General features: G+C 46.2%; 3 protein-coding genes across 3 annotated transcripts; 2 read left to right on the top strand and 1 right to left on the bottom strand.

Moving 5' to 3' along the window:
• Positions 1–8,985: 8,985 nt before the first annotated feature.
• On the top strand, positions 8,986–12,829 carry LOC309417374 (prostate stem cell antigen-like; the record flags this gene model as incomplete). The annotated part of the gene is made up of 3 exons (XM_082014869.1): positions 8,986–9,037; positions 10,906–11,010; positions 12,618–12,829. The coding sequence occupies 3 exons, from the start codon at positions 8,986–8,988 to the stop codon at positions 12,827–12,829; spliced, it is 369 nt and encodes a 122-aa protein (XP_081870995.1).
• A 21,561-nt stretch (positions 12,830–34,390) lies between these two features.
• Positions 34,391–39,165, top strand: LOC309402742 (secreted Ly-6/uPAR-related protein 1-like; the record flags this gene model as incomplete). Its single annotated transcript, XM_081996666.1, has 3 exons — positions 34,391–34,442; positions 37,571–37,690; positions 38,954–39,165. The coding sequence occupies 3 exons, from the start codon at positions 34,391–34,393 to the stop codon at positions 39,163–39,165; spliced, it is 384 nt and encodes a 127-aa protein (XP_081852792.1).
• Positions 39,166–63,879: 24,714 nt separating this feature from the next.
• LOC309417124 (ly6/PLAUR domain-containing protein 2-like) lies at positions 63,880–70,968 on the bottom strand (the record flags this gene model as incomplete). Its single annotated transcript, XM_082014564.1, has 3 exons — positions 63,880–64,091; positions 64,978–65,097; positions 70,917–70,968. 3 exons carry the CDS (start codon positions 70,966–70,968, stop codon positions 63,880–63,882), a joined length of 384 nt encoding a protein of 127 aa, XP_081870690.1.
• Positions 70,969–72,089: the final 1,121 nt, after the last annotated feature.

Genomic DNA, 72,089 nt, shown 5'->3' with positions numbered 1-72,089 from the left:
GGAGTGTTGACCTGCTGGAGGGTAGGAGGGCTCTGCAGAGGGATCTGGACAGGCTGGATCGATGGGCAGAGGCCAACGGTATGAGGTTTAATAAGGCCAAGTGCAGGGTCCTGCACTTTGGCCACAACAACCCCATGCAACGCTACAGGCTTGGGGAGGAGTGGCTGGAGAGCTGCCCAGCGGAAAGGGACCTGGGGGTGCTAGTTGACAGCTGGCTGAACATGAGCCGGCAGTGTGCCCAGGTGGCCAAGAAGGCCAACAGCGTCCTGGCCTGTATCAGCAATAGTGTGGCCAGCAGGAGTAGGGAAGTGATTGTGCCCCTGTACTCGGCACTGGTGAGGCCGCACCTTGAATACTGTGTTCAGTTTTGGGCCCGTCACTACAATAAGGATGTTGAGGTGCTGGAGCGTGTCCAGAGAAGGGCAACGAAGCTGGTGAGCACAAGTCTGATGAGGAGCGGCTGAGGGAACTGGGATTGTTCAGTCTGGAGAAGAGGAGGCTGAGAGGAGACCTTATCGCTCTCTACAACTACCTGAAAGGGGGTTGTGGCGACGAGGGTGTTGGTCTCTTCTCCCAAGTAACTAGTGATAGGACAAGAGGAAATGGCCTCAAGTTGCGCCAGGGGAGGTTTAGATTGGATATTAGGAAAAATTTCTTCACTGAGAGAGTGGTCAGGCATTGGAACAGGCTGCCCAGGGAGGTGGTGGAGTCGCCATCTCTGGAAGTGTTCAAAAAACGTGTGGATGTGGCGCTTCAGGACATGGTTTAGGGGACATGGTGGTGCTGGATTAATGGTTGGACTTGATGATCTTGAAGGTCCTTTCCAACCTAGTGATTCTGTGATTCTGTGAGATTCTGTAATGTCAAAAGTAACACGTGAGCCAGCTGGACGCTTTAGTCCAACTGGGGACGGCTGTTCTCCCCTCCATAAGCAGCAGAAGCCCCACAACTTCCCTGCATAGTTCTCTCCAATGTCTACTCAGTCCTACTGTTAAAAATAACCAGTGTTTATTCATGCTAAAATCATTCCAGTAATTAATAGAAAATTAATTCAAACACGCTGCTATGCCCTTGAGAGAGTACAACATTGCTTTGTGCAGTGAAGAAGAATTAGCCAAGGTCCATCCAATGTGAACCATCAAAATGGGAGAAACAGACTGTCCCTGAACTCCTGACTCTTTTTTTCTTCAATGTAGGGTTTGTGGGCCACAAGGGAGGAACGACACTCGTTCCCCTTCTTATTACCTCTTTATTCTCTGGCCAGCAATTATTTTGTATCATCATCCTTGATATTTTCTTGAAAACCTTGACATTTTCTTTGGTGGTTTTATCTTTGTTCTTTTTCTTTTCCTTTTTTTTTTTTTTTGTGTTCTTCTCTAGGTGCTGGTTTTATACTTCCATAAGTCTTAACCTCATCTATGTTAATATGGCTTATGCAATTGCATTGTTTGTCCATCCCTCTATCCATGCACCTGTCTGCCCATGCATTTGGCTGGCTATCACTCTGCCCAGGTTCAAACAAACTCAATGAGACGAAAGGTCTCAAAGTTTCTAGAGACTTGTTTTGTGAAAATTGGTTAAACAAAGGAGAATTACCAAAATGAGTGCTCTCACCAAAGGAATCTCAGCTCCTCAACCACTCTTAGAAGCAGAAGCCAGCTGCCCAGTCAAAAAATCCATACGCTGAACATAATGCCTTTTTCCCAGCCAAAGAGAAAGGAGTCATGGGATGGAGCCAACAGGCAAGTAATGATAAATAAATGCAGAACTAGGAGCTTAGAGGTAAAAGGGTACATGTACATGGGAAACTAAGCTTCCCTAGCTTTGCTGGTCATCACAAAACTTTTGTGTCTAGACTGCAGAGTCTGTATATCCATTTCTTCCATTGAGGTCCTGTCGGATCTCTGTTTTTATCCCTGGCATGGTCCTCTCTCTATCCTTTGGTATCACAGTTTTTGCTGAAGAGCCTGAGAAGGCGGTTGTTAAGTTGTGTAGTCAGTGCAGGGCTGTGGTATTGATTACAAAAAATCTATGCTTGGGGTCTGTGGCACCTCTGAAAAGGTTACGGAGAAGCAGGATGTGCAATTTGTAAAGGTCACGTAGGGGAAAGGATCTCTGACTCCTGCCTGGGGATGTGTGAAGGATGATTTCATTCCAGTGACAAAACCAAAAATGTAACTGCTGGGAACAGCTTTGAGTCACACCGTGTGAACACCTCTTTTTTTTCTTTTCATGTGTGCATTTATTGTTGAGAATCTGGCAAAACATGACCATCTGCAAGGTAGTGGCCTATTTAGGACTGAGTATCAAAGCTCCCACTGTGGTCACTAGAGATTTAGCCAACAAATAGACCTGGACGGGGACAGCTTTAGGATAAGTTGGACAACACCCCAAGCTCTCCTGACCAGGTCTCCCCTGAGCACAGAGAGTGCCCTCAGTGGTACGGCCAGATAGAACACCCCAATTGCATCAGATCAGCTCATCTTCAGTGGCTGATGTGGGAAGAAACCGAGAACCACTGAATCAGAGTGTGATACAGGCAGTTTAAAACTGGCAATCTGAGGGTACACCAAAGAAAACCGTGACGATACAGGACACTATGAAGTAATGGTAATTTTTTTCTACTCTGTATTGATTACTTTGGCTACTTAGATAATGTCAGGATAGGAAGGAAATGCTTGGAGTTTGAAACAATTTAATTCCTCTGGTGCTGCTTGCCAAAAAACCTCCTAGCTAGTACCTAAAATAGGGTATAGAGGCAGAATAAAGTCCTCTCTTCAGAGCCATTCATATACACCTTATTTAGCAAAAAACCCTCTCTTTTTGTAATGACTCCAAGAAACTGTGGGTTGATTTTTCAAATCGATTTTCCAGCTAAACAGTTAAAACAGGAGGAAATGACAGATATTAATCAGAATTCCTATTATCTCTCCTGGTCTATACCACTCATCTTCTGCTGTCCTAAGCATTGGAGCATTTGATAAAGCAGCCAGGAAAAAAAACTTTTTTAATGAAACAGTTTTTGTGAGAATTTGCCAATTCATCAAAATCAAATTGCTTCATGACACTGCATCTCTCTGGCCCAATTAGTTTATAATTAGTTAACAGAAAGTGGAACAGTTTTAAGAAGAGGGACAAAGACAAGTACAATCTGAATTCTGGTATCTGTGGATAGAGCATCTGCTCAAGCAAAAGGAAACATGACTTAAAAGAACTGCTCCTGTATCTCCTGCATCTTAATTGCATGTCCTAACCAGCAGAGATCAGTTATCATAGATTGATCTTGCACTTTCTACCTGGGTTTGATTGCAAAATCTATCCCGGACTTAAAATAGCTTTATTATTTCTGCAGAACATTTCTTTGCCAACAAAATGTTATTTGCCAACCCAGAAAACATTTTGTCAACAAATTCGCAACCAAGTCAAAACAGCCCTGACAAATATGTTCCCTCAAGAAAATACTTTCCCCATATGTAAGACCACGAACTGAGCTCCTGTGCCAAAGTTTCTTCCCTAAGCTGTGTTAAACTAGGGTAAGAAGTACCACCCAACAGTGCTGACCTCAAAATAAAGGCAAGAAGGAGAAAGGAAGGACCATAAGTGGCCATGCATTGAATGCACGCACTTCCACATGGGGAAGAATTGTCCATGCTGGTCCTACAAGGGGCTTGGTGTGTCCAGCCATCAGGTCTACCCTTTTCTACGTGCAGCAGCTGGACTGGAAGTTTCTTAGAATGATAGACTCTTTGGGTTAGAAGGGACCTTTAAAGGTCACCTAGTCCAAACCCCTGCAATGAGCAGGGACATCCTCAACCAGAGCAGGGTGCTCAGAGCCCCATCCAACCTGACCTGGGATGTTTCCAAGGATGGGGCATTGACCACCTCTCTGGGCAACCTGGGACAGGGTTTCACCACCCTCATCGTGAAAAATGTCTTCCTTATATCTAGTCTAAATCTCCCCTCTTTTAGTTTAAAACCATTTCACCTTGTCCTGCTGCTACAGGCCCTGCTAAAAAATTTGTCCCCATCTTTCTCCTCAGCCCCTCTCAGCCCTGGCAGCTGCAGGAAGGTCTCCCCGGAGCCTTCTCTGCTCCAGGCTAAGCCCCCCCAGCTCTCCCAGCCTGTCCTCCCAGCAGAGCTGTTCCAGCCCTTGGAGCATTGCTGTGGCCTCCTCTGGACCTTCTCATTTTGGGTTCTTTCCCATCAATATTCTGTGATTTCATACAGGGGCCAGAGTAATTAAATAATTTTCCTGATGGAGGGAAAAGGACACAGACGAGGAAGCAGCTAGGGTGTTTGAGGCTCCTGGTCCAAGGTCTGATGTTGCCCTGTTATGTGATCCCAGCAAAGTCATGTTTTCTGCTTGTGCTTCAAAAAACATTTTGTTACATCTGTCCATAGGAAACTGCAATGCCTGGAATGCAAGGGGGTAAGAAAGTGTTTTGTGATGGCAAAGCAAGCATAGAACTGCTTTGTGATCACAGCAAAGGCTACTGTCCCCACACTTCACTCCAACCCCAAACCATAAGCATAAGAAAATGCACTCCTTTTTCCCTGCAAACAACGCAGAGATGCACGAGGCATCGCCAGCAGTAGCTGGCAGGAATCCCACACTCCAAGTCTTTTACAACCAAAAGAGCTTAGCAATTAGCAAAATAACAAAAAAAATGTCAAATGCATTTTTGATGCTCCGAAGTTGCTGAGATTTTAAACAAACAGTCTGGGCTGCTCCCACACACCGAGAGGTCTATGCACCAGCGACGTAGCAACAGCACCACCGTATGGGGATCTCCAACGCCTACAGCCCTCAGAATCTTGTCCATCTACAGTTCGCTCGACAGGCAAGATTAGCACCATCGTGGGATGAATCTGCAGCAATGCATTGATTTCATGGCTGTCAGCAAGAACATTTGTGATGTGAAGGTGAAATTTTATCTCCAAGGCTTGCCAGGCGAGCCTCTGAAATCTGAAATCCCGAATGGGAATAGCTGGATATTTGTGTCTGTGGCTGGACCCTTGTAGAAATGCTCAAGGTCAAAGAGGTTCCTTGCATATTAAACCTTTATAATGCTCACTGGTTGTACTTGTTTGCACCCACAGATCTCAAAACACTTCTATTGTGATGCAGGAGTCACGAACCCTGTTTTCCATTAGAGGAACAAGAGGCACAAAGAAGGGAAGGCACATGCCAAATGTTCCTCAGCAGCCCAGTGACAGAAACCCCGAGACCTTTCTGTCTTTGCCCAATGTTCTGCTCTTAATGATGGCTCCAGTCACCATTGCTGGACTCTGAAAGATGTCTCAGGCAGCCTAGCCTTGCCTCCACGTGCTCTGAAGCTTACTTGAACAGCAAACCTAGAAGTAAATCCTTGTAGTGCGAGCTAGACCGTGACATGAAACAGCGTTAAGCATCTACAGATGTAGCAGCTGGAGCCTATCTCTGCTGGCAGTCAAGGGCAGCCCTGGAGCAGCAGGAATCATGTTTCCTGCTGATGGGCTAGCGTCATGCCTGTCCGTCCCAAGACATGTGCACTGAAGAGTGGAAAACAGCTGAGATGTTGAAAATAAATACTTTAGGCTGAGACAGGGGACATACTGTGGCCTTTTTTTCACAGGCAGAGCAAAGCATGCCTGTAATCAAGCAGATGGTTAGAAGAGGGTACACAGGACTAGCTACTCCAGCTCCTCCTGACTGCTAGCTGTCCATCCAGCTCTGTGGACATCCGTATTTCTACTTTTTTTTAAATCTTTCTCTCCCCTTATCTACCCGTTTGTCTTCTTGGCTATCCCACCACATGCCTCAGGATCCATGCTTCCCTCCTTACACACGTCTGTGATGCGATTTGCCTTGCTGACACCTAGTGACTGCATCACATTTATTCCCCACCCGTCCTAACTTGGGACAGTTCAGTGCTCCTGAGGCAGTTCGTGTTCCCAGGAACACAGCCGTGCAGCTGTTTGAAATTCCCACTTTGATGCCTAAAATTGGCCACTAAAATTCCTTGTCATACATCCCACATCCCCACACCCTGAGCAGATTTGTGGACATCACTGCAGACAGCACCAACTCATCCACTGCACATGTACTAAATACCTCCCAGGAGTGGGAAAGTCAATAAGATTCTCTCTGCAGCCCATTGCAACCTCCATACACATACTTCAGCAACGCACTGACCTCTCTTCAGGGCTGGGCAGCCTTGGACAGCAGCTCCTCTTGTTCTTGCACTTAATTCTGACTTCAATTAAGGCATCTGAGAAGGCGTTACACCTCTGAGCTCGGAAGCTGGAGGCTGTGCAGGATGCCCTGATGATCTGGCTCTTCCAAGGACTCCAATTCATTCAGAAGATTGGATGAGTGTGTGGAACTTCACCTTAGTTTCTTCTTTGCTGGGTTCTGAGTTGTTTTTTTTTCTTCTGCTCCTAAAAGACATCCTCGCGAAGAAAAGGCAGTCTGCGACTGAAGTCTTAATACATTATCTCTGTCATCTTGCAGGCTTCCCTACAGCCTCTTCAGACCACCTAGGCAAATGGTTGCCAAAGCCCAGGAAACTGTAGCAACTTTCTTTTGCCTTCGGAGATGCTCAGTATCTCTGCCCATATTTCCCAAGCCCCATTACATCCATTGCCTTTCTCATTCTCAGATTTCCAGCTCATGCCTACAAATGTTATGCAACCCCTCATTACGATCGGCGACACAATGCTCTGTACCATGATCCACCACCACTTCCCCAGCCTGACACCAGGATATAGCAAATAACCAAGCCCTCTTTCCCTTCCTCCTCAACGAAAGCTCCAGACCTGTACCTATCAGGAATCTGCAGTGACAGCATAAAATAGTATTAAAAAAAAACCCAAACCCCAGTGATTTGTAGACATGTTCAGATTCCCAGGGGAAATAGAGGGTCTTTTTCAATGAAGTTAGATGAACTGGGGATTTTATAACATCAGGAAAATAAAAAATACCGTGCACACAGAAGCCTATGGACAACTGCATGTTAATGTAGGTATAATAACTATAACGGGACACGTTTGCCATCTTCAGGAGTCGAGCAGGTACTGCACACAAATGTTCAAAAAAACAGGGAGAAGCAACAACTGATGTAAGGACATAGGAATTACTGGGTTCTCACACAGCCTTGGGCTGCAGCCAAGCTGGACAGGGGCACGGACAGTCTCTTAGTTGCGTGCATCTCTTTTACAGCACCGTGAGTCCTGGTCTTTGCTGGCAACCCTGTTGCTGTTAGAAAAAGAATAAAAAGAAGTAATGGTAGTAAGAGAGTTTGAATGGCAGCAAGTTAGACTGCTCAGGATTAAAAGAGCCCTCCCCCTTGCTTATCAATGAGTTGCTTGAAGGAAAAAAATGCTTAATTCAAGGCCCGTGTGGATTTGATGGGGGCACCAAGTTGTGCTTTTGCCTTTGCCCTATTCTTCCCTGACATAAGGATCCAAACCCTACAGGGACAATCATAAAGGATTAAAAAAGAAAAATAGCTTTAAGTATCTTGGCATAAAGAACACCAGAGTTTGAGAACATATTGCCACTTTTTTTAATCCAGCTATTCCATAAAAGTTGGCTATATATGAGATGGTTTGAAAAAATGATGATGAAGCAAAAGTCAATAGACAGAGAAAGAGGGTCTTGGCTTGAGGTTTTTTAGTTTTGTTTTTGTCTTTTTTTTTTAACAGAAGTTCAGGAGTCCAAGGGGAAGCACTTAAGATCCCTACAGAGGAAAGAGGATTTTCAAAATCATCCCCTGCACCAGATTCTCCACTGGTGTAAATCAGGGCAGTGCCATTAACTTCAGCAGGCTGACGCCAGCTGACCTTCCATCAGCCACTGATCAAGAGTAATGATCCTCCAACACGCCAGCACACCTTCCTTGCAATTTGAAAAAGTGCCTGGTGTCCTAAGAGCTAAACTGCACAAGAGCAAGTCCCTGCACGCTATTACTGCAAAGCGCTGAGCTCCTGAGAATTAAGAAAAACGGTAAATAAAGCGAGAAACCATGGCAAATTGAATTAAGCAGAAAGGCCTGTTTTGTTTTACGTCGGTGTGTACTAAGAAGTGGTCAAAGGATGTGAGGGATGGGAGAGGTCTCCAATCAACCCACCAAAGCAAACATTCACACTTCAGTTTGGAATGTGGCTGAATTCGCCCTCATCTGTGATGAGAAGTGGCATTTCTATGAGAAGCCTGAATTGTTTACAGTACACGCTGATGTGAGTTCAAGTTCCAAAACTGTACCCCACCCATACCAAACAGAGAGACTGACAAAGAGAAGCATGCCACAGTGCAGACGTGGCAGATAAAAACAACACCAAACAAAGCCATCACAAAGTCCCTTTGGTTTCACAACACATAAAAAATTTGAATTGGCCATTGCCTTTTACTAGACTACAGACAATGCACAGAAATAAGGGCAAATGAGCACCTGAACACATAGAAGAGGCCAGTGAACTGTAATTTGCCCACATACCTTGCTACCACATGCCAGGAGTATCACAGAGACACTCACACATGCAGATAAATAGCTGGAGGTGTTTATTAAAAGAACATTTTGTCCTTGATTTAAACACAAGAAGTCCACTCAGCATAGCAATGGGGGTGGAGAGCCTTGTTCACAGGGTACAACTACAGCCGCAGCCTCACTGGCTCTGGGGAAATGCATAAGGCCAGCCTTGTTCTAAAGAATTTGGGGTTTTTTTCCACTCGTGTGAACACTTTGCCCAAGGGTAGGAGGAAAAGCCGGGGCTTAGGGGTGGAGAGGAGCTGCTGGTAGCTCCGAGAGTCAAAGCCAGATGGAAGACGCACCTAACGCAAATATCACCACCACAGACCAACCCCTCCCTTGGTCCAGCGAGCAGCCTTGCTCAGGTGCCTTCACAAGGTAACATTCTGGGCATGCCCAATTGCTGCTTCCCATGATATATAAACTGTCCCACGAGGAAACAACCCATATTCAGTACGAGAGAGGCTATCCCAAAATGAAGGCTTTCCTTGTTCTCCTGCTGGGAGCAGTCCTGTGCTTGGACTCAGGTAAGACAGCACGGAGAGTTTGCCCCGCATCCCCTCCAGCAGATCTTCAGCTAGGAGAAAAGACTTGTGATGGGGTTTGGCAGTGAGGGAAGAAATGCTGATGCATTTGTGGTATGAAGACATTTGCTTTTTGATGGGATGTCCTGGGCGTTGCATTGAAAAAAATGCATAGTCCCAACCTGCTGATGGTGTGATCCTAGTGCTGGATAGAGCAGTTTCCAGGAAAGATAAATCCTACACAAAACTGAACTTCATTGATATCAAAGTTATTTAAGCCAGACCATACAGTTATGTGTGTGTGGTATTTTTTTAAGTGTGGTGGAAAGATTATTTCTCTTCTTCCCAGGCTATCAAAACTGCAACATTCCTGCAAAGGTAAGTTTTGTTCCAACTTGTTTTCTGACTCTTCATTTCAAAAGTGGCCTCTGATGCTGCACAGATTGTCAGAATTTCAATAACAATTTCAAACTAGCTTTTCCCTATTACCAGAGAGCAGAAGAAGAAGATCTGAGCAGAAATGTTTCTCAATCAGCAGAGGATGCTTGAGGAATAGGCTGGGAAGGGTCTTGTACAGTCCTGTCCAGATCCTCTCTTCTTCCAGCTTCCATCGGGGTGCTCTGAAATTTTACTTTCATTGTATAAAAAGTCAGATAAATGTGAGAGCAGAGTGCAGCACTACAAACAAACTGGAGTTTGACTCCTTGCCTCCATGACTGCATCTATCATTTATACCAGAACAGCTTGTACAGAGGGAGACCAAGTGCTTTAAATCTCTTTTTGCTTCTGTGCTGAATAACACTAGTTTCTAAATATGGCCTTTCTGTGAAGTAAAAGAGTATTTTAGCCATTAGGGTATTGACTTGGGAGAGTCATGATACAAGCCTGGTGGTCATGGGGTTAAAGTACATATATATATACATTAACTCACACACTTGCAAGCCTGTGAGGCTCCAGTGATGCCCTGGGGCACAGCTAGGTAATACGAACAGGTAATTGCACCATGCTCTCACTCCTCTGGGACTATTTTTCATCAGGGCTAGACACTTGTAAGCTGCAATGCTTATTCTGCCTTTGCTCAATGTACAGCAGATGTAACTGTAGATGTTAACAGCGCAGTAGATGTTAACAACACTGACTTGCATCCCCCATAGACTGGCATGTCCATGAGGGGGTGGAAACACGTGATGACCTCGTTCTCGAGAGGGAGGCGAAAGACGTGTTTGCACTTTGCTTTCTAAGAGAGGGTGGTGGAGAATACATGTCACAAGTTGGTCAAACTGAGACAACAGGCTAGAAGAGACCTTGCAAATTGTCTGCTCCATCCTTCCCTCACCCTTTCTTCCCTCTGGGCTTTCCCTCTTTCATCCAACCATGGCAATGCCATGCTCACAAGCCCACCTGGTAAAACACTAATGTCTATAGAGGCAGACAAATAATATCGACCTTTCCTTCTGGGAACTTCATCCCTTCATCCCAGCTCAGGAGGTGGGAATATCACAAAAAGCCTGTTCCAGACAGGAACTGAGTTAGGCATCCCAAATGTAGAGGAAATAGCATTTGTGAAACACTTCTCATTGACTGCTAAGACCAGTCAATGGGACCAGCTATCCAGCTGGTCTCTTTTTGCTCCCTCACTGCTCTGACTAGATCTGAAACAGCTTCAGCACCTGCAAAACCTGGCTCTCACCCCAAGTGACTGTACTATGCTCCACCAAAAATGGAAAAAACATTGTTTTCCCAGTAACAGACGTGCTATCGTTCTTTGAGGACCCACAGGAATGGCCCTGTTTCCCAGTGCAAGCACTAAGTTTGCTTCCCTAGAGAGCTTCAGATGGATTTGTCTTATAACCCCTCTTGGTCTCTTGCAGGTTCTTCTTTGCAGTGTTACAGCTGCACGTCACAGCTCAGCAACTCCAACTGTAAGATGAAAGTGGACTGCAAGGATAAGGAAACATGCAAGACGGATGTGATCAGTAAGGCAAAGTGGGGGTGGGCAATGTCTTACTTGTGGTGTTGGAGCCAAGCATGGTCCCAGCCTCAGGTGTTCAAGCCAGACCCACCTACTCTAGATACACCAGCGGTGGGGGCCAGCAAAGCTCAGTGTGCAGCAGGAAGTGAAAAACCATCTGGGGAGAAAAGATGATAAGAAAGCTTTCAGATTACTTTCAAGTTAAGTAGAAATGACAGAAGAAAAATGTTTATCCCTTGGTGATAACTGGTCCCTTGGTAGTGGTGCTGACCATCACCAAGTCCTCTCCCCACACTGGCCACAACAGTGTGATTACAAAGTCATATGAGTATGTGCATGCTGTACCCCATAAATTCCTCAGTGTTTGCCAATAGATCGTGCTAAAAACTGAGCAGTGTGACCAGTACAGTGCCTGGAACAAACCTCAGAGGGTGCAGCTGCATTTGACATTGCAAACACCGACCAATGTCTCTCACCTGTACAAAATTGGGTTTATTTCTCTTTTGTAACACCAAAAATCATTTGCTTACAAGGGCTATAGTTAAGTTTACGGCTTTGAAAATTTTGGAACATGGATTAAAATGTGAGGGTCTGAGTCTGGTGAAACCTAGTCATGAAGTTAGGAGCAGCATTCAATGAGAGAGCTGGCTTTAGGTGAAATAAATGAAAAGGATAGAATTTCACCTAGGCTCATCTACAGCCAGCTCTGAATGCAGCAATCTGTAAACTCCCTTAACAGATTATGATTTAATTCTGCCATTCTAGATCTGGCAAAAAAAAATGTTTACCCTGCCTATATCTGTGGTAACAGCTCAGTTGCTCTTAGACCTATGGCACAAAACCCATCAGTGGCATGTTCAAACTCATCCCTGTCAGACAGCAAAGGTAATACCTCCAGTAGGCATTGTCCTTGTTGGAATTGTGCAAACCCATGGCCAAGCACTCATATGCAGGAGAGACAACACCTTGTAAAACCCATTGGCTCTGTACACTAAATTTGCATATGTCAAAGACTTGGTGTCCAAAATAAATTGTTCAAGATTAGGAGTTCTCATGCAGGCTGTAATCTGCTGGTAACCAGCAGTTACTGAGTATCAGCTGACCACAGAAAAATAGGTTGTGCCTCTCAGAAACAAATCAAATAATAACTCTGTCATCTGTGAAATGGGGATCGCTGCATTTCCATTACTCCCCTGGGTGTTGAAAGGCTCGTGCAACAAAGATATGTGGGACATGAGCAAAGATTACCCCACATACTTGCTCCTCAGCCGTTAGTAATTTAGACTCCCCAACAGAGGTGTTAATGGCTACTTTCATTATTAATTAATTTTTTACAATTTCTGTAGTCGGTGCTGTTTTAGAAACCCCTGAGAATTGTGCTGTGGAATACACTGCCTTAAGCAAACACTTGGGGATTGAAATCCTTCCCCCCTGCTGACAAACTGATGCACTCAAAATACAACCTGCCAGAGTGAAACATGCAGCTGTTTGGAAACACTTTTTTTTCCAAGAAGTGAGCTCAGATAATAACAGCGTCTCATTCTTCAGTTCCATGAGGCTTGGCTTGGCTTCCATTTAGTCCTTGTAGTAATTGTCCTGCTTTCCTTCCAGGGGTCATAGGGTTCTTCAACATCATCAGCAAGGGCTGTGACTCGTCATGCCAACCAGACTATCAAAACTTCAGCGTGGGCAACAGGAATATCTCCTGCTGCAGCAGTGACCTCTGCAATGTCAACACAGCGAGCAGTGTGAGGTACAGCTATGGGATGGCAGCAGGGATAGCAGCCAGCGTGCTCTGGCCCTTCCTGCACAACAGATTGTGAGGAGCAAAGAGGACTACCATGAACACAGAAAGTTTTGGAGCACCCCTCATAACAGGAATTGTAACCAGGAGCAAGGTGGTGTGTTGGGCACACAGCACCCTTGGAGCTGATGGCAGATCTTTGCCGTATGATAGCTTCTTCATTACTGTTATTGTATGGCTGTAGTGCTACCAGATAAGAAAATATGTGTGAATGCTATCTGTATAACACCTAAAATACACTTCTTTCTGAATCAAGTGTGAGTTTGTTACCTGTATATCACTTAGTCATGCATTTCTGCACCCAGCAGTAATTTGCAGGTGGGTGTACGGCATGTCTGGCCAACATTCAGTCTTGATCATCAATGTGTAATGATGATATGTGCCGAGAGGTGCCATGGCAGAACAGAATAGAGGTGTCATCTATACCTCCAAAGCTTGAAGGGCACTGGTTTATGACAAACTCTGGAAGGCACATATCCCAAGAAAACCCATGAAGTACAATCATATCTGAAGAGGAACTTGCCCGTGACCTAGAGACCCTAGAGACTTTGTTAGCTATACAAGACAAGAGCAATGCTCAGCTTCCCTGCTACATGTACATAGACCTGCTCCGACCCTTGGGATGGTGGGCAGGACTGCACATTCAGGAGCATCATGGTGGGCAATAACCATTGGAGTGAAGTGGAAAGGGTGTCCCCATGGTGTCCTGTTCAACCAATGCAGTTCTGGGACTGCCAGTCTCCATCCTGGCCATAGCAGCATCCCCTGAAGGTTCCCATCTTCCACAGGCAGGTTCTCAAACTTTCTTCTCCAGGTTCCTCTTTGGTCCATTCCCCATGCCATAGCCTGGGACACAGGTCCTGTCACAAGATCATGAAAGTGTTTAAAGGTCCTGTGGGGTTGCCTAGCAGAGCAGGGAGAGTGGAGAAAGTAAACATCAGAACTCACATTTTCCCCTCTGGCTACCTTGATCATGGAGGTGAGCACACACATGTGGGCACACACCCACTTCCACCCCCACATGAGATACGGTCAGTGAGAGATGGGAAGGTGGCAAGTGTAAGGGAAAGATGAAGGAAAACAAGAGCAGAGGAGCTAGGGAAAGGCACAGGGCTGACTCCTCTCCTCATGAGGTGCTCTCAAGAAAGGACTAGGAGGGCAGATGAGTAGGGTGAGACTGGTGCTGCCTGAAGATTTGTTGTGATCATGAAGACACCCACAGAGTCCTTTATTCCCTTCCTTGTAAGAGGAATTTCCCTTCTTCACCCACTGATCTTTCTCCCTTCCTGGGACTCCCTGTTGACACCAGAGTGTCTTTCTCCACTTGTCACATGTAGAATCACAGAATCATGAAGGTTGGAAAAGACCTTCAAGATCATCAAGTCCAACCGTTAACCTAGCACTGCCAAGCCACCCCTAAACCATGTCCCTAAGCACCACATCTACACGTCTTTTAAATATCTCCAAGGATGGTGACTCCACCATCTCCCTGGGCAGCCTGTGCCAATGTTTGACCACTCTCTCAGTGAAGAAATTTTTCCTAATATCTCATCTAAACCTCTCCTGGTGTAACTTGAGGCCATTTCCTCTCATCCTGTCACTAGTTACTTGGGAGAAGAGACCAACACCCACCTCGCCACAACCCCCTTTCAGGTAGTTGTAGAGAGCGATGAGGTCTCCTCTCAGCCTCCTCTTCTCCAGACTGAACACCCCCAGTTCCCTCAGCCGCTCCTCATAAGACTTGTGCTCTAGAGCCTTCACCAGCTTTGTTGCCCTTCTCTGGACAGGCTCGAGCAACTCAATGTCCTTCTTGTTGTGAGTTCACATCTGATGAAGGAGCAGCTTAGTGCAACCGCTGGCACTGATACAATCATCATGTTTTGCCCATCTTTACTGGTGTAATGAATGTGGCAAACGTAATTTCAGGTATGTGGAAAACTGTTTCAAGTCCTCTCTGTTGCTGATACCAATGAGGTGTCTGCATGTAAGGCAGACTCTATAGTTTTAACACCCTGCACTGGGAGATCTTGTGCAGCATTTGGCAAAGGCAGCAGAGAAAGCACCATAGAAAGCTGCCTGAAAGGAACTCTCAAATAAGACCTTCAAAGCAACACATATGTGAAGAGATCTGAAAAACACGGTAGAAAACATTCTGGAGAAGGCCGCTGTGTCACATGTGCCTCCTCCTGATATACAACAGAAGAAGACAAGGCTAGTATCAGAATAGTGTATAGATGGACCTGGGAGAACCCTGGGTGGGAGCAACAAGACATGTTTGGACCCATGAAGTCAAGGAGTTGTGAAGACAGAACAGCAGTGGTTGGAGGACTAAAAGGGGAAGGAAATCGGCCAAGAGCCCCATTTTCCTCTCTCATAGCCTAAGAAATATTTGAGCTGCAAAGAGCTGTGCAGAGCCACAGGCTGAAATAACAAAGAAGCATTTACCCATCGGAAATGTGTCATCTGGGGGACCCATAGCTATGGGACAAGGGCCAGTATCAAATTTTGGATGAAGTCAATGGGATGCCAGAAGATAATGACACTGTCTGCTATTGTGAAAGAGAAAAGTACATAATTCCTCGGGGTGCAAGGCATTAACAAGCTGCTAATTGTAGGAAGCAGGGAAGGGTTTCCCCCAAAGGCAAATCCAGAGTGAACAACCTTCCTTATATGAGTCAAGTCTGGTTATTGGCAGGGGGAGGATATGGGACATGTGGGGTGATTTATTCTGGCTTTTGCAAACCTCACCTGAGTCTTAATCACTGAAAAAGGGGCTCATCCAGATGTAGATCTCCCAGCCAGGCTGTTTTCTGCACGGGTGACCAGCTGCATGACCTCTCCAGCCCAGGGCCTCATCTTCTTGCACTGTAAGAAGGTTCCTGACACTCCTGCCCTGTGCCCACTTTCTGAAACAATTGCCAGGCAGTCAGTCATGTTGACATCCAGTGGCCTTTCTCAACAAGTCATTTGGCTACCATGGACCTGTCTCAAGACTGGGAGTTTAGCTTTAGAGAAATAGCCAAAACATGTCAGCTGGCTCCAGAGCCAGAGGAGTCCCCAGGGACGTTGGGTGAGACATAGCTTCTTCCAGCTGCTGAAGAGGTCAAACACATTTAGCCCTGAAAATGAGAGGTGTCAAAAGCCTTTACCATGAATGAGGGCTCCAGTTTACCTGTGTCACAGCATATTTGTCCCCTGTGGCAATATTGCCTACTTGCCAGAGCACAGCATTTAGGAGTTTCTTGCTGGAGCCAAGATGGGACTTTCCCTTGCTTTGATGTTTGAGACCTGATGTCTGGACCTTACAGGCTGAGAGGACAATTTCTTCTCTCAGTTTCCTCTCTCTACATGTTCTGGAAGAAGTCCACAAATGATCACTGAGTGATTTTCCCCTGGATATATCTGTGGATATATCTGGAGTTTTTGCAAAACAGTGCTGCGGGGGTGATTAGATAGTTAGGAGAAGGTGCAACTGGGAGAGGTCATGACTGGGATAGACACAGTAAAGAGCACGGTAGGAAGCCTCTGTGGACACAACCCAGGCAGGTGGAACTCGCTGCTGCTTGAGGGGTCCCTGGCACGGCACTTGCAATAGCACGAGACTGCACTCCCCATTCAGGTCAAAAACAGAGCGCCTCAAAAACAACCCTCTAAATTCTGGAGAGGGTGAGGAGGTGGCAAACTGGGGCGGATAAATGACTCAGCCATGGGTCAGAACCTGGGCTGGGTCAAGGGCAGGACCAGGAAGAGGTCTGTTTTCCCAGGTGCTGTGACTGCACGCTGACAAAAAGGCTGGCCTCCCCTCCTGCCTTGTAAACCCCTAACAAATGCAAAGAGGACTCAGTCCCTCCTGCTCTGATCTGCACCCTCTGTCAGCAGCATGCTCAGTCAGTACAGACGATCTGGTGTCACGCAACTATGGAAGCCCCGGCTGAAGGTCAATTTATTCTCCAGGTGCTGAAAAAAAAGGGCCAAAAGCTGTTTTCTGGGTGACACACAAGCACATTTATTTGAAAAACAAGGTCTATTTTTTTGCCCAAGCAAGTTGTTTCTTGACATTGCTGGCTGAGCAGTTTTATCAGTTCTTCTCCTATCTTGTCCACGCTTATCAAGAGGCCTAAAATTGAGGACGGTCTCTTTAAACAACTCGATCCATCATGTATGCAAGAGATTTCTATTCCTCCAGGATCAAACTGCAGTTCATTTATTTAAATAATAGTCAGACAATAACATGGATCGTTTCTTTTTTTTCAAGGGTAGCAGCTGCCGTTTTCCAAAGGCTGCAGTTGCGTTATGGACTGAATGTAAACATACAATTCTCCAGTGAGGTTAACTCTTACAGATGGGAAAAGTAAAACAACTCCGATCCAGAGTAACTGATTTTTACGGTAGGCAATGTTACAGAGATACATTCAGAGTAAAAGAAAAGTGCTGCTCGTATTACAGCTATGATGCTGTATTTGCTACTGGTAGTATTAGTTAGTATTCATTATCTCTGTGGATAGGGATTAGGGCACACAATATTTCCTATGGCCCAGTAGCAGTTACACCCAGTGTCTGTACCTGGTCTGAAAATGTCACCAAGGTCCGCTGAATTCAACCCAATTTGTAGCAGCTGGCTAAAAATATTTGATCACACTGGAGAAAGTCTCTGGTACAGAGAGGCTGGATGAGCTGGCGTTTTAAGGACCAGCAGTTCCTTGCTGTGCTCCACATTTCCTTCATGGCCTGGGGCAAGTTACACAGCCTCTCCATACCTCTGCCTTGTACAGATGTGATCAGGTCCAATATATCAAGAGACATTCAGATAATGACTTTAATGTGGCCAGAAGAGGCTTAGGCTAAAAATAAGCTGGAAGAAAGTCAGCTAGCATAACAGAGCTGGGGAAGGATTACCCACTACCAACCCACCCTGCACAGCCACATTCCTGCTCCCAATTATGCACATACTTGTTGTGCAATGAGTTTTTTTGTGGGCCAAATAGACTGACAGAGAGCCTGCAATTAGCTCTGCTCTGACAACTACTAAGCCACTGGACAGTCACTAAAAATGAACAGAAGACCTGCCTTGTGATTGCAGAACACCCCTAAAATAACTGTACTTGCTGAACTAAACTAAACTGAACTGAACTAAAACAAGGCTGGTTGGACAAGGCTGGTGATGTCAAGTTCATCCCATGCCACCTTGACTAGTCCCACATCCATCCTGCCACTTGACAACTCTGTATGGCAGAGAGATCTCTCACTAGCTCATTTCTGACCTTACCTTGAGTTCTGTTATTGTCTTTCTAAGCTAAATCACAGGACTCTTTGTAAACAAGATGCTGTACCAGTGACTACTCTGCTGATTATCTCAAGCAGCCCTGACCTCCTCCCTGTATGGCTTCTCTGATTTCTCATCCCCAAGCCCATATTACAGGGGCATCACCTTATAAAGTCACCAGCTCATTAAAACAGCTCTTTGCCTGCTTAGACACACTGTGCCCCAGCCCTGAGCCCTTTCACAGCTCTGCTCGTGGCCCTCCATGCCTGGGGTAGTTTGACAGTCTCCATACACATGTCCTGCAACAGAGATGCCAGGTATGGGGTTGAGTCAGGAAAGGAAAATGTTTTGCTCCTTCCTTTCTTGTTATTTTCATTAGAGAGTCAATCTGGCCTCAAAGGAATTTGTGGAATGAGGACTTTACCCAGGGCAGGTGAGTGAAAGTGGAGTGATGGGCAGGGAGGGGACCTGTTTTCATCAGGGGTCACTATATGTTGAGTTATTTGAAGGGACTCACCTGTCTTCCCGGGTGGCTGTGTGGTGCCACACGCATGGGTGCATTCTGTCCAAGCTAGTTGTGCCTTCTGCTCTGGATTTGCATTCAGCTGCATCCTTTAAACTTGCTTTCTGCAATGTAGCAAGGGTAACATATTTGTCTGCTCTCACAGACGAATTCAAGAGAGAATTATGTCATCTCTGCCTGCAACATCCAATGTTTCTGTAGCGAAGAGAAAGGTGTTCTGCTTGAAATACTGATGTCTGGGGAGAGATTAATTTTTTGACACCAATTCAACTATAGTAATTAAACAGAGAGGAAGGCATGGCTAAATTTTCAAATAGATGGTGGAGATGTGATAATTTGAATACATCTGATCTATTCTATTCCTCTACATGTGAAATGAGCTTTAGAAAATAACAGAAGGTTAGATCTTACATTAGAATCTGACCATTCAGAATTTAAATGGGAACTTCTAAAAGAAAACAATTAAGAAATCAACCTCCTCTTCTCTTCCTCTTGCATGCCATATAGGCAGAGAATGGCAATCCTTTGCCAAGAGTGTAGTGTTCATGTGCAGTCACTGTATCTGGACCAGCTCCAACTGCCTTGTGGTAAAATGGCAGAGCATTTCTCAACAGTACTCACACCCATGTACTATCAAAGACAGCTGTTTCCCCACCCTTCATAATCCCATGCAATTAATTTATCTTCTTTGTTGTTTTTGCAGCAAACACTCTACTACCAGGTACTTTTCAAATGCAGCAGCTCTACTCTGCTTCTCCTTGGGCCCCCAGGAAGTTGGAGAAAAAAGCCATTGCCTAGGCCATGGAGATCTATTGCTGTGATGTCTTCCAGTCTCCGTGGGAAGCAAGGACTCTGAAGCCATTTACAAACATGTCCACATCAGAAGTGCTACATGAACTACTCTTCAACTTTGAATCTATTCAAGAAGTAATGAACTGAAAAGCTAATGACTCTGGCATTTGATGCAAAGGCAACAAGAGAGAACAATCCTGGCATGAAGAAATACCCAGCAAACAAAAGTTATTCATCTCAGAGATCAGGGGCACTCACAGGGTGAATGAAAAATTGTCCCAAATTCAGCATTCTGAAAGTCTAAGGACAACCCTTACTCATCTTGTTAAGGTAGAAAGAGGTACTGTTCTAAAAACCAGGGAAGTTATGAAGGCCCAAGTCAAGAGCCTGAAAGGAGCCCAAAGAAGCCAAAGGAGAAACCTCATTGACACCCTTGGCACCTGTGAATACAGAGGCTGCAGCACACCTGGAAGTAAGAGTGAGGATGTGTGGGCACAAGAGATAACGGCATTTGTTTTCCTAGCTAGCACCAGGCATTGTCATTCCCTCTCTATACTCAGAATGGCCTCTGAGGACAACAACAAAAATACTCCTTGTCCCTCTTATCTCCTACTCCTTCCTGGTCCACCCAATGCTCACATCCACCACAAGCACAGAGACACTGCAACCAAACCAACTGTCTTCCCTCACCCAGACTGTGCCCTGCTCCTACCTCCCTCTCATTTAACCTGTTCCAGGAACATCATTTCAACAATTGGCTCCATGACCTGGTTTTGTACAGGTTTGTGTCTGGAGGCCAGTCTTGTCAGTTCCTTCCCTTAACATCTATGACAGCTGAGGTCACCATGTGGCTTTTGCACACACAGGATGGCTCTCTGGTTCAAAAGTTCTTGGAGACATTCAGATGGGCAGAAAGGGCACATATATGTATGTGACAGTTGAAGGAAAAGAGGTTAAGAATCAAAAAATGTTTCATTCACATAAATAAATATATACTGAGGACTGAGACTTTACTGGAGAGCACACAAGTAGCTTCTGATGGAAGAGTAATCACAGGGCAGAACAGCTACCCCAGGAAATCTTTCCTAGCTACTATAAAAACCTCTGCAGTCTCGTTTCTGCATAGAGCTTAATAAGAAGATGTTAAGTCTAAGAAAAAACATGCTACGAAAAAACATAAGTTCTTGCAGGGCTTTTATTGGTGACATCTATATCCATAAGAGTCAAGAATTCACTGACACTTGGATTGCCAGAAGAAATTTAAATGTAGTCATTACCTGAGCCTCCACCAAAATATATTGTCCCCTTGTGATGCTCTTTTAACATTATTGTATGTGTTCTGAGGCCCATTTAGGGATAAATCAAGACCAACAGCAAGTCGCCACACAAGCCATTATACTGTCTGCTGGGATCCTGCTTTACAAGCACTGGAGGTGGGATATACCTACATATGCTTTGGAAACACAGGGTGGGTAAAGGATGAGAAAAGTATTTTCTTTAAAATCATGGAACCCAAAATACAAACCACTTGCTACTTTTCTAACCTTCAGGGATGGGACCAGCAAGTTCCAGGCCCAGAGGTTACAGTTATGTTAGTAAATCAAGCAAGGCCAGTAGACACTTCTTGGCACTGGAGGTTAGTCATCCCTACTGTCAGCAACATGGGTTAGGACCAAGGATCTCCCAAACAATTCCTGGGCATGACAGAGGAGTTAACACAGGATGAAGACCATTCCCAGAAGGCAGCTTGGATGCAACCAGTCTGTTTTGGCAGGAAAAAAAGTCATAGACCATTCCTTCTTAGTCAGCTCCAGTGCCAGAGACTGGTCCTTGGCATCTTTAATTTTTTTACGTACTCTGCGATATCAATTTTAAACAACAAGCAACATCTGTTGCAGTTGAAACCTGCAGCAAAAGACTGAAGAAGAGGATGTTTGCAGATAAAGAGGTGTGTGTAAAAGGTGGCATGATACTATCATTGCACATGGATTTCTGGGGCAGGAGATAGAAACCACCATGGAGGGAGGATGGTTAGTCTGACCCAACAGTTGGTGTAAATCTCTATAGCTACAGCACCAATCTGCATAAGGTAACTGGTTTGTTATTAATTAATAGTAGCTGCTAGGTGCTGAGTATTCTGATGAAGGAAACCCCTCTTCCAAATGGATCCAGGAGTTCTCAGAATGAACCAGTCTCTCCCAGCCTAGATTTGTCCAAACCCTTGGAAAAGTGCCTTCAGCCAGTCAGTACCTCAACCCCAGTCAAGGTCTAAAAATTGGTCATTGCTGTTGCTTGTCCATTCAAAGTGCTCAGATCCAGAGCTGCACGTATGTATTCTCCTTGCTCAGCAGGCATCGTTAATATCCAAGCTGGACCAGCTTGCTTACCTGTAAAGGTAGGCTTTCAAAGTTGTGTGACTCTTGTGACGAGGGAGGATGGGGGCAACCATAGATGACACTGTATCACCTTGTTTTCCGATAACCATGTTCTGGAGAAGTGTCTCATCCCCAGAGACCTTTTTCTGTAGAGAGTAGAAAAGATGCAAAGAACAGAAGTAGAGGACCTGGAATCTGGGATAGATGTTTATTTCCCAGATGTGGAACAGAATGGAATTAATGATTAATGAGATGAAATTTCACAAGTCCCAATGCCAGATTCTGCACCTAGGATGGAATATTACCAGGCACAAGTATAAATTGGGAGAGGAGTGGCTGGAGAGCAGCCGTGCAGAAAGGGATCTGGGGGTGCTGGTCAGCAGCAGGCTCAATAGGAGCCAGCAGTGTTGCCCCAACAGCCAAGAGAACAAACCACATCCTGGGGTGCACCAAACACAGTATAACCAGCCAGTCAAAAGAAGCGATTATCCCACTGTAATCAGTGTTGGCGCATCCTCACCTTGAGTACTGTCTGCAGTTCTGGGCCCCACAATTTAAAAAGGATGTCAAAGAGCTTGAAAGCATCCAGAGGAGGGGAACAAAGCTGGGGAAAGGGTTGGAAGGCGTGTACTATGAGGAGCGGCTGAGGACATTGGGTGAGTCTAGTTTAGAGAGAAGGAGGTTGAGGGGTGACCTCATTGCTCTCTACACCTTCCTGAGGTGAGGAAGTGGAGAGGGAGGTGCTGATCTCTTCTCCCTGGGATCCACTGATAGGATGCATGAGAATGCTTCAAAACTGCAGCGGGGAGGTTTAGACTGGACATCAGGAAGCATCACTTTACCAGGAGGGTGGTCAAACACTGCAACAGGCTTTCTAGAGAGGTGTTCGATGCCTGAAGCCTGTCAGTATTTAAGAGGTTGTATTGGGTCTGGCTGGGATGGAGTTAATTTTCCCCACAGCAGCCCGCACAGTGCTGTGCTTTGTATTGGTAGCTGGAAAGGTGTTGATAACTCACTAGTGTTTTGGCTACTGCTGAGCAGTGCTTGCACAGCCTCAAGGCTCTGTCTCCAACATTTCACCACCACCACCACTAAGTAGGCTTTGGGTGGGCAAGATGGTGTCCCCCGCCTTGGGAGGGGACATAACCAGGATAGCTGACCCCGAACTGGTCAACGGGATATTCTATACTATATGACATCACCTCAGCAATGAAAGCTAAAAGAGGAGAAGTGAGGGCATTTGCTTTTATTATGTTTGTCTTCCAGAGCAACCACTATGGGTACTGAAGCCCTGCTTCCCAGGAAGTGGCTGAACATCACCTGCTGATGGGAATTAGAGAGTAAATCTTTTATTTTCTTTTGCTCCCACGTACAGCCTTTGCATTTTGCTTATTAAACAGCCTTTACCTTGACCCATGTGATTGGTTATTTTTTTTTCCATCCTAAGTTTTACCTCCCTGTCCTGCTGAGGAGGGGAATGATAGAGCGGCTTAGTGGCACCTGGCATCCAGCCAAGGTCAACCCACCACAGAGGCATTTGGACAATGTCGTTAACAACATGTTTTAACCTTTGGTCAGTCCTGAATTTGTCAGGCCGTTGGACTAGGTGATCATTGGAGGTCCTTTCCAGCTGAAACAGTCTACTCTACTTCTACTCTACTCTACTCTACTCTACTCTAGTCTAGTCTACTCTATTCTGCTCTATTCTGCTCTGCTCTGCTCTGCTCTGCTCTACTCTAGAACAGCTGGTTATTTTCATGCACATATTTTGCAATGCTTTCTGTAAAGAATCCCAAAACACAAAGGGTGGAGCAGAAATACATAGGAAGCAAATCTACAACGCTGTGTGGATACTTCAAGGTAAATTCCCTGCCATCACCACCCTGGTGATTCACCATGAAATAAAAAAACAGTGGACACCTTTGCATCACAGAATTTACATTGAAACATTTGCCTCCATGCTTCTGGCTTCAGGATTAAGATGTTGACGTAAACAAACCCAAAGTCCTCAGGCTAAAGTAGAATATACAGCTACCATTTTCCTATTGAATGGTGTGATAAAAAGCAGACACCATCCTGAAGACAGCCAAGCATGTAGGAGGCAAAAGTGACTATGCAGACACTCTCTGAAGATGATTGGTGAACTGGGGCTGTCTGTCCAAGAAGAACCTAAGAGGAGAAGGGTCTCATCTACTCCATCAATATTTTAATAGCATACTAAGGCAAACACAGAATGCAGGGATAACACTATTGTCCCAAAGCAGACCTCACACATCACAACCAAGTGAACATTTCACTTATCCTTATTATCCTGGTCACATCTCTTCAACAGTATCTAGCCAGAGTTGACATTAGACTTATCAGCGCTTTCAGCAGAAATGAAGTGTGAATTATTCTCATCTCACTCACATGTAGAATAACTTTCAAAACTACCTAGCTCTCCTCCAACCCAGCAGAGATGCTGCCTGGTCACTTCCTTCATCACCCACTTCTACCACCCCAAACCCTGTGAGTTATCCAAGCATGGATTGCCAGGGCACTGGCACAGACAAAATAGGCCTTGACATACGGAAAAGCTTGCTCATCTGAGCACTATTCCTGTCTGTGAACTCTTATTTCTAGCTATGGGGGTTATTTGCATGCCTAGAATCCCGAACAATGCATCTACCCAACATCCTTGTATTACAGGGCAGTACCATTAAGCTCACTGAGTAGATGGGTTTTGAAGGTTGAGACTAATGTTTTGTCTGGAAGGCTACTGCTTGGAAGGACATAGAGTCCTCCCACTCAAGTGTCTGGCAAGAATGCTTCTTATATTTAGTATCTTTGTTATCTCAGACAGGTATTCCCTTCCAAGTTGCCCGCTGTTGAGTATGTCCATATTCGGGAATCTTTTCTCCTTCTGCTAAGAAATCCCAGCTCTTTTAGCCTGATATTCTGTCCATCCCGATCTTCACATTAGCCTTTGTGTGAGACTTCAGTTCCCTTGGGCACAAGCACAAGGTGAGAAACGTACCCAGTGTGGCAAGTGTGGTCTTGTTGGTGCCTTGCACAATGACCTTAGCCTTGCACCTTCCTCACTGACACAGCCCCCAATCATGACAGCTTTCTTCATGCTTCATTAGATGTCTGACGTATATTCAGCTTGTGATCAACCGATACTTTCATGTCTTTCATCTCTCCAGTCATTTACACGTGACTTCCTAGTTTACCATATAACTTACTTATTACAGTATATGATCTTATTAATACCTGACTTGCATCCAAGCCATCTGGTTGTTTACGATATCCTGATCCTTCTCAGCACTGCTGATGCTTCCCAAATTTGTTTCATTGGTAAATTTCATTAACTCCATGCTATTTAGCACCTTTCAAGGTCTTTACAGAAAATATTAAAGAATACTCTAAATACAGTTCCTGAGGAACTGCACTACTGACCTCCCCCTCATATCCCCCTCTCAACACTTTAAAAAAACTTTCAACCCTTCCACTTTCAATCCTTTAAAAAGTTCTCACCCAGCTTACATTAACTTGATTTCCATCTGTGCCATCTTAATAAATATTACTGTATTATGTTATTACTTTGCTGAACTCTTGAAAATCAGGCTTTATTAAGGTGAAATCAAGGAAGATCATCATCTTGTTTTTTAAGCCTTTTCATGTTTTTCATTATTCTCCCCTTCAAAAATTGTTCTTAATCCTGGTATGGTATTTAAGTCAGACAAATGATATTTACCCCTCCTCTCTAATTTATGTGGTAAATTCTGACCACACAATACTGTCTTGAACTTGATCAATTTATGGACAATAATTAGGAGTGGACCTGGACCTGTTGTTCTGTATGCCAGTTCTCTAAGAGTTCCAGGGTGGAAAACATCCTGTCCTGCTTTGTCCCAACTTGAATACATTAAACTTTTTTATTCCACTTCATATGTGGTTATTCCTATTTGTGGACACCAGTCTCCATGCTGCCTTTATCCCCAAAGTAAAAAGCACTTTCTATATTGAATAAGTGGTTTAATTTAATATTCAGTTTTCATTTATCACATCTTCACTACTTTCTCTCAATATAAGGGCTGAATAATTTTAACATTTAATGTCTTTCCTGAGATCTAAGTTATTTTGACTATTGCAAATTTTTACCTTATATATTTCTTAGCCTCTGTCATGCAATTTTGTCTGCTGCTCAGTTTTTGCTTCCATTCTTTTAAGCTTCCCCCTTATCCCTAGTATAATCTTTGAAATGGTTATTCACCCGTTTCAGGCCACAGTAATTCTTCTATATATGTTTTTTCTCCATTTTTTCCTCTTCATTATGGAAACAAATTCCAGACAGGTTTCCAAATCTTTGGTTTCAGGGAACCACAAGCTTCATACCTTGCACCCACATCCTTTAACTAACAGTTCAGCCACCCTTTCTCTAACCACCCTATATCTACTTTTATCTTTGGTATCTGTTTATCTTAAACTGAACCAATCCAAAACTCAGCTGGAGCAGAAGAGAATATTGTTCCAATATTCTGGCTCCTGAGCCCAGCCATCAGAGTATGCCATCTCAAAAAACATCTCTGCAAGGAGGGGAGATATGGGGGAGGAAGGAAAGAGAAAATCAGTCTGTGTTGTAGGTGGCTAAATGGAGCTGCAGTCAGATTAGATCGAAATTAATCTGAACAGCTAAAGTTTGGGCAGGCAGCTGGGGCCTAGAAACATGTAAGGTACCCAGAAGGAACACACCTAGGGCAGGCAAATGAAGACAGCATTGGTTGTGGTCATTTCGGTTGGACACACAGACGAATGAGGAAGGAACCTGGTCCTACCGGGAAGGATTGGCACAGTTCTGTATGGGAATGGCATTTCTTTCTCCAATTTGAGCAAGAATGTCCTCTCATTTGAGACACTGACTCAAAAACAGGGATGGCAAAAAAGAGATTCATGACAAAGACCCATTTGGGAAACATTGTCCTCTTCAGCTGTGAATTGCAGGCTTGTACCAAAGGTACGCACTCTTCATGAAGCATGAAGGAAGGGTGGAGAATATTAATTACTGAGAAGACTGGACACCATGCATCAGAGCCCTTCTCATCCTACATGTCCAGGAGCATCCCCAGCCTTACTCATGATCAAGTGGGCAGATTTTTGGTGGTTGATCCTTTATTATTAAAATCACAACAAATTTATTATGCTGCAAGTTTACTACATGCCAAGGTGTGAACTGTGGGTATACCATGAGTAGTTTTTTAATTGCTCGCTGTTCTCCTTGGCAAAGAAGTCTTGTTGATGTCCCATCCGTTCTGTAACCACATTCAGTCACTATTATTCATGCAGTAATAGCTTCAAAATGCCCCTCTATTTTTGTCCTTAGCAACTCTTTTTTCTTTCAAACTAGCCATGGAAGTAACCTCCTCAGAAAATTTCCACTCACTGTGAGGGTGGTGAGACGCAGGACCAGGTTGCCCAAAGAAGTTGTGGATGCCCCATCCCTGGAAGTGTTCAAGGCCAGGCTGGATCAGACTTTGAGCAACCTGGTCTAGTGGCAGGTGTCCCTGTCCATGGCAGGTGGGTTGGAACTAGATGATCTTTAAAGGTCCCTTCCAATCCAAACCATTCTATGATTCTATGGTTCTATGAAATATCCAACAGATATCCAACAGTGCTATATACAACCATGCGTTTAGTTCAACTGAGCAACGTCCTGATGCTAGGTGAAAGGAAGATATGTACTGGGAAACTTAGCCAGAAGTCCCTAACATAATGTCACATCAAAGAAAATGTGTTTGCTAACAGGGAAATCTTTCTAGTGCTTGGGAAAGCAAAGCATCATTTCCACACCTGTAACTTGAGCCTACTCAGAAGCTTCTCCACAGGAGCTCACAGCAAGCTTCTTCCCTCAGTCATTTACAGTGCAGCTCCACCCCATCAGCAATGCTGAGAATGTAGATAGAAAGAAGCCAGTGGAATTTTTCCATCACCGTGACATGCGCTTATTACTGCTTTACCTGCAAAATAATCTCACAGTCCCATAAACTAGAGTCCTCCTCTATGAGCTAACTATATTCATTCCCAGCCATGTCCTCAGAGGTTGATCTGTTCTCATAAATTGAAGATACTTTGAGGGCGGCAGCAGCCTCTAAAAAAACCTGCAGTCCAGCAGAAATGTCTGAGCCATTGCAGTGTCCTGTCACCATCCTGAGCATAATCTCAAAGACCTCTGGAATGAGCTGCTCTTCTGACACCCTCTTCTCCATGTCCTTTAAAATCCATTCCTAGGTTGGGTCCAAGGAATGGGTATCTCTTCCTCTTCCAGTGACCACTCAGCTCCTTGTCAGAAATAATTATGTTTTGTGGGGACATTTGACCTTGTACCTTCCAAGCCAACAAACACTGGAGTGCCATGCACCTGACAAAATACACACTTTTATTATGGAAAGGTCTCCAGGTGACCTAGTCCTCACCTTTGAAAGATGCCTTTTAAAGCCAGTGAAGGGAGACAGATAATCCACATTACCATTCATTTTTTTATGAGGCTTTTGTCTAAAGAAGTTCCGATGATTTGTCTATGTGTCTGACTGACTGCAAGAAGAAAGACGTACGGCGATTCACCTGGGGGACATCTATATTATAGAAGGAAAGCTGTACTTAAGTCAGATGACTCCCACTCAGGATTTTATGTCCTGCTTCAATCTGTTTGTGACTATGCAAATTTTTGAAGGGCATTGTCTTTCGCATTTTATGTTAATTGCTTCTCCCACAACTTTTGACCCTGGCCACATAGATCCCAATGAAGGGGACTGGCTTCTTTGTTATGTTATTCCTTTTATTGTGCTGGATACCCATGGCAACATGCATCATAAGCTATGCTTATTATTTAGCAAGGCTTACTATTTAGATTAGCTCATGGCAAGGCATCTAGATCTGTGATATGACATTGCTGCCAACATGGGACATGAAACAGTAGCATGTGGGACAGGCTTCCTGATACAACTTCTCAGTCCTACCAGTAAAAGGCACTGCTGCTCATATTGAAGGTTTGACAAAGTGATGTCAATCACTTCAATGCTGTGTCGCAGACCCAGTGACAGTCCCTGGTTTTGACTAAGCGGTATCTTAAGTTAGTGGGGACAACCCAGTTTCCTTTCTCCTGTTCTCTGCATAACCAAAGCCCAGTTGGTAAGAGGGAAAATCTCCCTGCCAAGGGGATGGAGGTACCAGGCCCTGCAACTGGCCAGTCTTTGCATGTTGTTCACTCCTGACTGCAGAACGTTGTTCAGAGATTGATAGTGCCTACAGCTGATGAAAGTATGAACCAAGATATGGGAGACTCCCAACAAGCAGCAGCCCCCATGAATACTCCCAGCACCCTTCAGGTTTGGGTCAAAAACATCTGGCTTTTAGATGGAAAATCACATGTTCACAAGATCCTCTCACATGCTAGAGCACCCTCTTATGGGTCATAATGCAAAGGCTTTCACATATGGTTTGCAGCAGCTCTCACCAGAACAGAAAGGGGAATCACAACATAACAATGAATGCAAGAGACTTTAATTTGAGGACATATCCAGACTGTGTCTATACTGGTCTTTAAAAAGGGCCAGGATCCATTCCCTGATGCTGATGACAACTGGCACAGCTCATGCCCACATAATTGAATTTTCTAATTCCCCCAAACCTTAATAGCCTCATGGGAAACATCCTTATCCCATACTATGCTTCAGAGTGTGCCTCAGCACTGCCTGGGACAGATCCAGGGGGTTCAGGCCATAACAGGGCTGGGAATCATGCAAACTACTACACATCCTATGCACTTCTCAAGTCCATGGTAGGACTGGTACAAGTTAAAGGATCCCTAAAATACCTGACTTGTAGATATCCATCTCTCTGGGATACAGTCCAGAAGCACGTTAGACACTTTGCATGCCCTCTGCAAATGCCTGGGAGACCTACATTCCAGGGCTGACCAAACACAGCTGGTGAGGTGATGACTGAAGATACTGTTCTCAACTCTGTGGCTAGAAAAGGAACCTCAGATGTAGAGTCCGTGTCCCTGGACTCCCCTTTTTCAGAGCACCAAAGAGAGCTCACTTCTTTTTCTAAAAATACAGCAAGGGTGGAGGATTTCCTCCCATCTGCAGAAGTGCGCCTGTTTTTTAGCCTAGAGGTTAGCGTGTTTAAGCCAGAACTTGGGAGACATGGATACAATTTCCTTCTCTGCTTGGAAAGGTTTCATTTCCCATCTCACATCTTCAGCCAGGGTGTGCAAATCACCGAAATGAAGCACAGGTATGGGAGAAAAGTGATAACAGCTCTTTACAGATTAGCTGAGTCAGCACTGGGACTCTGGATTTCTCTTTGATACTCCCCTATGTGGAGACATGTGCGTTTTGTATCAAACAGCTCACAGAAGACCTAAAGAGCTCCTAGGGGAAGGGTGCTCACCAAGTCATGCTCACACTTTCACCGTTCTCCAGCCCAATGAAACCTGCATTCCTTTCTGCCCAGTGGCAGAGTTTCATCACGAGGGTGGAGAGCAACTCCACCCGAACAAGTCTCTAGTCTTGTTATTAGTGCACACCTGTGAGAGGTGGGAGCTTTGATTAGCTAAACACATCATCAAGCATCACTGCAGCCATAGTCACGGACAACATGGTTTCCCACGGCTGAGTCACAGACAAAGAGGTTAGAGTCTACAGACACAGTTATCCAAATGGTCCCCAGCAAAAATCTACCCTCCACGAATCACAGGAGCTGAACTCAAGTTGTCTCAATGTGCTGATCAGTAGTCTCTCTATTTTCCTATACTCCAGCCGTCACCATGATATCTGGAAACCTGATGGTAAACTCTGTCCTGAGAAGCAGCTCCCAAGAAAGGCGTTGACATCAGGTAGACTGATGCCATGGCTACAATGCCATGGCCACAGTGTCAAACACAGTTGTTTGATGCCCATCTCATGACAGAAGGATCCGTTCTGCTTACACCTGGGACTGGAGTGGCTGTTGATACAAGACAACATCTAGTTCTGGGCTGGGCAATGCAGGAGAGGTGGTAAATCAGAGGTGGTTCAGAGAAGGACCACTGGAAGGATTAATGCCCTGGAGGACAGAACTTCCAGGGAAGCAGTCAAAGAGCCCCCCAAAGTCTATCAAAGGGATATCCTAGACAAAGTGCATCTCCATGGGGGAGAGGAAAATTGCAACAGTGAGCAAGTAAAGGGGTGCAACGAGAGCCACTGGTTGTAGAAGCTGTGTAAATCAGAGAAGAAAGATTTTAGACGGGGGTTGTTTTACACGTAGCTGATAACTGACCACTGGAACAGCTTATCAAAACTTAGTGTATGCTCCCTGTCACAGGACATGTCTACAAAATTTGGTTTCTTTTTTAGAAAGAATTAACTGTAACGGGCATTAGATCAGATAGTTATACAGCACATTGCCTTCTTACCTGTGAACACTGATTTTATGTCATCTGCCTTTCCTTGCGTATGTGATAAGCAGAGAGAGATTATATTTACCTAGGTTACCTTATAAATAAGGACAGTCTCACAGCGACAGGTTTTTAACTGATACCACTGAAAATTCAGAGAGGCTTTTGGCACACAAATCTTTCTCCCTACACACCATGCTTCATTTATATTCTCAGATCTTCAGACCTGAAATGACATTTCAACAGGAGTCCCTTATGGCTCCTGTCAGTCAGTGTTCAAAACCTTGCTCAGGGTTTATTCCATCACTGACAAAGGCAGATGGGAATTTAGGTCCTCTTGAGTCCTCTGAGCTGTCTAAGGCAGTCCTAACTGCTATATCAAACCACTTCTTTCACATATTTATCAAACTCCATCTTAAAGCAGGTGGGATTTCTACCCTGCCTTTGCTTTTAGAAGGGACACAATTTTTCCTAGCATTTAAGACCCTACCTCTGATTGCCCATCTCATTTAACTCATGCTAGTCTTAACTCAGCTCTAGTCCAGCGTGACCATTTAGCTTACAGTTCTTCTTTTTGTAGCTCTGCTTTCAATACTTGCAAAGTATTTCTGGGAAAAAAAAATTGTATCTCCACTCAGTCTCTGTTCTGCCAAGCTAAAAAGGGAGAGTGTTTCCCAGTGTCACCTTTTGGGGTAGATCCTGTTCTCCCAGTCTTCCCATTAGTTTCCATCTGGGTTTTTTGTCCATCAGGACCCCATTTTTTCTCAACAGGGGCAATGAAATTGCAGTTGAGAAGCCACGAGGGCTGGTGGCACTTCCCTAATGACTCTGCTAACAACCTCCCTTACACCCCAAAACACAACTTGACATCACCTGTGTTTGTTTTTGTTTGGTTTTTGTTTTGTTTTCAGGGCTCCATCTCATCAGAGGCTCCTAGTTATCCTTAGATCAACTAATACCTGTAGGTCTTCCCTTTCCTCTGCATTTTTACTGGCACCCTCCCAACTTCTCTCTCCCTGACGTCCGGCACTCCTGCACACTCAGCCAGTCTGCAGGAGCTTTAACCCCAGCTCTGGTGCTTTCCTAGTGCTCTGCCTTACAGCCAGCTCTTAACCTTTTTCAAATCATTAGACAGAGTTAAGTGGCTTTGCACTGGCCAGAGGCAAACAATCCTACCGTCCTGATGCATTCCATGTCCAGACACCACGGTGATGGACAGTTTTCATCAAGCTGGACAGACTCATTTAGTTTCCTGTTTATAACAGTATTCCTTCAACCACACCGATTTATTCCAAGGCTTTCTCAGCACGCAGTGCATTTCAAGCATGGGCAGACCGTTACACCATGCCTGTGTGGACATCTCCGGACATCTCCAGTTCTGCAACCTACACAATCTGCCAAGCAGCCTTTTAGTGTTGTGAACACTGGAGTGTCAGCCCCACTGTACTTACCTGTTGAGGCATAAACACCTTGAATGCTTAAAGCACTGGATCTTTTCCAGTTTCATGGCTGTTAATTAAGATATTGCTCAAATGTGCCTTGAACTTCTCAGTTACAAGAAAGGAGCTGGATGTAACCAGGTCTGGTGGCTTTCACAGAGTAGAGTTTTTCCTATGTACCCAGAGAGGTATGTTTGCACTGTTTTTCTTTATGTACCTGCTGTCTGACAGCGCAGCAAGATAAAATAAGGATAAATAATGGCTTTCACTCTCACCGCTGTCCTGGTTTCAGCTAAACCACGACAACCGCTAAGCGAGCGTTAGGATGCATGTCTATCCCTCCTTTTCCCACGGCACAGTACTGATCCCGCTGCCCCAGCTTGGTCGGCTTTCTGTCATCCGTGACTGTGGAAATTTTCATTAGCAATGCTTCTCAAGTTACTGAGAACCCTTCATGGAGAAGCACTTTCCCAAAAAGACCCATTCTCAATCTGGGAAAAAGGATAGATCTGCTGCAAATGGTAGCAAAATGCACATGCGTCGCCTCAGCAAGCCTGTGACAAACAAGCCCCCGGTCATTAAATCAGCTTGTACACTCACCTCATCTCCATCCCTGAAGTCTCTGAGTGTTTCACAACAATTCACAAACTTTTCTTCTTTGGCTTATTCAGCTGTTTTACGGGAAATTACATAATGCTTGGGTTTTCCACCCTGGATTACAACAAAAACAACAAAAATTCTATCAACTTTTCCTATAAAATATAAAATGCCATTGGCTCAGTCAAAAGGGGAGAACAACTTTCTCCCTAACTGCAAGCTTTTTAAGCTGTTTCTACAAATACCGTATAAGATTAAAAAAAAAATAGTATGTTTTAAAGGATTGCCTTGAAATGCATAAAGTGAAAATTTCTATCAATCAGGAAGGTACTGCAGTAGGAAAATTGATCCATTTCTCCGAGTTGGGTTTATTTCCCAGCTTCAGAATAAAATCTGGTAAATAGCTGACAGCTTTACAAAAGAAGGCACAACACCCCACTCTGCCTGCATGACCTGGGACCTGAAACAAAATGACATATCCAAATCCAGAGTTGGAAGCACCATCTCCCATGCTCACCTCCACTGGCCTTTCAGTGACTCCCATGCCCAGCAGCTCAGCATCAGGGCTCAGTTAATAACTAAGCCCCTGGAAGCCAACCAAGCTTGCTTTTGCACTGGATTTAGGAAAATAGACATGCTTTGGGCAAACCCAGCTACTCCAGCTTCCCATCTGCCAGCCCGGAGAGCAGTAGGCATGAAAACATGGCACAGGCTTTGGTGAGGCTGAGAAAATGTGTGTGGAAGCCCAGCCTGCTGCCGCTTGCATCTTGGCTGTTATTGCCCAATGCAACATGCATGACACAACCCAGCTCTCGGCTTGCAGAGCCAGACTTGAAGGAACAAACATACCTTGTCACATTCCCCATCCAAGCACTGGCGTGGGGCCACCCCTTGCAGTGTAAACTGTGTTTTTCCTTTCCCATGGGACCAGCCCCAGGACATAAACCTGAAGAAGAGAGGACTTATGGCAGGAGTCTCCTCATTGCGGTGACGTCACCTCCTCGGGGAACTTGTTCCTCTACAAATCCCAATCCAGACTGGAGCTGATCTCCCCTGATCACCCTGAGGGAATCCACCCACAGGATCTACAGGAGGTGGAGGGTGGGAAAACATATAAAGCTCCCTGGGAGCAGCTCTCGTTTACTGTCCCAGCTGCACGGATCTACTCTCAGCATGAAGACACTTCTGGTAGGGCTCCTGCTTGGCCTGGCATACCTGGAGTTGGGTAAGACCGCTGCATTCCCGACACTACAGGGACCCCCTGAGAAATGCCTGGGAGGGGAGGGGAAAGGCATCAATGCAGAAAGACCTGATAATCCCCAGGTAGGGGAAATAACACCTTTATCTCTTTAAGAAGGCCGATGGAGAGGGTGAACAGAGAAAGAGGAGATGTATTCCTGGTGGGGAGAGCTGTGACGCCTGATGGAGAGCAGTGCACATAGTTTGGACCCATAGGTGCCTGTCACTCGTTCCTTCTCACACCGCACCTCTGGACGGAGGGGACCAACATGCTGTTTTATAAGACTAAGGTGTAAATGACAGCCACATGGCACAGGGCAGTACAAGCATGGGCAAGGACTTGAACTGACAGCCTCTACTTAAGCTGCCAACCTGTCCCCTCAGGGACGGGATGGGGTATGTTCATTCTGCATTCCTGCCATCCCTAGAACCTCCCAGTTGGCTACTGGAAGTTCTGAAGACCAGAGGGTGGGGCTTTAGTATAGATATGGGTGAGAATATGAGAAATAACTCCGAGAACTTTGGAAAGGTTCATTAAATCACCAACTCCAGGGTTTCCACTAATTTCTAGAGATTAAGATAAAGGTAGAGATAGGCAATTCTCCTGGGTCTGTTTAGGTTTGGTCTCTGATGGGTCTGGGGCAAGCTGGTAGCAGGGTCTAGTCATCGCTGTGCTCTTACACCACCTATTTGTGACCTACTGCAAATACATCCTTGGCCTGGAACAGAGTCATCTGTGGGGTGACACCAACCCAGTGGGTTTTAACCTACAGCCCATGGGCCCAAGCAACCCTCAGGCTGCTTTAATGGGACTTGGAAAGATCTCAGAGGAAAGGCAGCCTGGGCAGAGGTTGAACACGTCCATCTGGAGGCATGGCTACATGGAGACTATTTAGAGGGTTGCAAGTGGAAGAAGGCTGAACGGCATACACCTTGCAATTCTTCGTGCATGGAAGTGTTTAGGGTCTCTTCTTCAGGATGCATTTCTTTTTTTAATCCCTACCCTCATTATTCCTTCCACCTGTCTCTAAAGCAAACCCAACTGCTGCCTGAAGGACATGCTCTGGGTCAAACCCACCACAGGGCTCAACCAGGACAGGTGTAATTACTGCTATACAGCTACTGCAATTGTTTACATTTCAGTACCTGCTGGATTTTTTTTCTTTCTTTCAAGCTATTTCACACGTGGTATATTATGTGTTTCTTTTCCCCCTTCTGGGTCTAGTCCTGTCCAGGATTTAATGGGGTTACTGAGGAACTGACAGAGCAGCTTTCCACCCACAGGTCTCAGAGCGCTTTATGGAGAGGCATCACCACCCTTTGCTTTATTGTTGAGATGGAGGCAGAAATGGCTTTTCTAGGATGATCCAGTGGGAGGCAGCTGGTCTAGGCACAGCTCTTGCAGCTGAGGAATATGTCTGTGACCGTTCATGTTCCAGAGGTTTGATATCAAGGCGTAAAACATACTGTTGGAGCATGATGAATGGTGAATTCTTGGCCTCAGATCAGGACACAGCACTGTCCTCTATGTTCAGTTTTTCTCCTCTGTTCTGGTGCTTATGATTTTGGGCTTTCCTCTTCCACTGCAAGCTTCCTACAAAACCAGTGTCCTCAGAGTGCCGCACCCAGACTCAGTGAAAGATAAGGGGGCTGAGGATTTTCTTCCTTAAACCTGCTCTTAACTGGAAGTAACTCCCCCAGAGCCCATTGCACTGCACTGCTCACCCATGAAAATGGTGAAGTTTGGAAACCAGCTCAACCCAAAGGCTGCAGATCAGTTTCTCAGATGCTTTAAGCTAGCACTGCTCCATCCATACCGTAGCCGGTCCTACACACTCACAAACATCCATATGCTTGTAAGGTTGACAATGTTGTGTTTTCTATTTCAGTGGGCACATGCTAAAATATAAAACAACCTCTCATGGGATCTACCAAGGTACTCAGCTTGGGTAAACAGGGAGGGCTCCGCTGCATCTGTTTACAAAGGGTATGGCCACAAGAACACCACCACTGCTCACATTAAAAAGTCCTTCCTACCTCTGCAAAGAGGACAAGAAAGTTTTTGCATCACATAGGCTCTGTTGCACAACTGAATTTTCCAAAGGAGGTGCTAAGAGAAGTAGATGCCCTGAAAATTCTTTCTAGAGTCAGGTGTTCAAAAAACTGCCTTCAAAAATGTTTATCCTTATCATAAAGTCCCAGAGGTTTTTCTCTAACATCAGATGCACAACTAGAACAAGAAAACATCATCTCGCTGCAATTTTACCAATAGATGGCAGTGGACACATTTGGGTGGTTCTTCAGCTGCTGTGTTTGTAGAAGGCAGGCAGGATAGAAAATACCAAACCGGGCTGGTTTCTGTCATCAAGCCACCACAGCACGACTCCGAAAAATATGCACACTCTGTATGTGCCAGCTGCGGATGGACAGGTCTCATACCAAGACTTTTGTGCAACTGCTGTGATCAATGCTTGCATGTGTAAAGGTGTCCCTCTGTGGGCAGGCGGCCAGCAAGACCTTTATAACATCTCTCTTAAAAAGCAGCAGTAGCCCCTGATGAAAGTGGTTTTTAGGCCACATTAAGCCGTTAGGATCTCTGACACATCTCCAAAATTTAAATTCTGCTCTCAGTTACTAAGTTCTGCAGAAATCCCTCTAAACAAGCACAGAAGAGCTGTCACTGTGGGTGGAGGGATGGAGGAACCGCCAGTTTTTCAGTGCTGGTGAATGCTGCTCTCAACAGGAGCTGTTTTGCTCTGTGTTACAGCATTTCTTACAGAGGATGCAAAGATCCTGTCAAAGCTGCTCAAGCAATAGATCCCTCTAGATCCTTGCTCTTTTTGGGCTGCTGAGCCCCCAAGGTAGTGATCATGCTCAACTCCCACAACACCATCCTTGTCCTTTTGTGTTGGGGTTTGGTCTTTCCCCCCTGACATATCCAAGCTTTGCCATTGCCTCCAGATGTGCTTAGTTTCTAAGACTGCTGCATCTTGGTCAAGGGAGGGTGAAGCACTGACCATCACATAGTCCACACCACAGAGCAGAGAAGCTACAGACTCGCTGTCTGTCTTCACTGCTGTGGCTACCTCAGATCCATTCTGTTCCCCTCTGTAGCCCAGTCCTTACGATGTTACACATGCAAGGAACCAACGGACATTGCTGAGTGCAGAACAGCCACCCTGTGCCCCCCAAAAGCCACTGTGTGCACAACAACACTGCACTCCGTAGACACAGGTAAGGTTCATGGCTTGCTGTGAGTGCTCGCGGGGAGAGGTCATGGAATCATAGAGTGGTTTGGGTTGGAAGGGACCTTAAAGATCATCTAGTTCCAACCCCCCTGCCATGGACAGGGACAACTTCCACTAGACCAGGCTGCTCAAAGCCCCATCCAGCCTGGCCTTGAACATTTCCAGGGATGGGGCTTCCACAGCTTCTCTGGGCAACCTGGTCCTGTCTCTCACCACCTTCACAGTAAAGAATTTCTTCATAATATCTAATCTAAATCTACCCTCTTTCAGTTTAAAACCGTCACTCCTCGTCCTATCACTACACTCCCTGATAAAGGGTGCCTCCCCATTTTTCCTGTAGGCCCCCTTTAAATACTGGAAGGCCGCAACAAGGTCTCCCAGGAGCCTTCTCTTCCCTAGGCTGAGCAACCCCAACTCTCTCAGCCTGTCTTCATAGGAGAGGTGCTCCAGCCCCCTGATCATCTTTGTGGCCTTCCTCTGGACCTGCTCCAACAGTTCCATGTCTTTCTTCTACTGAGGACTCCAGTACTCCAGGTGGGGTCTCACCAGTGCAGAGTAGAGGGGCAGACTCACCTCCCTCAACCTGCTGGCCATTCTTCCCTCTCCTTCTCCTGGTCCCAGTTTGGATTATCCATTAATGTCTCTATAAGAATCCAGGTGGAATTATCCAGCTTCAGAGTGGGAAAGAGAGAAATCCATCAGATTCAGAGCCCCATAGTGAAGTATACAGGACTCACTCTGCTTACTCTGTTTTGCCTTTACTACCTCTATGCCCCTACGGACCCTGAACCTATAGATGTGTGCAAACATACCGCAGAAACCCAGGGGCTCTCTCCTTGTCTGTAGATGTTTTCACCTAACGCCAATTGTCTCACCGGTGACCACACTGGTGTTACACCAGTGCTTCCTGGCACTGCCACCTTATACGCAGAGACATTGCAGGAGCAACTCATCTGAACAAAATAGGCAGGGACTTGTGTCCCTTGTCCATGCTAGAATAAATCTGGAAGGAGCAAGGAGAGAGGGAGTCAGCAGGGAGAACTGGCAGACCTGCTCCTACAAAGAGCAGTCTGAATTACAGGCACCCATGGATTAGAGATGCCTAACACCTTATTTGCCTTTATTTACCTATAAACACTTTACCTTTAATTCCCTTCCTTTGCAAAAAGTCAGTGTTTCTCGATGCCAGCTGTCTGCACCTTCCCTTACCATTTCTTCCTTCTCCCCCTCTCCAATCTGCCTGTTTCAGGTTACCCCTTTTTTGGCAACATCACCGTGACCAGAAGCTGTGAGGAGGAATGCCTCTCCTACAACGGGATAGGGGCATCCAGACCCAAGTCATGCTGCTACACCGACCTCTGTACCGATGACACCAGGAGCAGCAATGGGGTGGGAAGAAGCTCTGCAGTGCTGGGTCTGATGGCCATGGTTGTTGGCACACTCCTGCAGTGCGCTCTGTAATGTCGCAAGTGCCTATGCTCCAGCCAAAACACCCCTACTCCTCTCTCTGCCAAGCTGCCTCATGAACTCTTAGATGCCTTGGGAATAACCTTCTTCACTGATATGTGGCTTCACCCATCTTCAGTGCTGTGAACTCAAGTGGATTCAAGCCAAGAGTTTGGGCATCTGGACCTAAAACCCTCAAACTTCCAGTTTTTAGCTGCTAAGCAGATGTTCCTCACCTTCAGCTGCTTCTGATCCTCAAGACCCACATTTCCCCCTACAGCTTTCCTCTGTGGCGAGCAGTGGTGGATGAAGTGCTGCAGCTCTGCACAGCAGGATGGACTGGGCAGTGCCATCAAGGCTGGTGTTCCAGGGTCATCCTCAGCAAGAGCAGGGCTGTACGCACACTGGACGTGGACAGTGCTTTATTCCCAGGTCTCCCCAAGCTCCCACGCAACCTGTGCCTGTATGCCTCTATTAAATCCCCCCAAAAAATCCTGCAACCCTCCGCCAGGAGCTTGGCTTATTTTCTTTTCACTTTTGGTGCCAAGTCCTGAGTCAGAGCAGCAGGTGAATGTTGGTCTCTGCTTACTACCTGCTCAGCAGAATGTGGCTTGCGATTGCAGAGAGCTGGCACTTAATTCTGGCTACAATAAGCTATGAAATGAGTTCAGAAGGACTCAGCCTTCATGTGTTGAGATGGCATGTATTTCTGGAAAGCTCAAAACATGCCCTGGACTAACAGACCAGGGCAGGATAGACCTGCAAAAACAAATTTGGGAGTTTTGCTAACCAAAACCCTCAGCAGCCCTTTGCCTGAGCTGGGTTTGCAGTCAGAGCTCCTGGATTTCCCTTCATAGATGTTTTACAGACCATTTCAAACAACTTCTTCTGTTATTCTGCCCTCCCCTATCCCTTCACAGCAAGGACTGCAGGAAAGGAAAAGTAATGATTATCCCAGACCCTCAACTCTGGGAAAAGCCAACGGCTTTACTCATGCCGGTTAACAGCGCTACTGGGTCCCAGGTGGGGATTTACTCCATTCTCCCTTGGAGATTTTGATCCCTGCCTGCTGTAAAACCACATGGAGTGGAAGCAGGTACAAATGAGCCAGGCATGCCCAGGTCGCAACCCTTTCCAGTGGGGGAGAGATGGGGAACTTGCCATTTGCTCTATTCCTATTGCCAGGGCTCATCCAGAGGAGCAGGAGGCAACCTGCAAGACCAAGGGCAGAGTGGAGCATGGGTACATCCCGTGCACCATCCTTGTGTATTCATGCCATCCCTGCAACCTCTTCTGTGGCAAAGTCTATTTTTTCTTCATTTTTTTCTATTTTCCACTCTGTTTCTGTAAGACACCAGCCAGGAAACGAAAGGAATAAGCAGGGAGGCTCTTTTTTCTTCATTGCACAGAGGTAATTGTTTCTCAAGGTCTGTCTCAGTACAATTTGCAAGAAAACTTTGACAAGGCATTGCATTCCTTGGCAGAGGGCCCCATGCAAGCCTGGGGCTCTGGGGGATGATGAGCCCCTTTGTTCTGGAGGTGAAATGCTCTGTGCGTTGCTAAAACAGTGACAGCTTCCCTGAGACACCCTGGCAATGATGAGATCTACAAGGGAAAAATGCCATTGAGAGGATAACGATTTGGAGTTACTCAAATACTTATATCACACCCACCCTTGCAGACACAGAGCACCAGCTTCTGCTTCCTACTCATTTGTTCCCTGTTTTTCTGCTTCAAAAACAGTCTGATGTGTCAGGCCAGAAGCAAACCACCATCACTGCCATCCTTAGATCAGATCCTTTTTTCTATTCTGGGTTCAAACTCTGTCCCCACTGGCCTTCCCATGCTGGCTGCAGGGTCCTGTACTGTGCTAACATGGGCTGAACTTTCCTCCATCTATTGCACATACAGATGGGGCTGGGTCTGGATACAGAGGGACTGGGAGGGTGAAGCTTCCCTTCTAGGTGAAAATCTAGCAAATAAAATTGGATCCTCCAGTTTTCAGCCTGCAGCATCTTTCTTTCCTTGCCTCAGTCATTAATACCCAGACCAAGTATCTGCAGGGTATTCGGCACCCTGAGCTGGAAAACAGGGATGGAGAGCAGAATAAACTCCTCATAATCCAGCAGGAAACAGTTAAGGACCTGCTAAGCCACCATGGACACCTACAAGTCTATGTGGCCTGATGGGATCCACCCGAGAGTACTGAGAGAGCTGGCAGAGGAGCTTGCCAAGCCACTCTCCATCATTTATCAGCAGTCCTGGTTAACAGGGGAGGTCCCAGAAGACTGGAGGCTTGCCAATGTGATGCCCATCTACGAGAAAGGCCGGAAGGAGGATCCTGGGAACTACAGGCCTGTCAGCTTGACCTCTGTACCGGGGAAGATCATGGAGCGGTTCGTCTTGAGAATGCTCACAGGGCATGTGCAGGACAACCAGGGATCAGGCCCAGCCAGCATGGGTTCATGAAAGGCAGGTCCTGCTTGACCAACCTGATCTCCTTCTATGACCAGTGACCCACCTAGTGGATGAGGGAAAGGCTGTGGATGTTGTCTGCCTGGACCTTAGTAAATCCTTTGACAGCATCTCCCACAGCATTCTCCTGCAGAAACTGGCGGCTTGTGGCTTGGACGGGTTTACTCTTCACTGGGTGAGGAACTGGCTGGCGGCCAGTCACAAGCGTTGTTCCCCAGGGCTCGGTTCTGGGGCTGGTCTTGTTCAATAAATTTATTTATCTTTATCTCGATGGGGTGATCAAGTGCTCCCTCAGTAAGTTTGCAGACAACACCAAGTTGGTGGGAGTGTTGATCTGCTGGAAGGTAGGAGGGCTCTGCAGAGGGATCTGGACAGGCTGGATCGATGGGCCGAGGTCAACTGGATGAGGTTTAATAAGGCCAAGTGCTGGGTCCTGCACTTGGGTCACAACAACCCCGTGCAATGCTACAGGCTTGGGGAGGAGTGGCTGGAGAGCTGCCTGGTGGAAAAGGACCTGGAGGTGCTGGTTGACAGCCGGCTGAACATGAGCCGGCAGTGTGCCCAGGTGGCCAAGAAGGCCAACAGCGTCCTGGCCTGTATCAGCAATGGTGTGGCCAGCAGGAGCAGGGCAGGGATCGTGCCTCTGGTACTTGGCACTGGTGAGGCCGCACCTTGAATCCTGTGTTCAGTGTTGGGCCCCTCACTCCAAGAAGAATGTTGAGGTGCTGGAGCATGTCCAGAGAAGAGCAATGGAGCTGGTGAGGGGTCTGGAGCACAAGTCTGATGAGGAGCAGCTGAGGGAACTGAGGTTGTTCAGTCTGGAGAAGAGGAGGCTGAGGGGGGACCTACTCGCTCTCTACAACTACCTGAAAGGAGTAGGTGTTGGGCGAGGTGGGTGTTGGTCTCTTCTCCCAAGTAACTAGTGATAGGACAAGAGGAAATGGCCTCAAGTTGCGCCAGGGGAGGTTTAGCTTGGATATTAGGAAAAATTTCTTCACTGAGAGGGTGGTCAGGCATTGGAACAGGCTGCCCAGGGAGGTGGTGGAGTTGCCATCACTGGAAGTGTTCAAAAAAAGTGTGGACGTGGCACTTCAGGACATGGGTTAGTGGGCGCAGTGGTGTCGGGTTGATGGTTGGACTTGATGATATTGAAGGTCTTTTCCAACTTTAATGATTCTGTGATTCTGTGATTCTTGTGTGCTTAGCTTTCACCCAGGGAGGGAGCACAGGACAGCACAGGCTGCAGCGAGGGCATGTCTCTGGCTGGTTATGCAGCTCCCAAACTTCCCTGTGCCAGAGAGGGGAAAAGCTACAGAAAGGGACAAGAAAGGGAGTGCAAAAATGCTCCTTGGAAAAGATAGATTTAGGGCTATCCTGGCTGGAAGAGGAGGAGTAGAAGGGTGGCAGAAGGGTAAAGTACTGTCCTGTGGCTACAGGAGCCTCATGTGGGACATGCGCAGGGGGAACTGGGGGATTTCATAGTGCAGCTTCTCTTTCAGCAGGCAGAGAGAAAGTGGCTCAGCTCAGCACCGCACGACAAGCAGGCAGCCTGGAGCAACCGTTTGGGGTCTGCTCTGTGCTGCAAACATGCTGCGGGTGGGGACCACTGCTCTCCTTCTGTGCTGTGAGCGTCCCGCATCACATTTCACTGGGACTCCCCTGTTAATGTGGCTCCGTTGCCAAAACAGAGCCAAAGTCAGAGTTTAGCTTCAAAGCACTTGTCATATGTGCCTAGATTAGGCAAGGTGAAAAGCCCTTCACACAGAGTGTCGGGGGCACAAAATGTCCTTTTGCACTAATATTCATCTGTTCACACTGTGCTGTAAGCCACAGGCTGAAAAGTCATCACCGGGAGCCCTTGCAAAGTTTGGTTTGCTGCTGCTTTGGTTATTGCTTTTATGTTTGGGCACCAAACAGGAGGAGCTGGAAGCCATTGTGCAGCGCGACAGCTATGACGTAGTTGCCATCACAGAAGCATGGTGGGATGCTTCTCATGACTGGAGTGCTGCAATGGATGGCTATAAGCTCTTCCGAAGGGATAGAATGGGAAGGAGAGGCAGTGGGGTGGCTCTGTATGTTAGGGAGTGTTTTGATTGCATAGAAATCGAAGATTGTGAAGACCAAGTAGAGTGCTTGTGGGTAAGGATGAGGGGGAAGGCCAATGAGGCAGATATCCTGCTGGGAGTCTGTTACAGGCCACCCAACCAGGATGAAGAGACGGATGAGACATTCTATAAGTGACTGGCGGAGGTCTCGCATTCGCTGGCCCTTGTTCTTGTGGGGGACTTCAACCTACCGGACATCTGCTGGAAGTATAACACGGCAGAGAGGAAACAGTCTAGGAGGTTCCTGGAGTGTGTGGAGGATAACTTCCTGATGCAGCTGGTGAGTGAGCCCACCAGGGGAGGTGCCTTACTGGACCTGCTGTTTACAAACAGAGAAGGACTGGTGAGAGATGTAGTCGGAGGCTGTCTTGGACTTAGCGACCACGACATGATAGAATTCTCGGTTGTGAGGGAAGTAAGGAGAGGGGTCAGCAAAACTGCTATCATGGACTTCCGGAGGGCAGACTTTGGCCTGTTCAGGTCACTGGTTGAGAGAGTCCCTTGGGAGACAGTCCTGAAGGACAAAGGGGTCCAGGAACGCTGGACAGTCTTCAAGAAGGAAATCTTAAAGGCGCAGGAGCAGGCGGTCCCCATGTGCCGTAAGAAGAGCTGGCGGGGAAGGCGACCGGCCTGGCTGAACAGGGAGATTTTGCTGGGACTCAGGGAAAAGAGGAGAGTTTATCACCTCTGGAAGAAGGGGCAGGCAACTCACAAAGAGTACAAGGATCTCGTTAGGTCAAGCAGGGACAAAATTAGAAAGGCAAAAGCCCAGATAGAGCTCAGTCTGGCCACAGTCGTAAAGGATAATAAAAAATGTTTTTACAAATATATTAACAACAAAAAGAGAGGCAAGGAGAATCTCCATCCCCTACTGGATATGGCGGGGAACATTGTCTCCAAGGACGAGGACAAGGCTGAGGTACTTAATGCCTTCTTCGCCTCAGTCTTTAATAGCCAGACCAGGTATCCGCAGGGTATTCAGCCCCCTGAACTGGAAGACGGGGATGGAGAGCACAATGTACTCCTCATAATCCAGGAGGAAGCAGTCAAGGACATGCTAAACCACCTGGACACCCACAAGTCTATGGGGCCTGATGAGATCCACCCGAGAGTACTGAGAGAGCTGGCGGAGGAGCTTGCCAAGCCACTCTCCATCATCTATCAGCAGTCCTGGTTAACAGGGGAGGTCCCAGAAGACTGGAGGCTTGCCAATGTGACACCCATCTACAAGAAAGGCCGGAAGGAGGATCCTGGGAACTACAGGCCTGTCAGCCTGACCTCTGTACCGGGGAAGATTATGGAGCTGTTGGTCTTGAGAGTGCTCACGGGGCATGTGCAGGACAACCAAAGGATCAGGCCCAGCCAGCATGGGTTCATGAAAGGCAGGTCCTGCTTGACCAACCTGATCTCCTTCTATGACCAGTGACCCGCCTAGTGGATGAGGGAAAGGCTGTGGACGTTGTCTACCTGGACTTTAGTAAAGCCTTTGACAGCGTCTCCCACAGCATTCTCCTGCAGAAACTGGCGGCTCGTGGCTTAGACGGGTTTACTCTTCGCTGGGTGAGGAACTGGCTGGATGGCCGAGCCCAGAGAGTTGTGGTGAACGGCGTTAAATCCAGCTGGCGGCCGGTCACAAGCGGTGTTCCCCAGGGCTCAGTTCTGGGGCCAGTCTTGTTCAATATCTTTATTGATGATCTGGATGAGGGAATTGAGTGCTCCCTCAGTAAGTTTGCAGATGACACCAAGTTGGGTGGGAGTGTTGATCTGCTGGAGGGTAGGAGGGCTCTGCAGAGGGATCTGGACAGGCTGGATCGATGGGCAGAGGTCAACTGGATGAGGTTTAATAAGGCCAAGTGCCGGGTCCTGCACTTTGGCCACAACAACCCCATGCAATGCTACAGGCTTGGGGAGGAGTTGCTGGAGAGCTGCCCGTCGGAAAGGAACCTGGGGGTGCTGGTTGACAGCCAGCTGAACATGAGCCGGCAGTGTGCCCAGGTGGCCAAGAAGGCCAACAGCGTCCTGGCCTGTATCAGCAATAGTGTGGCCAGCCGGAGTAGGTAAGTGATCGTGCCCCTGTACTCGGCACTGGTGAGGCCGCACCTTGAATCCTGTGTTCAGTTTTGGGCCCCTCACTACAAGAAGGATGTTGAGGTGCTGGAGCGTGTCCAGAGAAGGGCAACGAAGCTGGTGAGGGGTCTGGAGCACAAGTCTTATGAGGAGCGGCTGAGGGAACTGGGGTTGTTTAGTCTGGAGAAGAAGAGGCTGAGAGGAGACCTTATCGCTCTCTACAACTACCTGAAAGGGGGTTGTGGCGACGAGGGTGTTGGTCTCTTCTCCCAAGTAACTAGTGATAGGACAAGAGGAAATGGCCTCAAGTTGCGCCAGGGGAGGTTTAGATTGGATATTAGGAAAAATTTCTTCACTGAGAGGGTGGTCAAGCATTGGAACAGGCTGCCCAGGGAGGTGGTGGAGTCGCCATCTCTGGAAGTGTTCAAAAAACGTGTGGATGTGGTGCTTCAGGACATGGTTTAGGGGACATGGTGGTGCTGGATTAATGGTTGGACTTGATGATCTTGAAGGTCCTTTCCAACCTAGTGATTCTGTGATTCTGTGATTTATTCTTGCTGTTTGGTCCCTAGGAGTTAAACCCAGCAAGCACTACTGCCCCAGCAAATGCAGGACGCTGCCAGGGGATCCAAATGAGTTGGCAAACTTTTGCGTGACTGGGTCAAGTGGCCATACGGAGGAAGAAGTTTAAATAGAGGCTGAATAAAATATATTCAAAGGGCCATAAAAAGATTTGCAGCTCTCGGCCCTGCAAGATGAGGCTTCGCAGCATGTTGCATCCAGTGCTGCTGTTGCTGTGTTGAAGGATTTTACCTACCTTTCTGGGGCCTTTTTCTTCCCAGCAGTCATTCTGTGCATGTCCAGAGACTTATCTCCAGACTTGAGGGCACTTATGCTTTATCCAGCCAAAAAGTGGCCTTTTCCATCACCTCCCAGCCCTTCTGCAAATGTGGGGCAGCCCTACAGATGTGCAGCCCTGATCTGCATCACCTGCTTTCAGTTGCAAATCTGCAAATGCTATTGTCCATCTAGAAATTCAAGAGTAAAGCACAACAGAGACTAAACATTCAGGGAGGTGTTTGCAGACCTATATTGGAGAGGATTTTCAAACTGGTATACCCTGTTGAGTCCCACCTCCAGCCAACCATCAGGGCAATATGTTTGCCTTGCGTGGCCTTTCCTCATGGGTTCTCCAAGTCTTGAAGGTGGAATTGATATTTCAAAGGACAGTTCCTCCTCTGGAAACACAGTGCACAACCAGCCTTGGCTTGGGCTGGATCAGGACCCAGGTTCAATCATGCTGCTTTGACATGAGCAGGTTTCCTACAAAGGTATCACTGGTGCTGTGGGAGAGCAAAGGTACACAAGCAGCATGATTAATACTTAGAGGATTGGGGTTTCCAGCAGGAATTATTTGTAGTTTCTTTCCACAGCAGGACACTGGTCACATTCATGTATAGCCATGAGTGGTGGTAGTCATACTGACATGCCGTGATTGCAGGCTGGCACAAGCTGCAAGGTGGGAAACACCAGGAGCTGTTTTGCTGCTTGATTTCTTTTAATTGTACATGTTTTGTCTTCTGCAGGGGGCAACATACAGCCCTCTTGGAAGGTGCATTAATCCAGGTGGGCATGAAAGAAAAGGAGAGGAGGCTAGGGCAGAAACTATTGCAAAACTCCAAGAGAAGCAAAAAGAAGAGGATATTTTTGCAGTCCAGACATTTAATGTAAAACAGAGCTCTGATGTAATCAAATACAGAAAGAACTTCTAGTTCTTGCTAAAAATACCTATCTAGAATATAAATATACATTAGTATGTAGCTGCAAGGCTTACAGAGATATCTGCTACAGTCCTGTATTTACAGATAGGAATTTAAATGTTTAATACTGCACATTCAAAAGAAAGTCACATCTTTCATATCTGAAGTAGTTATTAATTATAGAATGTGCTTGGCAGGACTGAAGTGCAGCAGGAGTGATATCATTTTCAATATCACTCCCAAATTATTTCTCATCTAAAACCTATCATGTGCATCTTTTTTTTCTTCTTAAAATAGATCTATTTTTCCATATTAGGCAGTGGATGACTTGGAACGGCTGCCTCTGACACACCGGCACATCCTCTTTCAGATGTCTTCATTGCTCTCCTGCATGACATTCGCATCCCTAATTCCAGGGGAACATCAATCCAAAGTCTCTTTATTCAGTATGACCCCAGGTCTGAGAACAAGACAAATCCCCTAAGAATGAGTTCAAAGGAAACTTTAGTATGTCTGAAGCAGATATGTTGAGGGGGCAGGGAGGCAAACACACAATCATGGTTGGTATCTCAATTTATCAAGTCATCTAGGGTCACCTGAACTCGAGAGAGGTGCTCAGGGTATTGTAAAAGGATGGGGCAGATGGCCCGTGTGTGCATTAATTGCTTTCACGGCGTGCCTTCATCCCCATTCCCTGAGGCTCCAGCCTACAGTTTGCCATGAGCTTTTAAAAAACACCAGGAGCATCAATTAATCATTCTGTGCCCTGTCTGAGGCTGGTCTGGATCCTGATCCCCTTTCCCCAGTCAGCCCCTATTAAGCAGATGGGAATTGTCACACACCAGTAGCTCCAGGCACGGTCCTGCAACACATCTTTAGTGCCAAGCAAGCTTTAAGTTTCTGAATACACTTCGTAAATGTGGGTAAGGATATTGTGCCTTGGGGTGAACCAATTTTGCACTAGTCCCTTGTGGTCTTATTGCTGAAATCCATGCAGATCCACAACGTTAAAGGTAACCAAAAGCCATAGCATATGAAATCCATGGGTCAGAGTCCCAAAAAATCTAACCCAGCCATCTGAACAAAAACACTACAGGCACCCTTTGGCCAGCAGGTCTCTGAATATGAGAGGTGAAAGTGTTTTTCATGTCTTCAGGCCATTCCTTCCCATTGCAAGGGCAATTTGATGTGCCTTCAGTCACATCAGTGATGGCACACCAGTACTTGAAGCATTGTCCGACTCTTGTTTTAATGCACAGCCTTGTCCTGGACTCATCAGTGTTTGGCACAGTAGAGCTCACTCCTGTCGACAGCTGTAGTTGGGACTGGCATGAACATTCCTTCATCTCCTTGCAAAAGAAATTGCTTTTGCCCAATAATCTGGGAATGAGATACAAAAGACTGCCTGGAAAAGGAGAATGAGTGATGTCAAGGTGCTCATGTTGGTATATTTGCTTCTGTGGCAACTTTGGACTTGTGAGGAACAAGGTCAGGAGCACCCTGATGCTTGGGAGAAGTTTTGCACCTTCTTTAAGCCTTGCTGCCATGCACACACCTTTACTGCTCAGCTGGCTCCCCCAACGAGGCACAAACACAGGCTGAGGCACAACACCTTTCCACTCGCCTACGTGAAATCCCGGGGGTGGGTGGCACTTTGCCAGTCGAAACTCTTGCCTGGGCAGTGGCAGTATTTCAGACGGTGGCTGTGAGGCAGCAGTGATGGGAGATGCTTGCAGAGGGATGTGCCACAGCTCCCAGCGAGGAGCACCAACCCACAGTGGGCCGTGGGTTCTGGGTTCCCAGTGGCACCAGGACACGCTCACCATGAGCTGTGAGTGGCAGAACAGCAAAGCCTCATTAACAATGTGCTTTGATGTAGCTCTTCATCATAGATTCTTTGAAGCTTTGAAAAGGGCTGAGCTGTCTTCAGTCCCAGTGAAGGCTTCAGTAGAGTCTCTTCCACCTGAATGTCTGTTTTCCTGAAACCCACAGGGACTTCACAAACTCTTGCCATGCAACAAATTCAAACTATCAGCTGTATGCTGTTACCTGTGCATGCACAAATCCACGATCAGATGAGCCATGTCCTTATAAATCTGCCCTAAAAACAAGCCAGAATTTGTTTTTAATCCTTCCTGGCTGCCGCCGTTCTCCTGGTTCTGGGGAGAGAGGACACAGGGGAAGTGGTGTTTTTAGTGTAAAGACAGCTGTCACTGTGTTTGGGGTTGACATCCAAATCGGAAGAAGAAACAAACACCCAAGAGATAGTGACAGACCCTGACGCACTCGCAGCAGAGGAGGAAAGCTGTCCTGGTGAGGAGGGGAAAGTTAATAGCAAGATATCTAACTTCTGCCCCAGAAAATAAAGGTTATTAAACAAACTGCTATCAGCCACCAGCCATGGCCAACTCAGGAAAGGGGTCTGGTTTAGCTTTTCCTTTGGGGAATGCAACTAGGAGATATTTTTTTACCTGATGGTGTCCTCAGATCAGGATAGGGTTTTCTACAAGCTTACTTTTGCTGTGCCATCTCTCTGCAAAGATGTCATGGGCCGGTTGGGTTTCCTCATACATAAGAAGCCAGTCTAGGTGCCTCAAGGGGCTTTTACTGCTAACCTCAATGAGCACATGCAAAGGTTTTCCTCAGCTCGTAAGATTCAACCCCTGTCCTTATTTCTTCTTATCACTTCTTTAAAGAATAATAGTCATCTGAAATATATGCATCTTTGTGCACCTGCTGGCAGGAGGCTGTTCCAGACCCTCACTGCTGTGGTGGTCAGAAACCACATTTATAATAAAATATTGCTTTTGCTTCTCCCTGCTCTGAGGTGGTATTTCTATGGGCAGGTGGTCTGGTCTCAGACATTTTGTTAGGATAAAGAAGCCAACCTGTTCTGATCTGCTCTTGGAAGATCGTCTCTCCAAGCACAATAATTTTCATTATTTGTGACTGTGTCATCTTCAAGCCATGGTTACCTTGGGTGATGCAAGCTATGTGCAAGATCTCATGAGCTAGAAGGCCATCACAATAAGGTTCTTTAGAGGATCTGCCATTTCAGCAGTCTCCTGGGGCACAGCTGGGTTGGATAAAGGAGCTGAGAGGTGTTTTATTCGGGCTGTCATAATATTACCCCTTTATGAAAGCACTTCATGAATCCTTATGCAAGGGAAAAGCACAGATCAGAATCTCACTGGAGCCATCTTCTTGGGCCAGTTTTCCTGAACGAGGCAAGGAAAGCAAGTTTTTTTCATCAAACGGGAAATGGGGATGAGCAGGCATTTCAGTCACATAACCAGAGCACATGTGTGAGCATCCACCCTCCATTGGCTCCTCCAGGATGCATGTACAGGGATGAGCTTCAGCTTTTAGGTTGCCTTGTGAAAATCTCAAACTCCTTGGAAAAAGTTTGGCGGACACGCAACATTTTTTTCATGTGCAATAAAAAAGAATTTCTGACAGGCTGCTGCTTCGATAAGCCACGAGGTCTGTGGGAAAGAAATATCGAGTGTGTGCAGCCAAGCACTAACTTTCTTATCAGGGGACAATCATTTGGTCACACAAGTACATCTAACCCCTACAGAAAATGCTGTGTCACTTGATAAATAGCAGCAAAATGTAAATGGGTCTTCATGCATTGAATTTTTTTTTTTTTTTTTTTTTTTTTTGGTCTGGAAACATCTTGGGGGTAGCAGAGTCAGGTAGAATAGAGCAGGGCAGAGTAGAGTAGAGTAGAGGAGTAGGATAGAATAGAACAGAATAGAATAGAATAGAATAGAACAGAACAGAACAGAATAGAATATTTCAGTTGGAAGACACCTACAATGATCATCTAGTCCAACTGCCTGACCACTTCAGGACTGATCAGAAGTTAAAGCATATTATTGAGGGCATTGTCCAAATGCCTCTTAAAAACTGACAGGCTTGGGGCATCAACTACCTCTCTAGGAAGGCTGTTCCAGTGTTTGACCACCCTCTCTGTAAAGAAATGCTTCCTAATGTCAAGCTGAGGTGTTCAGCTCCTCTTATTTATTTTATCCAGATCTTTTATTCAGAGTCTCTCTTTTCTCCACTTGCCCTGGACCAACGGGTGTTGCCATCCAGCCCACCAACCTGTAGAGCTCAATCATCCTCCAGAGCACCAGCAGGAAGCTGGGTCCCACACCCTGTGGTGCTTGGGGAAGGGAAAGGATGCTCTTTTCAAGCTGAGAAGTCACAGAGACGTGAGGCAGGGTGGTGGGCCCTATGCCGCAGAGGACACAGACATCTCCCAACCTCTGAACCATGGCGCCAGCAGTGTTTGGGTTAGGACCTATGGGTGGTGGCTGTGTGTTTTGGAAAGGCCAGCGCAGTGGGAACATGTGCATGTGGGACTTTACACGTGGGTGGATGGATGTGCCTGTGTTATTGTTTCTCCCTTGTTGCTCAATAATCTCACTTGTTTACTTTGGCATGATCTTGACAACTCTAGAGGCCAAGGGACAGGTAATGGGTTTTACGGTATCTTGTAATTAGGCAAAGCTTGAAATAACATGTGACAACATGATTCCATGATTCTAAGATTAATGAGGATTTTAGGAGATGCTTTGTTTGTAGTCAGGCACCAGCTAGCTGTCAAGCACTACCTATAGCCTCCTAGAATTTTGCAGCTGATTGTCTCCAAGATCCCTGTGCTTTGTTTTTGGGGAGAAAGAGTGACATACTCACCTCCTCCCAGCCCCAGCACTCAGGTAGAAAAAGCCACAGGAAATGTCTCTGCCATGTTCTGGGTGCACTCAATCCCGAGGGACTGACCATGCCACAGGAATTGGTGGTGGCAGGTTGCGGCACGGCCGCACTGACCATCTCTGAATCCCAGGCAGGTCCAGCACAGAGTGGGATCATCTTTTTCCTGCTCACATGAGGAGGCATAGAGCCAAACTTTTCCTGTTCTTCATTCCATATCATCGCTTCTCTCCTTGAATCTCAATATCTGCCCAAGCCGTGGGCCAAATCCTGCCATAAGTATAGGTCTGGAAAGACGCAGTGGAGTTAGCCACTACCAAAGCACACAGCTGTGGTGGGTTGACCTTGACTAGATGCCAGGTGCCCACCAAAGCTGCCCTGTCCCTGCCCTCCTCAGCAGGACAGGGAGAGAAAGTATAACAACAGGCTCGTGGGTCGAGGCAAGGACAGAGAGAGGTCAGTCAGCAGTTACAATCATGGGCAAAACAGACTTGACTTGGGGAAGATTAATTTATTACCAATCTAATCAGAACAGGATAAGGAGAACTAAAAATAAATCTTAAAACACCTTCCCCCGACCCATCCCTTCTTCCCAGGCTCAACTTGACTCCAGATTTCCTCTACCTCCTTCCCCCGAGCGGCACAGGGGGACGGGGAATGGGGGTTGTGGTCAGTCCATCACACGCTGTCCCTGCTGCTCCTTCCTCCTCAGGGGGAGGACTCCTCACCCTCTGCCCTGCTCCAGCCTGGGGTCCCTCCCACGGGAGACCGTCCTGCATGGACTTCTCCAATGTGAGTCCTTCCCACGGGCTGCAGTTCTTCATGAGCTGCTCCAGCCTGGGTCCCCCCACAGGTGCCATCCTTCAGGAACAGGCTGCTCCAGCCTGGGTCCCCCCACGGGTGCCGTCCTTCAGGAACAGGCTGCTCCAGCCTGGGTCCCCCCACGGGTGCCGTCCTTCAGGAACAGGCTGCTCCAGCCTGGCCCCCGCGGGGTCCCAGGTCCTGCCAGCAAACCTGCTCCAGCCGGGGCTCCTCTCTCTCCCCACGGGGCCACAGGCCCTGCCAGGAGCCGGCCCCAGCGCGGGCTGCCCACGGGGTCACGGCCTCCTTCGGGCATCCCCCTGCTCCGGCGTGGGGCCCTCCCCGGGTGCAGGTGCAGATCTGCTCCCCCGTGGAGCTCCATGGCCGCGGGGGCACAGCCGGCCTCCCCGTGGGCTTCCCCGGAGGCTGCCGGGGACCCTCTGCTCCTGCGCCTGGAGCCCTCCTGCCCCTCCTGCTCTGGGCCGGGGGCTGCGGGGCTGCTCCTCTCACACGTCCTCACTGTTCTCTTTGGCTGCAGTTGCACAGATTTTTCCCCCCCACGTTGTCAACTCCGTTCCCCACAGGTGCTGCCATCGCCGATGGGCTTGGCCTTGGCCAGCGGTGGCTCCATCTCGGAGCCGGCTGCAGTGGCTCTGTCGGACTTGGGGGAAGCTTCTGGCAGCTCCTCACAGAAACCATCCCTGCAGCCCCCGCTACCAAAACCTTGCCACCAGAACCCTGTACAACAGCTTTTAAAGCAAACCAGGTCTGTGGCATACCTGCGGCTCTTGAAATGCAGCGCTGTTATCTCTAATGTTTTTTTTTTAATGCCTCACGAGGTTTTATTCCACTCTAATTTTGGTACTGAGATGTAGGTTTCCATTATAAATAGCTGCATATTCTAACTCAGTCTGATAAGTAGGACAAGGATGTGCTGGGCATCCAGACCTTGATTTTGGGGGATGAAGACTGCAATACTTCCAGCCAAGCGCCAGGATTTCTGTGAGAAATCAGGATCTCAGGAAAAAAAAAATCAGAAAATGATTTTTCAGAAAAAATCAGAAAATCAGAAATCAGAATCTCAGGAAAACTAGTGCCTTTGCATCGGGAAAGTGTCCGGCGCTCCCCGGATATAAAACAAACGGGCCCACTGATAAGGACTCATTGCCAAGCTAAGAACTCATAGAAACAAGGCTTTGAAGCTCTTTAACAGCTTTCCTTCTGAGGAGCTCAGAGTCTGAACTTAGACACAAGGACTTCAACATCAAAGCTGGGTGGTAAATACTCTTCCCATTTTGCAGTCAAGGAAGCCATGCTGTAAGCCTGCGCATCCTTGTATGTGGCACTGATCCAAAGCCCTTCGCAAAAAGAAATACAAAGGCTCTGTGTGGTTTGTGAACACTTCTAAATGACTGATTACTCCAAAGAAAACCAGAAGCAGGTTACAAACATGTCCCAAAGAACAGAAACAGTTCTGTTTGCAAGAAATATTATCCATGAATAAGGGAGAGCTGATGGTTCAGGGAAACTGTGAAGGATGGCTCGGTTCCCATCCCACCCTCATCCTACTGTAGCCTGGGGAAAGTCTCACAACCTATATATTTACCATGGGCTTTGAATCAGGACTGAAATCTGCAGGTTTCCCAGGTGTATGTTTGTCCGAAGCAATACTACTGCTCGTGCTGCTGCCTTGGGGCTGGGCAAGGGCAGGCAGATCTGTGCTCATGTGGGGTCTGCTCATGTGCGAAGTAACAGCAGCTAATGAAGACTTTAGCTGGGTTGGACCCCAAACTAGCCTTGCTTTGCCCAGGGGGTTGGACCACTGACCCCAGAGCTCCCTTCCAACCTCATCTGTATTATAATTCCAGATCTGGATCCATACCAGGGGGCAACTCCTCGTTTTCTGCTTTACCCTCAAAATGCCTTTCACCATACACCGGCTGCTGTTGCTTACACCTGGATACCTTTCCAAATGTCAGCAATAGTGTTGATTCTCCCTCTTCAGAGGACTACAGAGCTGTACCCAAGTCCTTCACAGTTTGTTTGCAAAGGTGAAGGCGAAGTTGCCATAGGGAGCACAGATTTGCAAGTGCATAACCACTGATGGGTAACACAGCCTTACCCTTAAGGGCATGAGTCATATTTACACAGTCATAAGTAAAAGATAATCTTCCTCTTATATAACTATGGGTATTCTTCTCTGATCGAAATAAGTCATCCAGATTTGTTTTAAAAACAAGTTTTCAAACGAGCTTACTGGATTTTACAAGTGTGCATAACTGCTTCCCTGCCTATGCACACACGCACCTCTGCTTGCAAACTGTGACGTTCACTCTGGGTACTACTACTCATTTTTTTTTCCAGGATGGTGACGTAGCACAGCATTGTTGAAGGTGGGTCTCTCCAGGCTTGATCAGAAAGGTGTATGGAGAAATACAGCAAATGAGAATAATAAATAAGCAGTAAATGAGATGAGATCCTGCCGTGCAACTCTGTGGACAGCAGGGAATTCGAGTGATGCTTTTCCAGAGGGGACAGCATAAGCACACCTTGAAATTCAGATTGTGGCTCATGCTGTCAGCAGCAGCAAAGTGCATGTTTATGCAGGGACAGAAGAGGAAACCTTCATGCCTCCTACTACAGACATAATTGAATGGCTCTGCAATCTCAGCAGGAGACAGCACAAATGCCTTGGCCTCCTGAAATGTGTCCTCTAAGGAAGAATTAGCAAACACAATAGATTCATACTGCTCTGTGAGGGTTGGAAGCATGACACAGGTCTGGGCTTCTCAGGGCTTTCAGAGGCAGCTGTACAAGGTCTCAAACCTGGAGGTTTCTGGCAGGGGTGTCTGCTGCCTGACAGTTTTCTTGCCTGTGCTATACCACGCGCAGTCGCAAAGCTGGATTTTAGCTGGAGGGCTTCCAAGCAGAACGTTCACCACTCCAGCCAACATACTCCCTTTTCGGTGCCGCTGGGGAAAGGGAGAAAACACAATACATTCAGAGAAATACATTGTATGTAGCTTAGCTCTGCATACAGTGATGTTGTGTTTATCAAAAGTCCTGGCTGATACCTGCTGTTCCCTGGGGAAACCTGTCTTAGATGGTTCCAAGGCCCAGGGGAAAGGGTCTTGGGCTTGTAGCTGCAGCAATCAGCTACAGCCAGACTGATCTATAAAAATTCATCACCGAGCTGAGCTAGGAAGAGAATGCAGATCACTTTGGGAGACATTCACATTAACAAAAAAATAGGTAGCAAACCATCCCAGCCACATACAAACATCAGGAAGGGGTGGGATGGATGTCTAGTGCAAAGCCAATCTCTCTCCACTGACCAAGAAAAGTCCTGCCTGATTTCCTCAGATAACTTTTGGACACATCAAGCTATCCATCTCTCCTTGAAATTCTTGCCTTGCACCTGTGACATGAACCACTGCCTCTCCTAGCACTTCAAAACATTCCCCTCCCTCGCCCTGCTGGCCATGCTGCTTTGGGTGTAGCCCAGGAGATGGTTGGTCTTCTAGGCTACGAGTGCACATTGCCGGCTCATGTCCAGCTTTTCATCCCCCATGACCCCCATGTCCTTCTCCATGGGACTGCTCTTCATCCCTCCATCCCCCAGCCTGTACTGATGCCAGGGGTTGCCCTGACCCAGGTGCAGGACCCTGCACTTGGCCTTGTTGAAGCTCATGAGGTTCACATGGGCCCATTCCTCAAGCTTGTCCGGGTCCCTCTGGATGGCATCCTGTCCCCCAGGTGTCTCAACTGCACCACTCAGCTTGGTGTCATCTGCAAACGTGCTGAGGGTGTGCTCGATCCCACTGTCTACAGCATTGATGAAGATATGAAAGAGTACTGATCCCAGTATGGACCCCTGAGGGACACCACTCATCACTGATCTCCATCTGGACATTGATCCATTGAGCACTACCCTCTGGGTGTGACCAACCAATTCCTCATCCACCCAACAGTCCACCCATCAAATCCATCTCTCTCCAATTTGGAGAGAAGGATGTTGTGGGGGACCGTGTCAAAGGCCTTGTCAAAGGCAAAGTCCAGATAGATGACATCCGTAGCTCTTCCCTTGTCCACTGATGTGGTCACTTCATCATAGAAGGCCATTAGGTTGGTCAGACAGGACTTGCCCTTGGTGCAGCCATGCTGGCTGTGTCGAATCACCTCCCTGTCTTCCATGTGCTTTAGCATGCAACTACAAAGCACAGTGCCTCACCCACAGAGATTTTCTGCTTTTCAGACTGTATCTCATCCACGAGCTGTGATCCCTGCCATAATAGCTGAAATGAGGGAAACATGCTGACAAACTGGCCAGAGATCAAAGAGGTGAAGCATCTATGGCCCGTGAAGAGAGGGGAAGATTAACCTCCTCTGCATGTGCCTTGTCAAAGTGATGACAGCTACGCGGACACACAAGTTAAAGTCATGGAGCATGATCACTGAGAATTGGCTGCAATCAGCTGTGGTTAATGCTTTTTAGCTGGTGGGGATCTCAAAAAATCTCCTTGGTTCTAGTGCATAGTAAAAAGGAGGGCTGAAGCACACAGCTGTATGAAGAATTCTCACCGCCTACTTCTAATGAAATCACAGGATAGTCAGAGTGTTGGGACTTTCTGATTTCTCCCAGGTGACACCTTTTGTGCTCAGCCCAATTTGCTACATGCCTGCCTCTGTGGTTTTAGCATATCTTGAGAAATCCCCACCAAGGACTCCTGTGCAATCAGAGTTTACTTTCTTTCCCAGTATATGCTCCTTGTTCTGGCTTGTTGTGATGCCAGGCTTGGTAGAAACATGAAAAGACACTGAAGATAGGGCCCATCTCACCAAACCTTGGACATTTTTAATGTGGAAGTCTCCACCAGAATTATTCATTCAAGCTCCTTGAACAGCCACCACTAAGAAATGGCCATTTCCAGCCTACTCCATCCTAGAATAGATGTTAACAATATATTGAATTAATTGTGTCCTGGTCAAATTAATTGTGATTCTCTGTCTTTCCACTGATTCTCAAGGGAGCCAGGAGGAGCAGCTCAATTGTAGATGTTTATACCATAGTTGTGTCCCATTCTCGGTTACATGACTCTCTACAAAAAATATTTCCCCTCAGAGAGAATCCATTCAAGCTCTTGGTAAGAGAAGAGTCCCGTTGTTACCAGATTTCCTTTCCTCATAGAAGAACTTGCACTGTTCATCCTCAAACTCGTAGTATGAGCATTCTGAAGCAGTGGTATGACACAAAAGAAAGGAGAAAAATGTTACTCAATACTCCTCTCCCCCATGTCCTGCCACAAGACGCCTCACTGGTCCAGAGCAGAGAAGTGACATAACTTTCTCAGCCTTGTGGTGTTATGTTCCATTGAAAACACTTACAGCAATAACCCACAGGGTTTTGGCATCCCCCTAGGAGCTCTTCTTCAGATGTTTCCCCACAACACTCCAGGCATTTTCAAAATCACTGCTCCTCAGAATAACATGCCCCCTGACCATGAGTTTCTCAGACACCACAAAGATGTCTTCAGTGTCAGGAGCTCAGCTGCCCATCTCCCGTGGAGATACTGATGTGCACCACAGACAAATAACCGGTCCTTGAGATAAGGCCTACTTAAGCATCTGTATACCTAGGCATCTCTCTATACCCAGCTGGGAACCTCCATAATTTTGTTATGCTCAAAAGGTTGTTATGGGCAAAAGGAAACATATATTATATGTAAAGCCAAGGATTTATTATTACTACATATGAAAACTTGATCAAAGAATTATGATTAATGAAGATCAAATTATTACAGACATAAAAAGAAAAAGGAAATAAATGTTATTGTTATAGAAAAAGTTTCAGTAACAATACAGTTAAAATTGTTATATACCTGCTTAGCAGCTTCTACCCATTTTCCTGGTCTTATGCTCACTCTTCTACTAACGTTGCTGCATCCCATCTTACAGGGAGGTACAGTGAGTCATCTGCATCCTAGGTCTTCCCCTGGGAGCAGTATGATGGTGGAAATGGATTCTTCTTCTTCAACCAAGGATCTACTGTGAATCATTTTGATTATTCTTGCTAAAACAATTTTATACCTTGCATTTTTTACTTGATTGGAAGGTGCAGGTTGTCCTGACATTTGATTTTATCATGTGTGGTGTATTGGTTTGATATTTGCTCGTTGTTCTCTTTGTTATCCATAAAGCCTGTTTTGTCCACTTCTGGGTCTGCATTTCTTTAACTGACTGTTGGTGAGTAGTTTATATCTGAGGGGTCTCTAATGCCAACCCAGTGCTCCATCTCTTATCACTCCATGTCTGCAGTCCTCTGCGCCACGTGCTACACCTCCACCTCTCCAGTCTTCTGCTGCTGTACCAGGTGTATTTCTTTACACCCTATCACTACGTTGGGGTTGTAAGTAGCTCATTCTGCATACAACTCCTTGTTACTGCTATCTATGTAAACTTACAGTTGCACCACACAAAGATAAACAAAAGCAAAGGGAATTAGGCATAGCTACCTGGCTGATTAGGAAAACTGCTGTCACAGTTGAACAAAGTAAAAACAATGCTGAAGGCAGGTCAAGATAAGTTCAGGCAAAGCGAGCCCAACAAGCCTCAGCCCTGAGGACTTGCAAACTCAATAAAAAGAATGTGGCCTATTAAGAGCAACGCCACTATCGTGTTTACTGGCCTACAGAGCTATATCATCACCTCTTGCAGTTGGGAGCCAATGTTTTTTCTTCTGTTAACCTGTCCGGTGATGTGACTTTAGCTCTACCAGCCACATATGCTCCGTTCACCCTCCTAAGCCCAGCAGTGGCTTGATTTCAAGCATTTTCAGTATCGTTGCCCATGACTTATACTCTCAGTGTCCATGACTACAGTGGTATTTTTAGTGTTGTTCTCTAAGATGATGATATAATGCAATAATCTGACTTCTGATGTATTTGTTTTTAAAAGCTCTTTGACATGATAATTTTGTGATGTTCTGGGCCATGACTGCACTTCTTATCAATCAACACAGAGTAAGGACAGTGTACTCTGAGCCCAGGAACCCATGTCTGAGAAAGAGCAGTGCTGTGCAGTGAAAAACTGTGGAAGTTGTATTTCTTTCTGAGATTTGCAAGTATGTAATTAGTTGGTTTCATGTGTGGAAGTGGTGACATACATACACTTCTGGACAGTGAATAGGAAATGTCTAATATTTTTTCTATCATTGACAAATGAATGATTAGCCAGGTACTTTGAACACATGCTAAGAAACCCTCCATTTACAATAATGCAAAATAAATGGGGCTTTCTTTGGCTTTGTTTGGAGAAAGAAGATAAAATAAGGTTTGTGTCACCAGTGCCTATGGACAAAGAGGAGGAAATGCTTATCCATATATCTAGGCGCCAGCTTTGCTTCAGGGAAACTTCAGTTTCTTCAGACTGTAGAAGAAAGTTATCAGCTATGGTAAAGTGCCCTGGGCTTCTGGATGTAACAAACATCATTCAGTAATGCAATGAAAAGCAAAGAGGTGGTTATGACAGAACCCAGTGGCCACAAAGTGGCCTGTCACCATTGCATTTTGCCAGGGCATGACAAATCACATGTGTTTGTTAGGTCTTAGCAATAGCACATCAAGAACATGAAGTTCCCAATTCGTGTCTTGGCACTCGTGCATGTCCTGGTATTAGTGAGAAAATTTGACACCCTTCTTTCTCCATGGGCTCATTCAGGATTTTTAATGGTCCTCTCTCTATTGTACTCAGTACCTGGAGTACAGATGGGTTCATATACTCATGGATTTGTGAGTGATATCTCAATTTACACAAGGCATCTTTGGCTTGGAAAAGAGCTACTGGTGTGGACACAGGGTTATATAACATAAATAGCGTAGAAAAGGTAGACAGGGAGCAGTCTCACTACTGCTCATCTGTAAGAACAAGAGATCTGAGTGAAACTGTGAGGCAGAGGGGTTGAAAGAAATTTTGAGGTTTTGAAAGAGAAGCAAACAACATTTAATGAAATGGTGGTATTAAGTCTAAAAGGGTGCTGTGAAGGTTGGGAGTGTGAATAAACTCAACATGGAATAAGACATATTGGTGGTGTTTCACTGTTGGTTACCACACACAGTGGTCCTGATACAGCCCCTGGGCCAGCAAACCCTGAGACTACTCACTGCCAGAACAGACAGACAAAAAGGGAGAATCTCCATGTAACCACCCTTGGCAGCGGAAAGCCAGAAACGTATCAAACACCTCTGGGGACTGAGCTCTGGCCATGGCTCACAGGTAGAGGACACTGCAAAGCACACACTGCCAGCGAATGCAAGCCTGCAGCTTGTTTCCAAAGTCATTCCATAGCCAGGATGGGGTTCATCCAGCCAGCCCCACGCCAGTGCAGCACCCTGACTGCTTACACAATGTTGTTCCAGCAAAGGAATTCTATTCAAGCAACCTGGGAGCTCTGTGTGAATTCAGAATTGCAGTTCATTCCAAATTTGATCTCATTTTGGCAGTGGGAAGCAATGCAGGACAGGTGAAAATCATTGCAGGAATATCTGTCAGACTTTGCAGAACGCCCTGAAATAACGGTGCTTGTACTCTAGTGATCTTAGTGGGTGGATCATAGGATTACAGGAAACTCAGGTTGGAAGGGGGACCCAAGTTCCCAAACAAAGCTCTCAACTGTGATGTCAGCCCAGATTCTTCAGGACTTCATCCAGCTGAGTCATTAAAATTTCCAAGAATGGAAATTGTACCACCTCTCTTGGAAACCTGCTCTTATGCATATGCTACACAGAAGACTTTAAATCACATCTTTAATGATGATTTCAAATTTCACAGGCAGGGTGATAACTAGAGGAGGACATTTTTGCTGGTAGATCTTGAAAAGGGGATTATGGGAAAATGCAGAATCAGACCAGGATGGACAACATAAAAATGTAGGAGCCCTTACCAACATACAGGGAATTGCAGATGATGATCTAGAGGACTGAAGCAAGGGGGAAAGTCATTCCACTGAATTCCAAATTCAGGACAAAATTGTTACACAAATCACCCAATCATACCAGTAGATAGTGTTGTAGCAGTGGAATTGGTAGAAGAAATGTTGATGAAAGGCCACTGCCAATGGGCGGTAATGGGAAACATCTTGCACATCTTACAGACAACACATAGTTGGACAGGAGTGTTGATCTGCTGGAGGGTAGGAGGGCTCTGCAGAGGGATCAGGACAGGCTGGATCGATGGGCCGAGGTCAACTGGATGAGGTTTAATAAGGCCAAGTGCTGGATCCTGCACTTGGGTCACAACAACCCCATGCAACGCTACAGGCTTGGGGAGGAGTGGCTGGAGATCTGCCCGGCGGAAAAGGACCTGGGGGTGCTGGTTGACAACCAGCTGAACACGAGTCAGCAGTGTGCCCAGGTGGCCAAGAAGGCCAACAGCGTCCTGGCCTGTATCAGCAATGTTGTGGCCAGCAGGAGCAGGGCAGGGATCGTGCCCCTGTACTCGGCCCTGGTGAGGCCGCACCTTGAATCCTGTGTTCAGTGTTGGGCCCCTCATGACAAGAAGGACGCTGAGGTGCTGGAGCGTGTCCAGAGAAGGGCAACAAAGCTGATGAGGGGTCTGGAGCACAAGTCTGATGAGGAGCAGCTGAGGGAACTGAGGTTGTTCAGTCTGGAGAAGAGGAGGCTGAGGGGAGCCCTCATCGCTCTCTACAACTGCCTGAAAGGGGGTTGTGGTGAGGTGGATGTTGGTCTCTTTTCCCAAGTAACCAGCGATAGGATGAGAGGAAATGGTCTCAAGTTGCACCAAAGGAGTTTTAGACTAGATATTAGGAAAAATTTCTTTACTAAAAGGGTCGTCAAGCACTGGAACAGGCTGCCCAGGGAAGTAGTTGAGTCACCATCCCTGGAGATATTTAAAAGACGTGTAGATGTGGTGCTTAGGGACATGGTTTAGGGGTGGACTTGGCAGTGCTAGGTTAACGGTTGGACTTGATGATCTTAAAGGTCTTTTACAACCTAAACAATTCTATTCTATGTTTCTATCTGCTGCAAGACTGACCAGAAAACCTAACCCATCTCACTGTATAAACAACACTGAAAGGTGGAACTGAAGTTTGGAGAGAAAGTAAAGTAAAATAATAAACCGTATCAGAGGACAGGTCCACTATAAATAACTTCAGTGATCACTACAGTTTTAACATAACATTCTTTTTATTCTGCTCAAAAGGGTACAGAAAACAAGAGATTTTAGCCTCCCTGGATCAGATCACTGGCACAGGAAGTTTAGTCTCCTGCCTCATATTTTGGACAAAGTGTCTCCTTAATTGCTTGTGTACAAAGAAGGAGATCTAGACAGCACAAAGAGCCACCACAAAACTGTGGGGTGGAGAGGACCTATCACAAAACTGAATTTCGTCTGAGAAACTGGCCAATTCAGCTATTCTGCTGGCTAACACCTGGGCAAAAAAATGCTCTAAGGAGATATGGAAGCTCTTAGTGCAAGGTTTTTTGCTTTAAATATACTTCATACAGCAGAATTTTTTAGTTCAAAACCAACCAGACCAGTAGAGCAAAGAAACTTTATAGTTAGTTTAGTGAGAGTTGTTGAAGATTCAGTTCAAAAATTTGTCAGGACTTCCTGAGTTTTGCTTCTCTCTTGGTCATGGAAAAAAGGCTGGTACTAAAAAAGCAGTTCCTGGGAGATGTTGAGGGTTGTCCATGAGGCATCTAAACAGAAAGCTGGGCTGGCAGGGGTTTATTCTCTTCTTTGTTGGGTTCTTCAGCATGAAAGACCTCCCCATCAGCTCCTCACAGTCTAGTCCAGAAGAAGGCACAAAGGGAACATGCAAGCATTCCAACTGGCACAAAGTTGATCCTCAAACTAGCTGCACCATCAATGTTGCACAAGTCAGAGTAACAGCAGGAGACGGGATGTGTCATCCCAATCTCATCCACATCAGATGGGATACAGAGGGAAGAGCACATCTTGGTGACGGTCGAGACTCCCGTGAAGGGATAAACTACAGCAAAGCAAGAAAAAGGAACAGTTAGGAATGGGAGGAATGGAGGAGAGCTCCCCTTATCCCTAGTGAAACATTAGGTACCTCCACCATCAAAGTTTTAGGTCCAGTTCAAACACAATTGGTCTACTTCCTATCGGCAGTATAGGAAACAGCGTCCACTGAGCAGCTGCAAGCTGAACAGCACTTTGCATCCTCTGTGACCTGCCTGGATCAGTTTTACCCAGCAAAAGGTCAATTAGGCACTTTTTCTGCCTCTGCTTTGACTCTATTCACTATCTCCTGCCTCTCCCATACGTGACCAGAGCTTTATCAGCAGGACCATGCAAAAGAGAGAGCCTCCATCTTCCCAGTGCATTTCTTCATTTGAAGAAGTTATGACCTGTAAGGGTCACCAGTCAGACTGATGATGCCTTTCTGAGAGCTCCAGAGAACTCAAGGGCATTTCTATTTTGCCTCCAAATGACCAGAAGTTGGTGTCCCCACCTTACTGAGCTTAACTCATCTCTACTGGCCTCTCTGCTCCACCCAGGTTTCAAAAACAGTTCTTATGTCAGGAGAGCACTAGCAGATACCCATTGTGTGAGTCGTGCAAATGGCCTGCAGAGCCAGAACTCTTTAGTTCCATGTCTCAAGCTCAAGTCAACATGTTTTTTCTAACCCTGCTCAACACTGAGCATTAACTATGAGCTTGCATCCTAGTGAGTATTCACTCACATGAAGACTGCTTTCTGGAACAGCAGCAGACTACTCTCTGCCCCACAGGAGGTCTCTTCCAGACTTACATACTTAAATGAGAAAAGGTACTGCTCCCCACACCAGAAGTCTTCACTCTAGAAATGCTGACTCATGTTAAAAATATGGATAAAGAAATCATTGCCCATACCTTCCTCCAGAGAATACATGGTTGTCTTGCACATGGTTTCATTTGTCGTGCAGTTCTGGATTGTCAGGCACTTCTCAACAGCGGTAAGTTCATGGCAAGTGTAACACTGCAAGGTTTGGACTGCAAGGAGGAAAAACATGAGGTTGGGCTTAGTGTGGAACACCAGATTCTGTCTGTGCCCCTTCAGATACCTCTGGGGAGGGTCTCTCTCCAAAACACTCATACTGAGAACAGGAATGGAATAATAAAATCTATTTGTACCAATGAGAATGAGAAATACAGTAGTTTGGTGGTCAAAGCACAGGATCAGATGTAGGTTCAGACCCCCTGTAACAAGTCAAGCAAGACAAAGACACACACACAGAAGACTCCATGATACCGGAAAGTCCTGTCAACACCAGGGTGCTGAATGTTTGGGGCACAAAGATTGTCCTTCTGTTCTTGCTTTGTTATCATGTGTTTGGTAGGTTGGCTTTTTTTGCAGATAGGTCTTAAGTAGTCCACAAGAGAGTGTAAGGGTAATTTTATTTAATTTTTGAATCTACACCCTAGAACACGCATTAAATATGGGCTGAATGTGCTGGTGCATCCCAACTCCAACAAAAATGATGAGGGTGATTAAAAAAAAATCAAGAGCAAATTCATGAAATAGTGAGAAGGAGCTGCTTGAGCCACCTGCATCTCCCTTATCACTGTGGGGGTAGCTGGGTTGCCTAAGACCAGGCTGACTATTCTGTGCAGTGGCTGGGTGCCAGCAGACAGAATTTGCAAAATGCAACATCTCAGTGCTTGAATTCTTTGAAGATCATGCCTGGGTGCCAACAGCCAGCTAAGACATGCAGGGACCCAGGAGAAGTCCAATACTTTAATTGTGCAATTTGCAAGATATTTTTATTTTAATCATTATCACAATCAGTCAACAGGCCCTGCTTCACATATTTATGCCAAGTGTCTAATTGTTCTGCTTGCCAGTTCCAACCACATCCCCCGGTTCCTTTAGTGTTATTCCCACAGGAGAGTAAAAACACTTGTAGCTGGTTTACCCCAACTCTCTTTTTACTTTGAATCTGCTTTTGTCCTTATCTTTTTATTAGCAGAGCATCAGAAAGAGATCACAGATTCACAGACCCACAGAACAGTGGAGGTTGGAAGGGACCTCTGAAGGTCATGTGGGCCAATCCTTCTGTTCAAGCAGGACCACCTAGACCCAGTTGCCCAGGACTGTGTCCTGCTGAGTTTTTAATATCTCCAAGGATGGAGACTCCACAGTCTCCCTGGGCAACCTGTGTCAGTAAAATTCTGTAAAATCTTTACAGTAATTCTGTAAAAAAGTGTTCCTGATGTCCTAGCCCTCTCAGGTTTTCCTCAGAGGAGACATGCTCATCTTTGTGTCCCTTCTTTGGACTCTCTCCATGTCCATGTCTCTCTTTACTGGGGAGCCCAGAACTGGGCCCAGTACTCCAGGTGTGGCCTCACTAGTGTTGAGCAGAGGGGAAGAATCACCTACCTCGACCTGCACGCAATACTTCACCTAATGCAACCCAGGATACCATTCACCTTCTTTGCCGCAAGGGCACATCGCTGGCTCATGTTCAACCTGGTGTCCACCAGGACTCCCAGGTCCTTTTCGGCCAAGCTGCTTTCCAGCTGGATGGTTCCTAACATATATTACATGGGGTCATTCTTCTATAGGGCAAGACTTTGCACTTCCCCTTGTTGAACTGCATGAGGTTCCTATCAGTCCATTTCTCCAGCCTGGCAAGACCCCTCTGGATGGCAGTATGACCTTCTGGCGTATCAGCAACTCCTCCCAGTTTTGTCATCTGCAAATTTGCTGAGGGTACATTCTGCTCTATCACTCAGATCATTAAAGTCAATATTAAACAGGACTGGATCCACCTGGATCATCTGGGCTACACCTCAGGTTACTGGCCTTCAAGTAGACTTTGTGCCACTGATCACCACCTTCTGAGCCCGGCCATTCATTCAGTTTTCAGCCCACCTCACTGTCTCCTCATCCAGTACATATATCACCAGCTTGTCTATGAGGATCTTATGAGAGACAGGGTCAAAAGCCTTCCTGAAATCCAGGTAGACAATATCCACTGCTCTTCCCTCATCTACCAGGCCAGTAATTTCATTGTAAAAGTTTATCAAGTTGGTCAAGTATGACTTCCCCTTGGTGAAGGATCTGATACACAGAGAAGTCAGACTTGAATGTGAGTTGCAGCAGGGAGAATTTCATCCCATGCTATCAGTTCTTTCCAAAGACTGGGAGCTCTTGGGTAGAAGAGCGTCCCAGAGAGAAGAAACTGACTCCATCAAATTCACTGAGCCATGAGAACAAATTAAGTACAACCCCTTCCCTTGGCTGAGATTCTGGTTTCATGAGAAGAATATGTAAAAAGTTATTTTAAAAAGATGACTGTGGCCACAATAATAATCTGCATGAGGACATGTACTGCTCTAGACAGAGACCACAGAAAAAGACTTTGGAACTCAAGTCCCCAAATTCAGTCCAAGGTAGATCACCCTACCTTATCACCCATCAGTTCCTAGATGTTTTTCATCACCTCCCTGTTGAGGTGCAAAGGCACTTGCAAGCCTGCAGATGCCAATTGGCCCCGAGACATGCAGAATAACCACAGCCCAAGTCTTTCAGTGCCTAAAGTCTTTTGAGATAGAGAGGTTTTAGAGACACTGAAGAGCCCAGACTGTTGTGATGCAGTATTTGCAGAGCACTCCAAGCTAAAGATATTAAGTCAAAAAAGAGTGTCAGGTATTTCTTATCGCGAAGGAAGACATTTTTGGACAAGCTTTCCAGGGCTCTTTGCTCTCCACAGGTCTTTTTGAGGAACCCAATGCTTGAGCTAGGTCCTCTTTTCCACCCTCCAGCCAGACATTTGTATGTGTGTGCTTTACAGTCATAGCAATGCCTTTTGGTACCATCACAGACCAGCAGCCCTTCCTTGGTCTATCTGGAAAACAGTTCTCACCCCACCTGTTGACAGTCCCAGTGAAATCTCTTTAAACTTCATTGAAAAAGAAAAAGAGTTCTGCTCATCTCAGCATGCCTAAAACAGGGTGTCATAACAGCAGGCTGAGGCAAGCAAGCCACCAAATAGATAATGCAACTTTACTTGAAGTTCTGGTAAGCCATAAAGAGCCCTTTTACAAACAGATCTAGCAATTATCTTGCTTTTATTCAAAGCTCATTTTATTATTCTGTGTTGCTCATTGTGAACTGATGTTTTGTTTGCATCAATTCTACATCTGACAGCTGTCAAATACATCTTTAGGGAGGAATTTCTTTCATTTATCTCAGATTTCATTATATTCATCACTGGACAAGTCAAAGCCATGGCATTTGTATTCCTCTTTGAGAGAAACAAACAAACAAAAAAAAACAAAAAACAACAAACAGAAGATAAGCACAAAGAGACGTCGAATGAAGACAGCATTGTCCCCAACATGTACAAACTCCGTATTTTCATTAACCTTACCCAGACTAACAGGTTCAAACACAGATAAGTATGTTAAATAACAGATACAGCTATGAGTTGGGTTTTTTTCTGAGATTGAAAAGAAGTGTTTAACACAGTAAATAACCAAAACCTGGAATGAAACCGCTTTACTTTGCAAGTGAGGCAGCCCTGCAGCAGCAATAGTCAGCTGGCATCCCACAGAGCAGGGAAGAAACACCATGACTCGGAGACTTAAAGACCTTCAGTCTAAAAGCCCTGTTTTAAACAAGCTTTGGAATATTTAGCTGGCCTATATGTGAAGGGTAGATATTTGTGAAGATAACAGAACTGTAGAGGTCCCTTTTTGTTTTAAGAGCTTATGAACTTACACATAGACAAGCAGACATGCAGTGGCTTAAAAATGAAATCAAACTATAAAAAGGAATAGAGATATATTAGAAGCCTTCTTTAACATGAGGTAAATACAAAAGGCTAAAATATTTCAGTGTAGTTACAGTGCATTCTTTTTGGAGAGCTGAAAGTAAAAGAGGAGATAAAAAAGCAGAAAAGCTTGGAATTTCTTAGAAGAGATTTTTCTAGTTTCACTTCGATATTGGCAGATCTTCCATCCTTCAACCTTGATTGTCTTTCTAGGAAATGCTAAAATTACACAGATTCCACTCATGCTCAGAAGAAACTTGAAGGAACTGCAGACACATCATGGTTTTATCCCAGTTTTGCAGAGAGTGTGCAGAAGAAAATACTGCCTGCCAAATCCACTGTGAAGTTTCTAAAATTTGCCAATGTTTGCCACAAAATCAAAGCATCCATCCTAACTATACTCATCTGAATAGGACAGGGAAGTGGGAAAGGACCAGAATGGAGAAATATGGCAGCACTGGGTTACAGCAGAGGCTTCTGCTCCCTGGTGGCCCAACTCTTGACAAAGTCTCATTAAGCAGGATGGCAAAATTCAGCTGTTGAGTCAATCCTAGACTGAATTTCTATCCCACCCCATTGCTTTCCTGCTCCATTCTGCCTTTCAGAATCCTGCCTCTCCCTTAAGGAGGCCTGACCATAGATTCCCCTTCTCTCCAAGCCAGCCTCTATTAATTAATGATGTTCCTCTCTGAACTGCTGTCTCTCCATTGACAAACAGGCACAAATCCCCAGAATGAACAGGGTATAATGATGAAAGAAAATATCTCCTGCTCTGGAGACCAGTGATAGCTGATCCCTACTGTAGCAGCTGTGATGAGCACATGAAGCTCCCATTGATCTTGACACAGCACAAGAACCCCAAGGCTTTGAACTGCTAGTGACTAGAGCCAGGACACATGTCTTAGCATAACAGGACAGTCAGTGCACTACACAAAAGAAAGGGCTACTGTTCCAGCTCTGGGTCTGCTTCTCCAAATAGCAGCTGTGTTATCCCCCCAAATCCTCCAAAACACCCTTCTTTCTCCACCCATTTGTCCCTTTCTTGCTAAATCTGCTGTGCAGACCCAAAGACTGAGGAAAGAAAACATCCTTACATAAAAAGGAAATAAATACAAAGGAAAAGATCCTAACACAGCTCCATATCCTAGTCAGGCACAGGTAAAATCAAACCCTACACTGCCTGGATCTGGAGGAGTAGTGCAGAGCACGCAAATATCCCAGTTAACAATCACAGCTCCTGCACTTATCCTGCATTGGACTTACCTTGGCCACCCAGGTTAACACGAACTCTGAGCTTGGGATTGTCAGTATAAAATAAGTTTTTATGCAAGAAGTAATTCTTCTGGCAGCATCGAGGGATGGGGAGTCTATTCCAGGGTGTCCTTTCCACTATGCAGTCACCTTCCACCATTAAAGGTTATGGCATCACCACTCATGTAAGACTGCCTGCAATGAGGGGATTCCCTGCTTCCTAGGGAATGAAAACACTCATATCCCAAACACCCCACCATGTTTGGCTTTGCGGAGTTGGAGATGGAAGAGAAGCAACTGAATCCCACTGATGGAAACAGAGGGTGAGGTTTAACTGGCATCCCTGTGCAGACTGGACTCATAATAAACCGCGTGTGCAACATACAATTAGAGAGCGCCGCTACACACACTGCAGTTAAACTGGCTAGATGGCTTCAGGGTTAAGTACCAAAAGTTGGAAGAAGAGAACAGAAAGTTAAGGAAAAAAGAAAAGAGAGAGTGAGCACAAACATGTAAAAAGGGAGAGCTGGAATTTGCATTAAAGAAATGACACAATATAATCAAACTTCATCTTGTGACACTTCCTAAAGAGCCTGAACTAACAATCCCAATGAGACCATGATAGTCCTGAACATCTGACAGGCTGGAAATATTCCAGAGAAAGATTTTTTGCTGAAAACTGCTCAAAATGGGAGGCGTGGACTTCAGAGGGGACAGGATGCACCCCATCCTATCATTCTGTATCTCCTGCAGAAGTTTGGATAAGTCAGAGCAGGAACTTACCAAACTCCATGCAAGCAATGGCAACCAACAGAAGAGATAGAAACACCTTCATCTTGCATGGACCCTCGTTGCCTGGTCACTGGGCTGCCACCGCTCTTTACTGCTGGCTGTAGCAGGACACCTCCTGGGAGCTTGCCGTATACCGATTCTGACTCAAGATCCAATTCTACTGGAAAAACAAGTTTGATTGAGATATAAATGTATTGACTGAGCTACAAAGCAGGCTCCACCTCCTGCCATACTGTCATCTCTTTTCGTGTTCCTTGGAGAAGAAAATGAGGGTTTGCATGGTGGACAATAACTGAGGTTGTTTAAGCTGGATGCTTTTTGTGTAGGCATGATGTGTAAGCCCAGGGCTATTGAATAATTCCAGTGTCTATGCCTTGCCCTGCAGCTTGTTGATATTTCTTCTTTTTGTAGTGCTTAGAGACACCCGGCTGATTTCCATGAACCTTGGGGAAAAAAAGCATCTGTAGCTGTGAACAGCAAGGCATTAGACCCCATATACTTTTCTCCTCCATGTTTTTACCCTCAGCAGGGACCAGAGTTTATCACCAGGAGAAGAAATGGAAAGCTGACTTGCAATCCCTTACCCACTGGAAACAGCATGGTTGGGGTTTTGGTATTGTAAAGCCTCTCCCCAAGCTGTGAGCAGGGTTTCAGGGGGCTGCCTCTCTCCTCTCCCTGCCCTCTACAGACACAGGTGGTGGGAGCACTGGGAATACGACAGGACCAGGCCATGAAAGTCTGGGCCAAGGGAGTCTCTCAGGCTTGCTACCACAAGCCATTCAGGGAGGGTAGTGCTTGAAGAAGTCACTCTGCTCTGAGCTAACCCTCTCCAAGTCTGGCAGCAAGCCCATGACTTCTTTGTTTGCCAAATACCTTGGCTTTCCCATCTCCAAACCCTGCTGCCCCAGGCATCTGCCTGCTGTTCCTATGCCTCAGGCTAGCCCCATGCTAGTAAATCCTCCTACAAGGTGTGACGGAATTGCAAGAACTGGTAAAGAAGAGCCTTTCTGTGGCCAGGTGCCCACTCAACACACACTTTTAATATGGAAAGGAAGGAGGGAAAGCTGAAACAAAGATGTTTTTGGAGATATTCTCACTACCTTTGTTATCTATCACACCATCAAAGGAACTTTATTCAGGGTTAGTATCACTTGAATTCTTGAA

The sequence above is a fragment of the Phaethon aethereus genome (genome assembly GCF_964289735.1).
Source record: "Phaethon aethereus genome assembly, chromosome: 2".
Taxonomy (NCBI): domain Eukaryota; kingdom Metazoa; phylum Chordata; class Aves; order Phaethontiformes; family Phaethontidae; genus Phaethon; species Phaethon aethereus.
Note: the sequence above shows the minus strand (reverse complement) of the source record. Positions and strands in the feature narration are given on the sequence as shown.